This window comes from Pinus tabuliformis, chromosome 5_2 (genome assembly GCF_031772625.1).
Source record: "Pinus tabuliformis cultivar Carrire ecotype Pingquan chromosome 5_2, CPIR1, whole genome shotgun sequence".
NCBI lineage: Eukaryota > Viridiplantae > Streptophyta > Pinopsida > Pinales > Pinaceae > Pinus > Pinus tabuliformis.
This window is the reverse complement of record NC_142306.1, coordinates 779,935,876-780,007,964: the sequence shown is the minus strand read 5'-3', so window position 1 is coordinate 780,007,964 and position 72,089 is coordinate 779,935,876. Positions and strand designations below refer to the sequence as shown.

The following is a 72,089-nucleotide window of genomic DNA, read 5'->3' as shown; positions in this document are numbered from 1 at the left end:
GCAAGAGGAGTTTGCACATTTGATGTAGAAACTGCCTGCTCTTCAGCCTCTTGGAGGGTGTTCACTATCCATTGCAACTAATTCTTATATTGTTCTATTTTTAGCCTTGTTATATGGTGACATGCAGTGAACTTGTTTTCTAGCATGAGTTTAGAAACCACCCCCATTGGGTCATAAGACCATGTGAAACTGAGACCAAACTTCATCTCTTTTAATAATTTGTCTACTTCCTCTCCTCCTACCCTGGTGTTACAGATGAATGGACCAATTTGGGCCTTCAGCTTGAATTGTGATTTCTTCTTTGCAGCCAAAAAGTGCACTTCATCTGCATTTAACCTCTATCTTATGTATTCTAGTACAAAAATCCTGATAAGAAGGTACTTGGGTAGTTTTTAGTGTGGAATATGACAACCATAAACCCTGATCTCTGTATAGTTTTGGTAGCAATACCAATCCCTTATTGTAACTTGATAAACCAACCTTAATACTTTGACAATCTCCTCATTAATCCTTGGTACTGGAGTACTGCTCATAAGACTGATAGATGGATGAATAAACAGTTCTATGAACTATTTATATGTAAACTCTTCCTTCTCCTTCATTCCCATTGAAGTCCAAAATATCATTGATTGTTGATTTCCTTCCACATCTAATTTTTGTAAAGTAAATGGGAATTTGTATCCCTGAAAATATATAAAAAGGTATACAAGTACTAAAGGATACTTGAATAATCTTCAGTATTAAACTTGACAAATTGCTCACGTATTGCTTCAGCTAGGAAATGACTGAAATCATAAATAACGGTGGGTTTAGAATCAATAGAAAACATGGACAAGAAACCAAGGATGGCTTCATTAATATATTGATCAGAGTTGTAACCAAGAAAATAGGACAAAATAGAGGTGATTTGCTTGGTTCTATTAGGGAACATGGATGAATCACAAGGAGGGTTTATTTTAGGCAAAGGACTATCAATAGTTAGTAAAAGTTCAAGGGTCTGGGATCTTTTAGTAAAGTCAAGTTTTTGATAGGCTTCTATCAGGTTCTCATGGGAAAAAGGATGAGTTGGTGTAGTAGAAGGGGCCTGCAACATTTTCTCAATGGACTCAAAATTGATCAAACAAAAGATTTCTCCTTTGGGTGAAATAGTTTCTCTCTGACTGGGATCATAAGATTCATGGAATTTAATCACAAATTTAGGTGCTCTGTGTATCTAAGGGAAAATATAGTGAGGGAGATGGGAGTCCCAGAGCCCTATCTCATCTATCTGATCAATTAGTTGATCTTCCATCAAGCAATAGATTTCATATAAATCAAATTGAGAAGAAGTCTCAACAATTTTACAATGGAAGTCGACCTATGGATGAATCAGGGGATTTTGGACTTCTCTAATTTCTTTTCCCTTAGGAGGCATTTTGTCAAACGAATTGTAGACTGAGAATGATGGAAATAGGCTTGAAATAGAGTGATCACAGTCAAAATAGTATAACTATAAAAGAAGAAAGTGTACCTGGATGTCAGTTTCCTAAAAAAGAAAAATAATTGCTTAATGTCGGACAATGGTCGAGCTATGGGGAAGAAATATTCAATGATTAGTTTGGTTACAGAAATGGACTATGTAACCATTTTCGTGAATTAACAGGGTTTATAATGGAAAAATTGGAGCGGGGGTGGAAATGAATGGTCAAATTTTTCATTAATTATCCAACGGGATTAATTAACGGGTCTTTGAATCATAATTTCATGGGAACATAATTGAATGGATAACAGATAGGTGACATTTGATTGGACGATAGACATGAGATGGAGTGTGACGTGGAGCATTACGTGAAGCGGGACATGGAGCAGCAGTAAACGATCACTTATATACCGTGTTTAGGTCGACTGAGGTGAGGTGGTAAGTAATTTCAGGATTTTAAGTCCCAAAAAACTAAAATGTGGAAAAATTTGTTTATGATGGTGGTTAGGAAATTTCCTATTTCAGATTCCCCCCCTGCCAATAAATTTCGAATGGTGAAAAAGAGTCAAGGAGGGACGTGGGCCATCAGATCTTGTGCAAGTATGCAGGATGAAAGGTAAGGTGGGGGGTGTTTGACATGTGAGGCAGAAGTGATGGTGGGGTCACGACTTTGAGGGCGAATGTGACAGCTGTAGATTATGGCAAATAAATGAATAAATGGAGACATTTATGACATAACATGGATGCTTTTAAAACTTATGGTTAATTAAAACCCATTATTGAATACACAGGTATTCCAATGTTACAACTTATGATAAAATCAATTTGATGCTCCAATTACATTTCACATGTCTACCTACCCTTTTACTCCAAACATTTTCATTTATTTATCCGAGTGCATTTAAGCTAGCAATTCAATATTTCCTTTTTATGACTAATCTACCTCTATCCCTTATTTCCTCCATTAGCTCAAATTAGACTGTTGAGCCAATTTTATTTTCTAACTCTTTACAATCAAATTTAAATCAAATCCCCTAGATGCGGGTGGTATATAATCCTTTATGGTGCATGAGCAGGTGGGAAAATAGGCGGCCCATCCATATAGCCACTTGTGCCTTCACTTGTGTGTTCTCAAGGAAAGTTATGGCTCTCACGCTGGTGACATTAACTACCTGGGAATTTTGAGACATTCACTGCAACTCCCAAAATATGGAACAAGAGAATCCTCTTAGCCTCATTCAGCCCCTCAATTGCTCCTGTCCTCATTCCGTCTCTGAACCGAGCCTCCGCATACCCACTGGAAGACGTTGTAGACTCTTATGTTGTGTCGACCTAGGCAATGGTATCCATCACTCCCAGTCCCTCCTCTGCCATCTACGGTCTGAGATCCTAACTCCTTCCTCTCCTTAGCCTGTGAATTCCACAGAACCCCGCCTTTTTCCTCCCATGGAGCCTAGATTGATTCCTGCTTAGTCTTCCTTCTACTATCAGTAGCCTCTCTCCATCAGACCCATGCAACGCCATCACAAAATGAGGAGCAGGCACGGTGACAATCGTGGTGGTGCTACGTGTCCCGGGTATCACCCCCCTCTGCGTCTTCTTCCCCTTCTATTTCCCAGTCCCCTACCCTCTCCAATCCCCGCCCCCTTGGCAGGTATCCGAGCATGCGAAGCCGACATAGAAGAATGAGCACGAGTGGGGCTTGTCACTCTGGAAGCATCCCTCAGCACGTAGCCACCTCCCAGTAAGCACACTTCTAGTATCAAATCTCCCTGAACAGGCCGCTCATAATTATCACCATCACCGTGGATTTCAGAGAAGTTCCTGCCTCCAATTCAGAACCTTCACTCAGCAAGGATTCCAACCAACACCCTCATTTCAATTTTGATCCAGGGGAGCCAAGCTCTAGAAATCAGCCAACAGACAAGGATATCCCTTCAAGCAGCAAATTGCAAACGCTAGAAAGAGAATCCAACCATAAGGATAAAGGCATCCAATTTGAGGACAGTGCAGGTGGCAGACATGCAGAGAACATGGGTTCTGACATCTACAGGTGGTGTCCGATAGTGGAGGAAGAACCTACAGAGGAAACTAAGAAGCAGCTTGTCAGGTCACGTGGCGAGCCTTAATTTGGTTTCTGCTTAATTTTGGCTCTTGTCTTTTTTTTCTTGTATCCTGTCAAGTCTTTAATGGTCGACTTATAATGGACAAGCCTGAGTTAAGTTTTGATTTTCTCAGTCTTCACTCATATTTTTTGTATTTTGGAACTACAGCCCCTGCGAGGGCAACTGAAACTTTCTTAATTTTGGGCCTGGACTTGTTTCCCCTTCTGAGGCACTCTTGTTCTCAACGTTGGAAGAATAGAATGGTCATTCCACTGACCCAGTACCACTGAGGTCGGTGCCTCCTTGTACATTATGACTTTTTTAATAGATTAATTTTACTTAGAAGAAAAAAAAAAATTAAATCAAATCCAATCATGATTAAACTGTATAATTGGATCAAATAAACTAGTGTGGCATCTAAACAAATAGCACACAACTATTATTTGCAAAACTAAAGTAGGATAAGAGTAGTGGCATTTATATTTGCAACACTTTCAGAGTTTATTGTTTTTTTTTTAGCTTTTCTTTCTACCTGATTTTTTTTTTTGCCTTCATTTTTTAGGGCATCTATTCTAACATATTATTTGATATGGACTTTTTTATTAAAAATCCCCAACTTTTTTTTAAATCAATATTCTTTTTGTCCATATCCTAACTTAACATTTCTTGAAAAATATTTTCATTTTTTGACTAATTGATTCTAACTTACCAAACCCAAAAAAATGCTACAACAGTGTTATAACCAAGGAAACTGATGAAACCAACTAAAGGTCCAGATGGAATAGGCAGATGGCCACCAATATCCATGTGGATCAATATTACTTTAATTGTTATGCTTTAAATGTTTACACTCATCCCCGATATCACTAAATTAACTTTTTATTATTTTTAATTGACCTGATATTTAAAATTGTTTACATGGTTACATTACGCCTACACATCTAACCTATATTGGGTGGTAAAGAGTTGAGAGGGATCAAATATCTTGAGGTGAAAATCTATTTTTTGAGAGCAAAGCTTGAGGAAAGGTTTGCACCTTGAGAGATTTGATCCCTAGGAGTGCTTGACAAATCTAGGGTTAAGATGGATCTATGTTGGTTATATAATACTATATAATATCTATATTTGTATCTATATGTCTATTTCTTATTCCCTCTCTCTATCTCTATAGAATTTCCCACTGTAGATCACCTGATAATGCAATGTACTAAAGCAATATACTAGATCTACTTCTACAAACAAAACTTGTGGAAGATTTATCAATTTGAGAATGATCAATTAAGAACACATATAACAGAGAATGAGAATTCAATCACACATGAACACAGAAGAATAACCTGGGGAAATCCTTAATTAAGAACCCCTCTATCTATATATCAAACAAGTGGAAACATATCATAGATTACATGAAGCTTTAGCTCAAAAGTTATCCAGCTCTCAGTACAATCCATCAACACAACTTATATACTGAATAAACACAACATATGTCTTCCTTCAATCCTCCAAGCCTCCTATTTCCTTGGGTAGTTTCTCATGGGGTCCAGAAGCTACCACCTGTGTGGAATTACCTCACACACACTCTCTAACCTCTGATCTAACTGCGCAATCCTCCAAGGAATGAATTCCTTCTGCATGCAAGAAATATCCTCATGGAAATATTCCTGCAACTGATAGTACACTATCCCATCATCTGATCTCAACTGGATCTCTGACTAAGCTAACATGCATGAGTTATTTATGAGAGAATATTCAGTTATCTGAAGCGCAATAGTTACATGCATGCATGCATTAACTAACTGAACTCACAATTAGTTCCTCCAACTGTTGGAAAGAATCTAATTGGACTTAACTCAGTAACTGAGCTAACTAATTACAACTGAACCTTATCTCCTTAATTGATGGATAACTTCCTCAATCAAAGGGATAACTATTGCGTTTCTCCACATAGACTTCATGTATGATTTTCTCCAACTAACTAACTGAGGATGGATTAATTAATTATTTTTCAAACAACTGCTAAGATCAAATTCGAATTTTAATTCTCAATTTTAGTTCAGGGACTAACTAAAATTGGAATGTATCCCACAATGTTATTTATAGAAATGCTAATTTTAGCACTTCTATATTTAGCATTTTTTGTTGCTATTTTCAACACTCCCTCTCAACAAGAAAGGGATTATCTGTCACCCCAATCATGTCTCTGTGGAACTCGAACTTGCATTTTGACAATGCCTTAGTCAAAATATCTCCATCTTGTTCCTCGGTCGAAACATACAACAATAACATGATCATCTTCACCACACAGTCTCGAAGATGATGATACTAGATATCAATGTGCTTGGACCTGTCATGAAATACTGGATTCTCAAAGAGTTTGATACAACTCTGATTATCGAAATAGATCATTGTTGGATCCATCCTTTGACCAAACAATCCAACTAGAATCTTCTGCATCAAAATGGACCCACATGCTACCTAACTGGTAGCCATGTATTTAGCCTCTACTGAGTTAAGTGCAACTGACCTTTGTTTCCTGCTGTACCAAGAAACTGTAGCTGAACCGAGGTTGAAGATTCCTCCTGAAGTACTCTTCTGATCTGATGGACTCCCTACCCAATCTACATTTGTGAAGCCCTGAAGCTTCACTCCCTCTGTCCGTCTGTACCACCATACTGAGATGTGCTTCTCAGGTATCTTAGAACATGCTTCACTACCTTCCAAAACAACTTGGTAGGCTAAACCATAGATTGACTCACCCAGTTCACCGCAAAGCACAAGTTTGGTCATGTGTTCACTAGATACATCAATGAACCCACAAGCTACCGATAAACAGTAGTAGCTACTACCTCACTTGAAGGAGCATTCTCCTTCCTCCTGTTACCAGCTAGAGGAGTCTGCATGGGCTTGCACTTCTCCACGTGGAATCTCCTGAGTATCTCATTGGCATATTTGCCTTGAGATACAAACACTTCCCCATCCTTTTGCCACATCGCCATGCCTAGAAAGTAGTGCATAAGGCCCATGTCCTTCATCTCGAACTCTCTTGCAAGACTTGATCAACTGATCATCACCTGTCAATATCAGATCATCCACATAAAGAACAATGATCAATGGCTTACCTTCTACCATGATGTGGTAAAGGTTCGCATTTGCTTCACTCTTGGTGAAGCCCAACCTAGTGAAATAGTTGTCGATCCTGGTGTACCAAGCACGAGGTGCTTGCTTCAGCCCATACAAAGCTCTCTTGAGTCAGCACACATGCGACTCACGATCGAAGGTCTCAAATCCTTCCGGCTACTCAATGTACACCTCTTCCTCAATCGTGCCATTGAGGAACACAGTCTTTACATCCATTTGATGTATCTTCCAACCCATCTGCGCTGACAGTGCCAACATCAATATGATAGATGAGTACCTTGCTACAGGAGCAAAGGTCTCATCATAGTTTATCCCCTCAACCTGTGAGAAACCACGAGCAACAAACCTTTCCTTATGTTTCTCAACACTGCCATCAGCTGCCTGCTTTACCTTATAAAGCCATCGAGAACTCACCACTGACTTGTCTTGAGGTCTTGGGACAGCATCCCAAACACAGTTCTGAATGATAGAGTTGTACCTCTCCACCATAGCATCAACCTAGACTGGTTGTTGCAATGCTTCCTTGAATGAAGAAGGTTCGGACTCTACACACTCCCCAACGAGGGCCATGTAACTAGTGTACCTCTCGAGTGACCTCCTCTGTCTCCACTGAGAAGATGGCTATCCCACATTCTCTCGCACATCCATCATCAACTTGTCATCTTCCCTTGAGCATTTCCGCCCATCTCTGGAAGACCCAGCATGAGTGGATGTCTCCACTCCAGGATCCTCTGCATACATCTACTCCAAATCAGTCTGAGGCTCCTACTCCTTAGGAACTAAAAGTTCCTCCTCTGCATGCAACTTGAGCTCCCTCTCAAGTGATACTTGCATGGCTTTCTACTCGTCAAACTTTAGATCTCTACGTACCATTGTCCTTTGACTAGTAGGCATGAACACTCGATAGTTGTGGGGTGTATCAGTATACCCCTCAGCTGTTGGATCTATCTTCTTCCGGGGATCTTTGGTCACATGGAAATAAATCGATGATCCAAAGATCCTGAAGTGACTCACATATGGTCTCTTCTCGCAAAAGGCTTCCATTGGTGTCTTCATCCCCAGTATACGGTGTGGGCTTCTGTTATGCAAGTATACTATTGTATTTCATGCCTAAGCCCACAAATGAAGTGGTAGGCTTTGGTCATGCAACAACGCACGAGCTACTCTCACAATCGATTTGTTCTTCCTTTCAGTCACCCCATTATATTGTGGGTTATGGGGTGTCATCAACTCCTGTTTAATTCCTTCTGCTACGCAGAAGTCCTTAAACTATTGGGAGACATACTCTCCACCATTGTCACTATGAAAGGCCCTTATTTTCTTTCCATATTCTTTCTTTGCCAAGGCTTTAAAATCACAAAACCTTGCGAAGGTCTGATCCTTCTTCTACATAAACTAGATCCAACATCTATGAGAAAAATCATCAATAAAAATAACATAGTACCTTTGTTTAGTGGTGGAGGTTGTAGAGAATGGTCCACACACATCTGTGTGAACTCGCTCCAGGATTGATCCAGCTCTACTGTCTTGATCTTGAAAGGAAGATTTCGTGTACTTACCCAAGGTACAACCATTACATGTATTTGTTTGCTCCAGTTCTCCCTTGGGAAGTTCGGTAGAAATCTGTTACATGATCTTCAAGGCCCCATTGTGTAAGTGGCCCAATCTTCTATGCCATAGCTCTCCAACATCTTGGCTCTACACCAACTCTACCTTGGAACTCAATGCAACACAATCGTCTACCTCCACCTTGTAGAGATTCTTAACTCGAATCCCAATCTTCTTGGTCTATCCAGTGCCGATATGCCTCAGGAATGCCTTTCCTTTACTAAATACTACATCATAGCCTTTATCTTCTAGTATAACGATGGACACAAGATTCTTCTTCAGACCTGACATATACTTTACATCAGTTAGGGTGAGAGGAGCTCCATGGTCCCTCTGAAACACAACCGTACCTTCACTTGAAACATGGTACTTTCCATCATCTCCCATCTTGATCTGCATCTGGAGATCCTTCTCCTCCAAGGTACTGAAAAGATTCTTATTGTCGATCATGTGGAATGAAGATCGACTATCCAGGTACCAAACACACCCCACCATCAATGAAACCATACATGCGATGAGGGTAAAATTCAATTCGAACTGTGAGGCCAGTGCCTCACCATCTGATCCCCTTGAGGATCCCTTCTTGGATTTCTTTTGTGAATAATTCGTAGCATAATGGACGACCTCATGACAATGAAAGCATTGCACTTTCGATTTTTCAATCTTCTTCCCGCCATGGGAAGAACTGGATTTGGAATGGGACACCTTCCCTTTCCCTTTCCTAATTGTTGAAACCACTCAGCCATATTAAACATACACACAGCAAATTAACACACAAAAGACAAACTAGCGGAAAAGCCAGAGAGCCATCATGTGGTCTCTCATGCTCATGTAAATCTCTCTTATTCAAATAATTTAATAATACATTTAAATACATGAGTAAGTGGTCTTAAGATAGTGTGTCTATCTTAGACTCACTTGGTTGAGACATTTTCTCAACTTACACACTAATTTAGGAGAACTAGTTGGAGAGAATCTCTCCTCCTAACTAAAATCCTTAGTTTGAGAAACTAACTCTCATGATTTAATTTAATTAATTATTTTATTTGGATTTATAATTTCTTTTAAGAGAGTGAGGCTAACATTCTTGCCCTCAATGATAAATCCAAAAATAACAAGGAACCATCTTCCAAGTTCTCAAGTTGCTCCTCAAAAATCATTTGCCTAAAAAAACCGCCAATGCTAGATGCTAAAAAACTCAAATCTGAAGAGAACATGAATTTGTTGCATGTCTAATTCATCTCTGGATGCCGCTTGACAACTCCATCACATGCCAAGCTGCAAAAGGATTCATCTGTCCTTGGCTTGAAATCATCATCCTGTGTCCACTAACACAATTTGATGAACGCCCACTGGCGTATTTGTTGATGGTGATCGCCCACTGGCTGAAGATGTCGAAAAACAACTCAATGTTTCTTTTGCTATTATGAAAGATGTTCACTGCTACTTTTGCTGTTGATCACCCACTGGTGAATTTGCTGATTCTCACTGCTGATGAAAAACGTGCACTGGCTGATGAAGATGCCCACTGGTTTCTTCATTGATGTTATCGAGACTTTCAGTCTAACAACCAATTGTCAATTTCATTAGCATTTCCCCACTTTGTCAGCTGAAAGGATAGACAATATTGTTCAAATTATATCGTAATTCTGAATTCCCCCCCTTCGGCTATAGGAGAGTTTCACTGTTGTACTCCCCCATTCAACTGCATGATAGTACCATCTTCATTTGACTATTGGCTAAAATATGTGTGAGTGAATCCAATTGTAAAACTTGTACAATCTTCTGGCCGTGGATGACCATTCCTATGGATCAATCCATGAATAATCGATCTTTAATCTTGTAGGTTGGTATTGTTTGCAACATTTCTCTGAGGAATGATCCTGCTTGCCATAATGGTGACAAGGATGGAGATCAAAGCACTGATCTTCCAGATGACCGGTTATTTGACAATGAGAACAGGTTGGTTTGTCTGCAACTTGAGTTTGCATGTATTTCTGTTTGTCTACACTTTCAAGTTGTGTGCATTGATGTCTGTCTGCAACTTGCGAAGAACTTATTAAGGTGATATGTTCAAGTAATCTGGCATTGATGAACTGATTGGGCTTTGAATAATCAAGGATATGTAAGTTGTCGTCATCTTCGACATATCCTAAGCCGTGTCGATTTCGATTACTTTGAATTTCTTCCCACGGCTTGATGATGGGTTTGGAAGAAAGTTGAACTGGAACAACTTCAACGCTTTAAGCTGGTTGGATGAATGAGTTCAAATGAACAGCTATATCTGGATTGGTCAAAGACTTAGAAGCAACATGCTTCTCTTGCAACTTTGTTCTCTGCAGTTGTGACTCGAGTTGAAGGAACTCAATCATTTCATGTGCATGTTGAATATGCACTTGAATGTCAGCAAGAGTGGTTTTGCTGATCTGCACCATGTCGCCGGCTAATGATAACATTAAATTGTGAAGAATTTGGGACAGTTGAATGTGTGTCGCCATGTTGCCTTGCTTAATTTGAAGTGGTGAGCTCCAGTATTGCATCAATAATGCTGCAACTCCTGGGACTCCCTTCTTTACTTTTATCAACCCGGTAGTTCGTAACAAACTTGGAAGCGACGGTGCTATATGCACAAGTACTAGCTCTTGCCGCAGCTGTCACTTGGTTAGCTAGCACAAGTCTTCTAGGGGCTTAAGCCAACTTCTATGAGCTTGAGAAGAGGCTTTTTAACTGATGGATGAAAGCTAACTCAAAGAAGGTTGATCTACTTGCAGAAAGAAACTGGAAATCTCAAAGGAAACATAACCCTAGCAAACCCTAATTTTACCAGCTATCCCTACCGATGCAAGAAAGAGGATGCAAGCTACTGAAAGAAATTCCATTGACTTCTAGGAAGGTAAATACATGTATCTAAGCTACTTCTACAGTAACATTTGAAAAAAACATCTTTTTTGTATTTTCGGATAAGTTGCCAGAATTATTATGCATGCGATTTGACTGTTTTGACTGTGCAGAGGTGGATTGGCGAGAGGAAAGGCTTGGATGAGGTCGGGAAGGTTTAGAGAGGGCCTAAGGGGTCCCTAACACCCTTCCAAAGAGTTTCACAGAGTTTGGCTATCAAGAAACCTCATTCGTGAGCTTCTACAGGAAGTCTGCAGGGGTTCTACAGGATGTCTGTGATTTTCTACAGGATGTCTGTAACTTTTCTATAAGATGTTCAAAAATTGGATTTTGCAAGATGGATGGATGAAGAAAGATGAAGGAGTGGGTATGGAGGTAGGATAAGGGCTGGAGGTGGTCCAAGACTTGGTGGATGGAGTTGAGGACAGAGGTAGATGGCTGGATTTGTTCAAGGAGGACTGAAGCAATGATGCACGAAAACTAGGGTTATGTGAGCAAATGGCAAATGTAAGGCTAGAAGCTGAGCTGAGGGATGGAGCAGATGGGTTTGATGGAGTATGGGTAGGTAGAGAAGTGGTACAGGTGCTCTGCAAGTCGTTTTTCCAACGGAACCGACGAAGACTTGTAAAATCAAAGACCTAGTCACGTTGACCTAATATGATCTAGTTGTCAGTGAAGAGAATGAACAGAAATTTGAACTGCAATGAAACCATGTATACTAACTCATATAACTAAGCAAGAAAAAGTCTGAACTTGTAACCAACTTCTACAAATGAAAATCAAACACTAGTGATTGCATGGAAAAGCAAAATCAGTGTTTTTGTGGGCAGCAAGGTCACCCTGATCCCAGCGCCTGATCCCACTGAGGGAGAGGTGAAATCAGAGGTGTTTGATGGCCCTTTTTTGAAGCTTTTCCCTGTTAACAACCTATCAACTAAATCTGAGCATCAAAAGTCTTTCTAACCATTAACAGTGACCTAGTTAATCAGCAAGATTTAATCTACTTAACAGAAATGATTTTGCAAATGCATAAAGAACAAATAAAAATACATAAAGGAGGCCTTAGCACTCGGGTTGGGCCCAACGCCAAGAGCTTCAGGCTCCTATAAAGAACTCAGATCTGATGCCAAGTAGAGCTGCTTCTCATTACTCAAAAATAATCATCACAAGAAAGTTGTACAACAGTAGTTAAGAAAAACGAGCTGAAAAAGGACAGCACTATAGTGCAAATACCAACAGTTCCAAAAGTAAACTATGAAGGCTGAGGCCTTATTATTTATACAATACGAGGGGGCTAGCAGCCCTCCTAGATTCAAGGGACTCGGCTGTTCCAACTGCTAGTAAATAGTCACTCTTCCCAAAGCTGCTTGGCTGCCTTTAGAACTCGTTTTGGTGGCCTGTTAAGCTCGGAGTTGAGGGTGGAGATTTCGAGGAAGGGCCATTTAATGCCATAGACAACCTCCCTACGAATCCTCACCTCAAGCTTGGTTGTCACCTGGGCCATAATTGCTTGGTTTTGCTCCAAAATTTGTCCAAAAAACTTGAAATGACCACGTATTAGCCTCCTTGGTAGATTGACCACCCTTATTCATTCAAATAACATAAACATACTAGAAAAACATGCATAATCTATGAAAAATGAAGGATTGAAAAAGGACAATTAGGCAAAATGAGCCCAATAAGTTACCCAATTCGGGGCTCATCATCACGCCCCTGCTAAATGGGTTTCTCATCCTCTGAGCAACTAGTCCAGCTCATCATCCTTTATGGCTTTGATCGCCTCCCTCACGTCCCAGGCCTCTGCTGTGATATCCTCTTCCTCGTCGTGGAATCCTACTTTCCTTTCCACTTCCTCCCATTGTCTACCTTCCTCCTCTTCCTTCACTCCTTCTAGCAATCCCAAAAGTAAAGGAGGAATGAATTTCAGGCCAATCCAATTGGCCCGCAAATTCTACATCAACTGTTTGTAGAGAGGTACCCTTGCCAAGGCTTCCCTCATCCTAGTGGGAGAGTGGTATTCTTTTATCTTCAGGCTGTGAGGTAGTGTGTTCCACCGCCTTGTGTAGGCATGCATGCAGTTTTCTCCCAACAGTCTCTCCATGTCCTCAAAGTGGGCAATGGCTTAAGCCTATTGCTCAATGTATTCCGATAGATCCTGAAGACTGTTGGCCAATTGCTGGTGGGCGCTTATCACTGCTGAGGGGTCATCCGGCTCTGCTCTGATCATGAGTGGCTCACTGAGCTCTCTGCCTATGATACTACGGACCTCTGCTGCTCTCTTCTCCTCATGGCTCATCCAAGAGGCCATGGCCATAAGTTGGACATCTCCTATCACCGTGTTGGGATCCCATGCGTTCATGTTCGGAAGGGCGAAGTTGTCCAAGTAGAACTCTGATAATTTGGCCCTATCCTCAGATCAACTACTGCCACATGAGCTGCAAACTGATGATAATTTTGGAATGGGGTGATGCCCCTTTGGGCCAAGGTATTGATCTGAAACTGTAACCACTGATCCTTGAGATATAGGGCATAGGATTTGGTAGGCTGCCTACACTACAGAGCTTCCATTGCCCAGCTGGCCATGCAGGCCAGTTGGGCCTCCTTTTCTTGTACCTGTTGCTTTAGAGACCGTGTCTCCAATTCTTTTTCCTGTAGCTGTCGATTCAGTGTCTCAATTTCAGTCTGCATCCCTTCCTTTCTCTGTTGTTCATCAGAGGTATCTTTGGCTATTGTGGGCTCCTCCTGTTGCTGTTGTTCTCCCAAGATATGAGGCATGTCTTCCTTCCTCTGTCCCTATAATTGTAGCTGTTGTCTAAGCAGCTCATTTTCTTCCTGTAGCTTGACCTGCTGGCTGCTCTCCACATGTCGTACCATAGCCAATTCCCTCCTTGCCTCTTTGAGTTGTTCCTCCAGAGGACCTATATCCGCCACACCCTTGGACTTAGCAATTTTCATCCAAGTGTGGGTCCTCACTCTCTCTTCTTCTAGTGCAAGGAAAAGTGGCACTGTGAATTTTTGAGGAATGATTTTTCCAGCCTCCAAGAAGTTATAGTAGGAGCCCAAGCTAGGCTGGGGGCTAGGTTCCACAATGTTCTCCACCTTTTCTTCCTCCTGTGGTGATTTAGCTGCCTCACCTTCCATTGCTTCGGTCTCCTTCAGCCTAGCCAGTGTTTCCTGTAGAATAGTCTCAGCATCCTGTAGACAGGCCTTTGTGTCCAAAATTTTCATTCTTTCTTTCCAGGTGGATGTCTTTGGGCTTTCCCGTTCATAAGTGATGGATGCCTTAGAGGGGGACCTCTCCTTTTGTGTGGTAGGGGTGTCTACAATTGTGATTGGTTCTTTTGACGGACGCTGGGTTCTACCAGTCTTAATCCTCACACTCCTTCTTGCCTTAAAATATAGGGGAGGCTCCCTCTTTCGCTTTCCCTTCTGCTTGGGAGATGTGCTTAGGGTGGCCAACACAGCTGCTACCTCCCTAGCTAAAATTTCCGGTGATTTTTCCCTCTGTTGCTCTATCTTCAGACTTCCTGTAGAAAGTTCTATGCTGACTGTTTCCTGTCTTCCTGTAGAAACAATTTTCGGGCTTCCTGTAGAAATGGTTTTTGTTGTTTTGTCCTGCTTGGCTGGGGGTGCCTTCTCCTTCAATTTTGTTGTGGTTACCTTGGATGTGCCCTCACTTCCTTGGACCTTTTCAGTCCTTTCTGCCCTGATTTGCAACCGTTTCTCCCTTGGCGTTTGTGCCTTTATTCCACCTACAGTTTTGGGCTCAGCAACTTGGCCCTTCTCTTGTTTCTCTTTTTGCTTTTTCTGTGGTGGTCTGTCCTGGGGTTCCTTACCCTTGGCTTTCTCTTCTGCCCCAATGTGCTCCCTTTCCTCACTGCTGGATGAAGTGAGTTCCTCGGCCAGAATCCAGATATCATCATTCTTGGACATATTGCGAAAAATCTCCCAGGATAGAGGGACAGTATAGGTATGGAGGGCATCTTCTACTAGAAGCTTGATAAGCCCATGATGAGCCATCTGGTCCGGTGTCCCTTCCTTCATTTTTGTGCCACACTCCATCAATTATTGTAGGAGGAAATATGGGATGCTTAACTTTTGTTCTGTGGGTAAATCCATCTTATGCCTGTGTTTAGTGAGCAACCAGAAGTGATAACCGTATACAATACTGAACCGCCGCTCGCAAGTAATGTATTTCATGATCTAAAGGCTGACCTCGCTCCAAAATGGATGTAGGCTGGCTCTCCGGACCCCATTTTTATCCTCTGAAAACTGTTCTTCTGGTAGGAAGAATGCCTTTTTGGCTTTTTGGCGCAATGCCCTCTCCTCTTTACTCCAAGGTACCCCCAATGGCAAATCAATGACTCGACTAATGAGTTGTGGGGTGAGTTTTAAGGTCAATCTTCGGAAATTTACAGTGGCCAGTATCTTGGATTTTGGGTCCAGAGACATTAAGAACTCTTATGTTACCTCAGCATCATGACCTTGAATTCTATCATGGAAGGTCATCCAATTGGCACGGGTAAATAGGTCTTCCACCTCGGGGTTTTTTCACAATTTTCTAGAATCCGAGGGTTCCTTTCTGATAAACCCTCCTAGCATGGTGAAAATGCTCTGTTTTTGCTTGTGTTCTGATTAGAAGGGGAATTCTGTGTATGGTTTTCTCCTTTGATTCTCAGGACAGGGTTTCTCAGATGTTTGTATCTCCCTTTTCACCAATTCCCTGGTTATAATACTGCTGCTGCCTAAAACTCGACTATCAAAAGGAAATTAGGCTCTCACAGACAGAGTGCAGAGCTTAATTTTCACACAAATCATATACAAGTCACATTTTTTTATGCACAGATCAGTCCTTACAAAGGTTTATCATTTCTACAGGAGGAATTTGTTAACAGGAACCGTGGAGGAGAATGTGACACAGCATCATTTGAAAGAAATTTCGTGTATCATACAAGAAGACTACAATTCTTGACCCACAGGCAGACTTGTTTTAACCTTCCCTACTCCAAACAGCTTAATTTACCACCTTTCGAAATATCATGCATGGGTATGGCATTTTTCGAGCCTACCTCTCTTCAAAACTCCAATTCCGACGCAAAAGATCCGGGTTTCTCTGCTCCGGGAGGCTTATGCTGTGCTTCCTGTAGAGCTCCTTCCTGTAGAGAGCTTTTCCGGCTTCTGGAGGACATCATGGCGCTTCTGAGCAAGCCTGGGATGCAGGAGGAGTTTCAAACGGGCCAAGAAGCTCGGGCTAACGAACTACAGAGGAGGAGGACGCGTACGTTGCTGAAAACCGGTTGTAGGAGTAAATGACAGTGGTTAATGTGAGTGCTCTAGCTGAAAGATTTTGAATTACGGCGCAATTCATGGCGCGGGGGTGAGGTGTCCAGGCCGATCCATTAGCCAACGTCACGGCCATCATTCTCCGGCGTGTCTCTGACCGCCATTTTCTATCTCTGCCATTACCCGCCGTCATCATTGCCCATCCGCCGATTTCACTGCAAATCTGCCGATTTTCCTCGACTGGACACTTCCCACGTGTCGGCTCCACGTCCCTTTGGCAGATTCGAGCGTAACTGAGCTCGTTCAGATCCCACGATGCCATTCGACTGACTGTCGGTGGCCAGTTGACTAGCCACCGAATTCGTTCAATCCGCACCACTCATAGACATGCAGTTTTCATAGTATAGTCTATGCAATTTGATGAAATAAGGTTAGACACTTACCTGTGTGGCCACGGACATGCTCTACAGGTTTCTGGACGTGGAACGATGGCCTTGCTCACTGCTGCTTCGTGCACAGGCGCTGGAATTCCTTCGTTCATTGGCTGATGCTGCATGCAAGGCTTCGGGACCCGATCCTCTGGTGGTGAACGTTGCATGCACGGCTCTATCTTTTCTCAGCTGTCGAGGAGGTGTTCACGTTCAAGCGGAGCTGGTTACATGCCTCCTGCATTGATTTCAACTGCTATTGACTCCATAGTGTGTACTCCAGGCGGATCAGCTGCTACAGGATTCCTGTAGGACATCCTGTAGCTGTTTCTCCTCCTGGGATGCATGCTGAAACGAGCAGGGTTGTATTCACGATTGAAGGGTCCTGATGAAGCTTTAACAGGTAGAGTGTGTGGGCCTTCATGTACTTGATTTGTCCCTTGAAAAAAAAAATTCAATCTGAGGAAAACAGGACTCTTTGCATGACTGTGCAGGAATACAGGACCAAATTGTGGTAATGGCAGTGGAAAGAGATGAAACCGGTGATAGATGGAAGAGAGGAGTGGCTACAGGTCTCATCAACAGACTTCAAGCTTTAAATCCCTTTCCAGAATCGACTTTGGCCTACCGAAGGTTATACAGGATGTTTCCTGTAGAAATCCGAAACTTCCTGTAGAAAGCCCTAAAACTTCCTGTAGAAAGCTCAGAACTTCCTGTAGGAGGTTGAATCTCGACCTGAATGTGTTCAAATCCTGGAAAAAGTGAGTGGCAATGGAGGGGGTGTCTATGAGGATGTCTGGTAGCTTGGTACGAACCCCTGTCCTCGTTTTGCGTGACCTTCTTCATCTGCACTGTATTCCCTGCAACCTGCAATAATTCCAGAGATTAGACCTGTTTCTTTTTCTTTTTAAGAGACAGCAGGGGCGCCTCCATGAGTTTTTCACCCCCACTATCTGCCCTGGGCACCTCAGAGGGGTTTTCGACCAAAGATATTTTTTATTCCATTTCTTTATTTTCTGAGAGACAACTAGGGCGCCTCCATGAGGTTTTCACCCTCACTGTCTGCCCTGGGCGCCTCAGTGAGGTTTTCACCCAGGGATCTTTTTATTTCCCTTATTTTTTTTTTATGATCAAGGTGTGGCCGGAATAGAGGCAGAACCCTGCTCTACTACCAGCACTGATTTTTCCACAGTTTCAATGAACTCCTGCCTTGAAAGGGGTTTCTTGTAGATTTTCAATCGATGCCCATTGACAAGCATGGGGATGGCTTCTTCATCAATGGTCCTAATGAGGACTGAACCATTGTCATTGCATTTCTCCACTGTATATGGTCCTAACCATCTTGTCCTCAGCTTTCCTTTGAAATCCTTGTATCTTGAGTCATACAGCAGTGCCCAATCTCCCAGCTAGAATTTCTTTTCATTAAGGTGTCGGTCATGCCAGATCTTCCTTTGGAGTTGAACTACTTCTGAGTGGAGGAGGGCCTGCATTCTTTATTCATCTAATCCATTCAACTGCAATAATCTTTCACGTTGAGCATGGCTGAGATCTAGGTCCAGCTGAGCTGCCACCCTTAATGTATTGTACTCGAACTCTATGGACATCAAAGCTTTCTTCCCGTAGACTAGCTCATAAGGTGTGAAACCAGTTGTAGTCTTCCAAGTGGTGTTGTAGGCCCAGGTGGCCTCAACCAGGCGATCTGACCAATCCTTTCTGCTGCTGCTCACAACCTTAGTCAAAATCTCTTCCAATGCTCTATTAGTGACTTCCACCTGCCCATTGGCTTGAGGATGATAGGGGGTGGAAGTCTTGTGCTTGATCTTGTGATGAGCAAGTGAATCTTCAATCAGGTTGGAGGTGAACTGGCTTCCTTGATCTGTGACTAACTCTCTTGGGTAGCCATACTTGTAGAAGATATTTTCCCTCAGAAACTCAGCCACATTTTCTTCTGTTGCTGCTTTGATTGCCTTTGTTTCTGCCCACTTGGTCAGATAGTCGGTGCACACAATGATGTAAGACCGTTGCTTTGAAGGAGGGTTGATAGGACCCACAAAATCCATGCCCCACTTCTCAAATGGCTCGAAGGTCACTTGAGGTTGGAGAGGCACTTCATCCCTTGGAGTCAGTTTCCCCATCCTTTGACATCGGTCACACTGGCTGATGTATCTTCTGACATCTTGATGAAGAGTAGGCCAATAGTAGCCTGCCTGTATAATTTTGAAGGCAGTCCTTTTTACTGCAAAGTGGCCTCCACAAGGTCCATCATGAGAGGTTAGGAGGATTTCAAAGACTTCCTCCTCCCTAACACAACGTCTCAAGATCTGATCTAGGCCAAGTTTAAACAAGTTTCCCCCGATCCAAGTGAATGGGGCACAATTCCTTACAATTTTGCTCTTCTCCTTTGAGGATAGATGTGGAGGGAACTGTACTGAGACCAAGTAATTTACTATATCAGAAAACCATTGAGAGAGCAATGAGATAGCAAACATATGTTCATCTGGCATCTTGTCATCCACTATTCCTTCTTCACCTGCAGGCAAGTCCAATCTAGACAAGAAGTCAGCGACAACATTTTCCTTACCTGGCTTGCCAACAATCGTCAAATCAAATTGCTGCAACTAAAGTAACCATCTAATGATACAACCATTGACATCAGGCTTATTCATTAAATATCTAATCGCAGCATGATCAGTGTGTACAAATGTTTGATAACCAGTGATGTAGTGTCTAAACTTGTTTAGGGAATGGACTACAGCCAGGAACTCTTTCTCGGTTACAGTATAGTTCATTTCTGCCCTGGACAAGTTTTTTCTGACGAAGTATATGGCATATGGGAGTTTCTCCTCAACTTGTCCTAAGGCTTCCCCTATGGCTTTGTTCGAGGCATCAGTGTGGATGTGGAAAGGTAGGGCCTAGTTTGGACCTCTCAAGATCGGGGCGGACGCCAGCTTATCTTTCAACTCATCCAGTGCCCCTTGACAGTTGTCAGTCCATTTAAACTCAACATATTTCCCTAAGAGGCCAAAAAAAGGCGATCCTAGCTTACTGAAGTCTTTAATGAATCTTCGATAATATCCTGCTAAGCCTAGGAAACTCCGAACATCTCTTACCTTTTGAGGAGGTGGGACCTTTTGGATGATAACAATCTTATTAGGGTCCACCTGTAATCCTTGCCGAGAAATGGTATGACCTAGCACGGTCCCTTCAGTCATCAGGAATTCACATTTTTCTGGACCGAGGGACAGGTTCAACTCAATGCACTTGGTTAGAACTTTTCCCAGATTAGTCAATGCTTCTTGGAAGTTGGACCCATAAGGAGTAAAGTCATCCATATAGATTTCTACCGAATCATGGACCAACTCAGAAAAGATGCTCAATACTACTCTCTGGAAAGTGGCAGGAGTGTTGCATAGCCCAAAGGGAAGGACTCAGTAGGAAAAGGTACCCCAAGGACAGGTGAAGGTGGTTTTATCTTGGTCTTCCGGGCTGATTTGGATCTGGTTATACCCACTGAACCCATCTAGGAAAGAGAAGAACGTCTTCCCTGCCAGTCCATCCAACACCTGATCTATGAAAGGCAAAGGGAAATGGTCTTTCTTGGTGGCTTTGTTAAGTTCTTGGTAATCTACACAGATTCTCCACTTCCCGTTCTTTTTGGGCACAAGCACTAGAGGCGAGACCCACTCACTATCGGAGATAGGGTAGATGAATCCTGCATCCAATAATTTTTGCAATTCTTCTTTGACAATGTCTTTAAGGGATGGATTCATTCTCCTCTGAGGCTGCCTAACAGGTTTACAATCTTCTTTAATGTAGATGTGATGGGTACAGACCGAAGGATGGACTCCTTTCATCTCCTTATAGCTCCAAGCGAAAGCATCTAGATGATTGTTCAGTAAGCTACATAGCTCCTTCTCCTGGGAAGGAGATAGGGAGGAGCTGATCTTTAAAGTTCTTTCAGGACCAAACTCCACATTCTTAACTCTGGGAGAGGTTAGATCAGTCACACAGAGGTCCACTAAGGGGCTGGCTTGGGTATCTTCCACCAATTCCTCTAAGGACAGTGCACTTGGAGGTGGATTTTGAATCAAAGTCTCAATCAAATCATCCTCAGTTTGAGGGCCTCCCCTAGTGGTTTCTACTGTGCACAATGGTGCAGAGTAGACCTCATCCTCATCTCCTTCTTCCAACCAGAGTGGTAAGTCATGTTCTAGTAGAGGTTGGGCAGGAGGATATAGGACTAGCTGCTTGGACATAGGCCCATTCTTGATGGTCATGCTTCCAGCTCGGCAACTGATGTAAGCATCCGCCGTGGCTAACCAAGGCCTTCCCAAAATGAGGGGGTATCCAGTGAGCTTTGCCTTTGGTTGAAGGACCAAGAAGTCCGCAGGGTACTCCCAAGAGTCAACAGAGACCAAGACATCTTCCACAATCCCTTTGGGAGTCACGGTGGAGCGATCTGCCAACTGCAGGACTGTCGAGGTCTTCCTTAAGGAATTCTAAAGGTTGAGTTTAAGCATGGTGTCCCTGGTCATCACATTAATAGCAGCCCTAGATCAATCAATGTATGGGGAATTATGGTGCCATTGATGTGGACATCAACTACAGGACTCCCAGGGTCCAAACGATTTGGACAGATTACTTGCCCCAACATTATATTGGAGAGTTGTCTGATGACATTGATAGTCAAGGAATCTCTCTTTCTCCTGCTTGGGTGCCTGAAACACTTCTCCTTAATCAATTTGTTGTCTATCAGTACATCTTTGATGGCCTGGAGAAGTGGTATTTTCACACACAACTGTTTCAGTTCTCCCAGAAGTTCAGTCTCCTTTGGGTTTGGTTGCGTCGTTACTGTTAGTCGCTCAGGAAATGGTGGAATGGCATTGGGTTCACTTTCCTGTTTCTCTTCCTCGTCCTCTGGGGGAGGAGGTTGGTGATCTGGAAGGGTCTTCCTGGATCGCAGGTTGATCTCTTGGATCTCCACAACATAGGTAGGACATGTCGTCTCCCAAGTGTATACCTGCTGGGCCTGTCGGTTGTTGGGGTTCGGGTTTGATTGAGCAGGCATATGGGGTTGTCTTGGAGGATCAGGAGGTAATGGTTGTGTTTGAGCCAGTGGTGGAGGTAGAATGGCAGGAGGAGAGTTCCATTGGGGCCTCCACCCTAGTTGAGGTGCATTCCACTGAGGCTGTGGCTAGACATGTGAGTGAAACGAATGAGCAGTGGGTTGAGTATGGTATTGAGGTGGATAAGACCACGAAGGAGGTGCAAACCAGGAAGGATGAGTAGGGGGAGCCCAAGAAGGCATGTGAGCAGATTGGTTGGGGCTATAATAAGCTTGTGATGGCCCTTGCATCCCCTGCTGGTAAGTTCTGGGTCCATGCGGCCTCCTTTGGTTGAGGAAGTAGAGAGGTTCAGTGGGTGCCTCAGTCCCTTGGTACATGGCTTTGAATTTGGGTAAGGTTGGGCATTGGTTTGTCAGGTGGTTCTCCTCACAAACGAAACATACCTCTACTGAGTGCAATGGAGACTCGTTCTTAGGGTGCTTCCTCGTACATCTAGGACAAAAAATGGCCAAAGCCCTCTCAGCTTCCCCTTTCTTCTGTTGGATTCGGAAAGTATCAAGTTGCATGGCAATGGTCTGTCTCATCTCACTTTTGAGGTCTTCCATCTGATTAGCAAACTCATGCTTAGAGAAGGTAGTACTAGCTGAAAGTGGATTCCCCCTACCTCTTTTCCGGGCTGCCCTAGAGTGGCTTCTAAACACAGTCTTTATGTCCTCATAAGGTAGTTGGTAAATGTCTCCTCTAGCTAGCATGTGAAGGGTATCTAGAAGGTCTTTAGGGACTCCTCGGAGCAGAACCAACTTTAGAGATTTAGGGTCAAGTGTGCACCTGGCCCATTTATAGCTAAGTTGGAACCTTTCCTCATAGTCTTCTAAAGACTCATCATTGCCCATGGTCATCCGAAAGATTTCTCCCTTGGTTTCCTTTGACCTACAGTAATCCCGATATTTGTTGTTAAAGGCTTGCTGCATCTAAGCCCAAGTAGTGATAATGTTTCCAGGTAACCCCATGAACCAGCGTAATGCTGCATCCTTGAGGGTAGAGGGAAAGAGTTTCAACTTTTGCTCATCTTCTGTATAGTCATAAGTTCGACAAAGGACAACAAACTCAAATAGGAAGGTATTAGGGTCTTCAGTGGTCAGTCCATGGAAATGAGGTAAGGCTGAGGGACTTATGTTCTTCATTTTCATGTCCCTGTTGGTTTCTCAGATGGGGAAGGTACCTTCTATTCTCTTGTCGTTGTCTCTACCATTTCTGTTGTCAGCCATGATCTCAAAAGGAATGTTTTCTTTCTCTTCTTCTGTTATAGGATCTTCGTATATCTCAGGAGGTTCACCTATAGGTACTTCTGGATCACTGCCACCAAAGAAGAGAGAAGGGTGACTCAGTGAAGTAGTGGGGGTGTTGGGTAGGAATTTTCCAATATTATCTCTGTTCCTACAAGGCATGAAAGGATTTTTGGTTGTTTTTTCTTTTTTCCTTTGCTTGTACCTGCAAAACTGAAACAGATGGAATTGCAACTAACTAAAATCTATCTTGTAGAAATGAAAATGCGGAATTGAAATGAAAGAAGGAAAGAACTAATCTATTTTGCTGAAATCAAATTACGAGAATGAAATGCTAGACTACGCTTGCAGAATTGAAATTCTATTCTACGCTTGCAGAATTGAAATTGTGGAATTGAAAGGCTAATCTATGAAAGCAGGAAATGTCTAATTTACTTTTGCAGAAATGAAATTGCAGAATGGAACTGAAATAAACTACTTAGCAGAAGGTTAGAGTAGGAAAATAGAAGAAAAGCAGCAATCACAAATACTCTGACGCTTCCCCGGCAACGGCGCCAAAAAGAGTGGTGAGCTCCAGTATTGCAGCAATAATGATGCAACTCCTAGGACTCTCTTCTTTACTTTTATCAACCCGGTAGTTCGTAACGAACTTGGAAGTGACAGTGTTGTATGCACAAGTACTAGCTCTTGCCGCAGCTATCACTTGGTCAGCTAGCACAAGTCCGCTATGGGCTTAAGCAAACTTCTATGAGCTCTGAGAAGAAGCTTTTTAATTGATGGATGAAAGTTAACTCAAAGAAGGCTGATCTACTTGCAGAAAGAAACTGGAAAGCTGGAAGGAAACATAACCCTAACAAACCCTAATTTTACCAGCTATCCCTACCGATGCAAGAAAGAGGATGAAAGCTACTGAAATAAATGCCATTGACTTCTAGGAAGGTAAATACATGTATCTAAGCTACTTCTACAGTAACATTTGAAAAAAACATCTTTTTGTATTTTTGGATAAGTTGCCAGAATTATTATGCATGCGATTTGACTGTGCAGAGGTGGATTGGCGAGAGGAAAGGCTTGGATGAGGTCAGGAAAGTTCAGAGAGGGTCTAAGGGGTCCCTAACACCCTTCCAGAGAGTTTCACAGAGTTTGGCTATCAAGAAACCTCATTCGTGAATTCTACAAGAAGTCTGCAGGGGTTCTATAGGATGTCTATGATTTTCTACAGGATGTCTGTAACTTTTCTACAAGATGTTCAGAAATGGGATTTTGGAGGATGGATGGATGAAGAAAGATGAAGGAGTGGGTATCGAGGTAGGATAAGGGCTGGAGGTGGTCCAGGACTTGGTGGATGGAGTTGAGGACAGAGGTAGATGGTTGGATTTTTTCAAGGAGGACTGAAGCAATGATGCACGAAAACTAGGGTTATGTGAGCAAATGGAAAATGTAAGGCTAGAAGCTGAGCTGAGGGATGGATTAGATGGGTTTGATGGAGTATGGGTAGGTAGAGAAGTGGTACAGGTGCTCTGCAAGTCGTTTTTCCAACGGAACTAACGAAGACTTGTAAAATCAAAGACCTAGTCATGTTGACCTAATCTGATCTAGCTGTCAGTGAAGAGAATGAACAGAAGTTTGAACTGCAATGAAACCATGTATACTAACTCATGCAACTAAGAAAGCAAAAGTCTGAACTTGTAACCAACTTCTACAAATGAAAATCAAACACTAGTGATTGCATGGCAAAGAAAAATCAGTGTTTTTGTGGGCAACAAGGTCACCCTGATCCCAGCTCCTGATCCCACTGAGGGAGAGGTGAAATCAAAGGTGTTTGATGGCCCTTTTTTTAAGCTTTTACCTGTTAACAACCTATCAACTAAATCTGAGCATCAAAAGTCTTTCTAACCATTAACAGTGACCTAGTTAATCAGAAAGATTTAATCTACTTAACAGAAATGATTTTGCAAATGCATAAAGAACAAATAACAATACATAAAGGAGGCCTTAGAACTCGGGTTGGGCCCAACCCCAAGAGCTGCAGGCTCCTATAAAGAACTTAGATCTGATGCCAAGTAGAGCTGCTTCTCATTACTCAAAAATAATCATCACAAGAAAGTTGTACAACAGTAGTTAAGAAAAACGAGTTGAAAAAGGACAACACTATAGTGCAAATATCAACAGTTCCAAAAGTAAACTATGAAGGCTAAGGTCTTCTTATTTATATAATACGAGGGGGCTAGCAGCCCTCCTAGATTCAAGGGACTCGGCTGTTCCAACTGCTAGTAAACAGTCACTCTTCCCAAAGCTGCTTGGCTGCCTTTAGAACTCGTTTTGGTGGCCTGTTGAGCTCGGAGTTGAGGGTGGAGATTTTGAGGAAGGGCCATTTAATGCCACAGACAACCTCCCTACGAATCCTCACCTCAAGCTTGGATGTCACCTGGGCCATAATTTCTTTGTTTTGCTCCAAAATTTGTCCAAAAAACCTGAAATGACCACATATTAGCCTCCTTGGTAGAGTGACCACCCTTATTCGTTCAAATAACATAAACATACTAGAAAAACATGCATAATCTATGAAAAATGGAGGATTGAACAAGGACAATTAGGCAAAATGAGCCCAATAAGTTACTCAATTCGGGGCTCATCATGAAGTCAAGCTTGTTTGTTGTAGAATTCAGGCTTGAAAAATTTCCCACTTGAGTTGATCACTGAAATGATAGGCTCACTTGTATTGTCGTTGATTGCTGATGCTTTTAAATACTTGCTTGAACTGCTGATTGTACGCTCGCTTGATGATGATTGATTGTTGCACGCTCGCTTGCTTTCACACTTGCTTGCTTTGATTGTTTGAATGATGATTGCTTAAAACACTAGCTTGATTTGATGCTCAATTGAACATGCTTGATTGATTACTAACACTTGTGATTTCTTGAATGTATTCATTGAATGTGATGATTTGTACAAAAAGGAAAGGGTGTCGAACACTGTCGAAAATGCACCCAAATGACAATTTAATGATAAATTCAATGTTCAAGTAACAACTGACTTGAATTAATGTATGCACTATAACAAATCAAATGTGGATGTCAGTTACAACATAAAATGCACCCTTACAGTTCAAGTTAATTTGTCTTTGATTACAAGCCAACTTACAAATTATGATTTGCAAGTTATAGTTTGGTATTTTATTAAAAAATGGTGCAAGTGTAATTGCCAGAAAATTGTTTTTGGATGGCTACAAAAATTGTTGATGGAGATGATAGCTTGATTGGATGTTGATGCAGAAATGTCTTGACTTGAAATGCTTGATTTTGTAGCGTCCTTAACTTGATTTCTTTGGTTACATAATGTGAAATGTTGTAGCAACTTTTATCAAGTCGATGATGTAACGCTTTGTGCGTATGAACTTAATTGATTATGGGAGCTTTAATTTTAGGAGCTTGATTGATGACTTGTAGATGTAAACTTTTCTTATGTGCATGTAGTTGTTTTGTTGAAGCATAAGAAAAAGAGCATTTTTAGAAAATCGACACAAGTCATGCAAGCATACACATGGTGTACCTAAGATCCCCTTATTCAATTTTGGGCGGATCTAGGACACAAGCACCACAAAAAATTATGTCTTTATTAAATATTGAAGTACATCAATCTTCACCTTCACAACATCGTGAATGAAATTTCTCAAACAATGAGAACTCCTTGAAACGATTTGTCTTCAAAAAAGACTCACCTACTTTCTTCAACACTTGTCACTCGACACTTAAAAAATGCACACTTATTGCTCCAAAATTACAAAAATAAATTTACCTTATCTCTCCCCAAATATCTTCTTATTGCTCCCATACAAAATATACATCTTATCGCTCCACTACAAATCTTTGCTTTTTAAAATTCTTTTACAGAAATCCCATTAAAATATTTTAAAACTTTATGAAATCACTTAAAAGTGATCTAATGTTTTCTTTCAAACAGATTACAATTTATGCATGTAAAAGCATAAAGTAAAATACCCACCATAAAAAAATAATTGGTTGAAGACTTTTCAATGACCTTATCCATTTAATTATTTTACCTTTGACTTGGACATAAGCCACTCCCTCATTGCATTGCAGGTCTTCCACGCAATATTTCAACGCAACGTGTTAGGATCTTCAATGCAGGGCTTCACACTACATAGGTTTTCATGCAGTGCACATTGTTTTCTACACAGAAAGTGCTACACTAATGATGTATCTCATCCTGTCTGGAATATATATTCCATGGCATATAGGGGAAGCGGTCCTTGAAGCCCAAAAGTAGCCCAAAAGTAGTTCATTTTTTTTGAAACTGGAGAAAGTAGCCTCAGCATTCGAATGTCCTCATGTGGTTAATATGCCTATGTTCCCTGCTGATCGCGTGGCAATGTTGACCTCATGTTATAGCTTCCTAGTCCAGCGTACGAAATTATGACACAAGAATAAAAAAAAAAATTCTTCACCAAACTCTTTAATGCCCAGCCAAGATCATAATTCTGATTTTATTTACTGTAGATGTGTATGCGGTTTCTAGGCAGTTTTCAGTACCATGCCTATCCCCATTAACCATTGAGATCAATATGAAAAACTTAATTTAAATCATGGCGACCCCCAGCCAGCGAACAAGGATATGTCTAATAACAGCAATTAACCAAGGGCGAATGCTAGATCATGCAATTGGCTCACATCCCTTGATGCTCACAAGATCTTATTGGTGGTGTGGTTTTCAAGTATACACCCCATCTAACCATTAACCCACATCTTTGCGACTGCTCTACATCAACCTTACTTACTCACTTACTCACTGAACAACACTACTGTTAAAATACTGACTACCACATAGAGTCTCTCGATAGTTATTGCACAAGGCTGCCTTTTTCTTTCAATAAAAAGAGCTTGGGAAAATAATAACTTCCCTAATGTTGAAACAACTAGTAAGAACGATTGTTTCATATAGGCAAAAAATTTTGGAAGAAAATGGAAAAAGAAAATTAAGTTGCAGAATTGAGAAGTTCTAGTTTATAATACATGTTGTGTTGAAATCCTTGGGAAGTAAATTAGAAGAAATGAAATTACAATTCCCCATCTGATTATCAGCGTTTAACAACTCGAATAGAAGTTTTATGTGCTCTTTTACCATCCGAAGGGCCCTCCTCTTTAAATGTCACCTCAACCATGGTAGCCAAAACCTCCACAACTGTAGGCTCCTGTTGAAGGCTTTGAGTGCAGCCTCCTCCCTAGCAATAGCTCTCTTGCGGTTCTCACGCCAATACAAGTACATAGCCTCATGTAGCTCTCAGGCAGTCAATATAAGTATGCAGCCTCACATAGGTCTCGCGTATCTCCGATTCCACATGTTGAAACCATTGAACCATATTAAACACACACACAACAAATCAACACACAATAATCAGACCAGTAACACACAAAAGACAAACTGGCGGAAAAGGCAGAGAGCCATCATGTAGTCTCTCATGCTCATGTAAATCTCTCTTATTCAAATAATTTAATAATACATTTAAATATATGAGCAATTGGTCTTAAGATAGTGCATCTATCTTAGACTCACTTGGTTGAGACATTTTCTCAACTTACACACTAATTTAGGAGAATTAGTTGGACAGAATCTCTCCTCCTACCTAAACTCCTTAGTTTGAGAAACTAACTCTCATGATTTAATTTAATTAATTATTTTATTTGGATTTATAATTGTTTTTAAGAGAGTGAGGCTAACACTTGCCTTACTAGCTAAGGCTAGATTTTCTTCATCATCTTGTTTTGATGAAGATCCATCTCTGGTGCTTCTTCTTATCTCCTCTTGCATCAGATCTGACCAAAGTCATTCCCAATCTGGCAGTTTCTCTCTTCCATTTACCGAGTCTCGGTAACCATGCCAACTCTTAAGAAGACCGAGGAGAGCAAGACTCACCATGTCGTCATCAGCTACCATGATCCCTACACTTCCAAGCTCATCCCTGTAGCTGGTGAGCTTGTTCATATATGTATAGATCGTATTGCCCTTTTCACACTTGATTTTTCGAAGCTTGTCTTTCAGCGCCAGCTTCCTCTGATCACTGTTTTTCTGATATAGATCTTTCAATGTTTTCCACATTGAAAATAGTGTCTCCTTCCCATGGAGACTCGAGACTATGTGGTCTTGAACTCCCTCCAGAAGGATTCTCCTCTCTCTAGCCACACATTTGTTCCATTCTGCCAATTCTTGGGCATTCGTTGCTGCTAGCTTGGGGACTTCTTGATCAATGAAGTCCTTTAGACTGTTTTCCTCTAATACCTCTTCCATGTGATCCTTCCAGGCTATATAATTTGAGCTGCCATCAAGGGCATACTCAAGTCTTAAACTGTTGAACCCCATTGGTGAAATTTGAGATGTGATAAGAATTTGAATTCTATAATCAGGAACTTCAAACTTGGAACTTCTCCCTTCTTTGTATATTTTTCTTCGCTTTGATCACCTTTGCTCTGATACCATGTAGAATTTACCACTGTAGATCACCTAATAATGCAATGTACTAAAGTAATATACTAGATCTACTTCTACAAACAAAACTTGCAGAAGATTTATCAATTTGAGCACAATCAATTAAGAACACATATAATAGATAATGGGAATTCAATCACACATGAACATAGAAGAATAACCTAGGGAAAGCCTCAACTAAAACCCCCTCTATCTGTATAGCAAACAAGTCGAAACATATCAAAGATTACATGAAGCTTTAGCTCAAAATCTATCTAGCTCTCAGTACAATCCCTCGACATAGATCATAGACTGAATAGACACAACATATGTCTTCCTTCAATCCTCCAAGCCTCCTATTTCCTTGCGTAGTTTCTCTTGGGGTCCAGAAACTACCACCTGTGTGAAATTACCTCTCACACACTCTCTGACCTTTGATCTAATTGTGCAATCCTCCAAGAAATGAATTCCTTCTACATGCAAGAAATATCCTCACAGAAATATTCCTGCAACTGATAGTACATTATCCCATCATCTTATCTCAACTAGGTCTCTGACTAAACTGACATGCATGAGTTATTTATGACAGAATATTCAATTATCTGATGTGCAGTAGTTACTTTCATGAATGAATTAACTAACTAAACTCACAATTAGTTCCTCCAACTATTGGAACTAATCTAACTGGACTTAACTCAATTAACTGAGCTAACTAATTACAACTGAACCTTATCTCCTTAATTGATGGATAACTTCCTCAATCAAAGGGATAACTATTGCATGTCTCCACATAGACTTCATGTTTGATTTTCTCCAACTAATTAACTCAGGTGGAATTAATTAATTATTTTTCAAACAGCTGCTAAGATCAAATTCGAATTTTAATTCTCAATTTTAGTTGAGGGACTAACTAAAATTGGAATGTATCCCAAAATGCTATTTATAACAATGCTAATTTTAGCACTTCTATATTTAAAATTTCTTGTTGCTATTTTCAACAATCTCACCCCTCAAACATACACACTCTATCTCCATATCTATTTATCTCACTCTCCCTCCCTCTTCCTCTGCCTCTCCCACTCTCTCTTCCCCTTCTCTCTCCTCTCTCCCTCACTCTCTCTCCTCTACTTTGTCACTACTCTCTCTCAACCTTTCTCCCTCTGTCTTTCTTCTTCCCTCCCCCTCTCTCCCTCTCCAACTCCATCTCTCCCTTGAGTCATCTCTCTCTTACTTTCTCTCTCTCCCTTTCTCTCCCACCTGACTATGCCTCTCCCCTCCATAACTCTCTCTCTCTCTCTCTCTCTCTTCCCTCCAATTGTGTCACTATATCCCCCTCTCTCTCCTCTCTCTCCCTTCCATCTATGTGTCTCCATCTCTGACTCTCTCTTCCCCTTCTCTCCCTATCTCTTTCCTCTCCTATTCTCTCTCTTCCATCCTCTCATCTCTCACTCACTCTCTCTACATCTCTCCCTTGTTACTCACTCTCTCTACATCTCTCCCTTGTTACTCCCTCTCTCTCTCCACCTCTATCTCTCTATGTCTTTCATCTTTCCTCCCTCTCTCCCCCCTCGAACTCCATCTCTCTCCTTCTCTCGCTCTTCTTTCCTCTCTCCTTCTCTCTCTACCCTCCTCTCTCTCTTCCTTCCTCCCTCTCCCTCTCTCTCGCCCCACCATCACTCTCTCTTTATACTCTAGCTCATATTTTTCACTATCTGCCTCCCCCTTTCCCCATCCCTCTTCCCTCCTCTCTCTTAAATTCGATCTCATTGTATTGTGTTTAAGAAAGTATCTAAATTAAAAAAACACATTTGGTTGTAAAATATTAAACCCATATTTTGGATCAATCATGTCAAAGAAAATACAATAATGAAAAACTTAAAAGAATCATGCAGTATCCTTCCTTTATTATTTTTAGTCAATTTGCTTGATAACATCACTTGGATCCTTGGCTAAAATGGATCTATTCTAGTTCTTAAAAATATTTATTTATATTATATTAATTCCACAACTTTATAGATAAAATTATTCTCATTTTTAATTTTATTAAAGCCTTGATTTAATTTCTATGGGAATATTGTTAGTAGTAATGAGGATAGAGAGTTTAGATATATCTCAAAAGTAATTATAACCTTTTACCTCTTAGATTTAATTAAAAAAATGTTATAAAAATAAATTAAAATAAAATATTTCTAAAATATTTTGATTGTGAAATATGTTATGGTTTTTGGGCATGTGGTAGTGATAAGTCATGGTATTGTAACAAAGCCTATTTAAAAGTTAATAATATCCATGATAAAGTGTGGGTGAATATCCATGGTTAAGAATCTTGTCATATTGTTATAAAATATTTTGATTGTGAAATAAATTATGATTTTTGGGAATGTGGTATTGATAAGCCATGATATTAGCCCATGAGATTGTAACAAAGCCTATTTAGAAGTTCATAATATCAATGGCAAAGTGGTGGTGGATATCCATGGTTAAGAATCTTTTCATATGGTTATAAAATATTTTCATTGTGAAATAAGTTATGTTGTTTGGGCATGTGGTATTGATAAGTCATGGTATTGGTCCATGGTATTGTAAGAAAGCCTATTCAAAATTCAATAATATACATGGTAAAATGATGGGTAAATATCCATGTTTAGGAATCTTGTCATATTGTTATAAAATATTGGAGTTGTCTTTAGTGGGACTTTTTGGACTTTCTAGTGGCGGGGCGAAAAAAATTGAGGTGAAATCTTGATTTGTATTATTTAAACTACTTCTTTTACTCTATATATGGATTCAACACCCTCAAAGACCCCTAGGGAACTTGGATTTTGCAGGGTTACGCATCAAACTTGTAATTAGGCACTTCGATTGTGCAGGAGTTACCCATCAAACTTATAATTGGCACTTGGATTGTGAACGAGTTACCCATCAAACTTGTAATTTCAATAAATTCCTGCCCGGATTGAAATTAGCGAGAAATCCACCTGAAAAGCTTCCAAAAAGTCCCACTAAAGACAACTCATAAAATATTTTGATTGTGAAATAAGTTATGTTTTCTATGCATGTGGTATTGGCACATGGTGTTGTAACAAAGTCTATTTATAAGTTAATAATATCAAGGATAAAGTGGGGTGAATATCCATGGTTAAGAATTTAGTCATAAGTTATAAAATATTTTGATTGTGAAATAAGTTACGGTTTTTGGACATGTAGTAGTGATAAGCTATGGTATTGGCCCATGATATTGTAACAAAGCCTAGTCACAAGTTAATAACAAAATCTAAATATAACAAACTGAATTTTATTATTTTAATTACTTTAACTTTTTATTATTAATTAAACCAACATTTAAATGTTTACATTCATCACCCATATTGGAGTTTATATTTATTTTATTTTATTTTTATTTTTATTTTTTATTTTTTTTTAACTTTTTGTTTATTATTTTTCACCAACTTTTATGTAAATGTTTATATTGGGTTTACATTACTTTTAACTTTAAATTATTAATTGAGTCAACATTTAAATGTTTACACTTATCTCCAATATAATTTTTAACATTTTATTATTTTTTAATTCAACTGATATTTAAAATTGTTTACACCTACAAGTCTACGCTATACCTAATTTAAATAACATTTACTAGAATTAAAACAAGTGTAATAAACAAAAACACAATTTGAATAATGTAGTCATTTATTGCGAGAGGTTCATTACAGAGCCATGTGTAACTTTTTGTCCCTTTGTTATCAAAATTGAAATTTTATGTCGGGCAAAATAAAAATTTTAAAAATATAAAAGAAAAATAACTATATAAATCATTTAAATAAATTTCTGCTCATAAAAAAAATTTGCAAATGAAGAAATTGGATCCCTCTCGGCTCATGCTAGATCTGTATTTAAAATAGATCTTTTTATTAATAGCTAGAAAAAACAATACATAGAAATATAATTAATAATGGAGCCCTTACCAATGGCATGCACAATTGCTCATAAAATTGCTAAACTAAAACAATGAAACACTTGTGAAACGTGAATGGATCCACCAAAAACATATCACCGCTCAAAAAATGTAACTGATCACAAAACTTTTTCTACAAAATATCAATATGATAAACAAATACAGGTTGATCCAAACATGTTACTCCTCTTCACTTTTAAAATGCTTGATCAAACTCTCTCCAATCTTATAGAAGTCTTTATTCTTTTAAAGACTTGATAGATCTCTCCAATTTTCTAAAAAAATTATTTTTATTTTTCTATCCAGCTTTTATTTATTTTATTTGAACAAATTTCAATTTTTTTTATATCAAAAGAGTTATTTTGTTCCTTTAAAAGACTCTGGGCTAAAAACGAGAAAAAAATGGTAAATCCCAAGCGCAAATATCATTGGGAAATACCACAAAAATATCATCAATATCAAACTTTTTCGGTCTCATACGAAAACATGTTATTTCACTCTTATAACTAGGTTTCCACCAACGTTGGAGGTCCATCATAGCCACACCATACATAAGGGGACTCAAGAAAAAGAATATTACAAATACTTCTATACAGATTAAGCCATGATGTACTTAGCCCCTACCAAATTCTCATTGCCTGCAGTAGAAGTGGTATTCCTTATAACGGGTAATTGTCATGGTTTGCATGGACAATCACCCAAACTTAAAAGTTTACTTTGGTTATATAAATTTAAGCAATAATATTTTATTCTAGAATTTTGTCCACCTAGTCAATTTATTTGTATCAACCATATAGTTTGGAATAACTTATTTTAATTACATAGTACCAATCATGGAGATCATGCGTCTCCCATTCAATCGGAGGGTACTCATTGTTATCCCTATACCTTAAACGCCTACATAGCATATATTAACGTCGGGCCTTTTGATATGAGAAAAGAGAAGTATGCTACACCTATGGAGAGTTCATAATCGGCAGATTAGAGCACATATTGCTGCACATTTTCACCATAACATCAGCGGTATACATGATGAATACTACCAATGGGAGACCTACCCAGAAGACTTTCACGTTAATTCAAGCAGAGCAGAGGTCTGGAAGACGATCTTTGGCTTCTAGTATTTGGTAAACATGGCGCATCCCCAGCCTGCTCTCTGGATCGGTATGGGAACACAACAACCCAAGTTTCAACACTCTCTCCATCTCCTCCACATCATAAAGCTTCCCCAACTTTGGATCCGGCACATCAAGCAGCCTTCCCTTGCTGAATAGCTCCCGCAACCATTCCACTAGTATCATCTCCTCTCCGTCTTTGGACGGATCTACGGGCTTCCTCCCGCACACCACCTCCAATAGCGTAACCCCGAAGCTAAACACGTCCGACCTAGCGGTGGCTTTTCCCGTGCGTATCAACTCCGGAGCAATGTACCCAAGTGTTCCCACCACATGACTCGTATCAGGATTTGCGCTGTGTTCATACAGTCGGGCGAGCCCGAAGTCCCCCAGCCGCCCGTTGAGCTCCGAATCCAGCAACACGTTGCTTGACTTGATGTCTCTGTGGATGACCCTCTTCTCCCATCCCTCGTGCAGATACAGCAGCCCCGCCGCCACACCCTTCAGAATCGCGTATCGCCGAGGCCACGGCAGTACCGTTGTCGGGTTCCCAAATATGAGTTTATCGAGGCTGCGGTTGGGCATGTAGTCGTAAACGATGAATAGCTGCTTCTGCTTCCTGCACCATCCCCGGAGCTGAACAAGATTCCGGTGCCGCAAGTGCCCCATGCTTGTGATCTCTGCCAAGAATCCCTTCATTCCCTCCGTGAACTCCTTCGTTATGCATTTTACTGCGACTTCCTCGCCGCTGCCCGGGAGAACGCCTCTATAAACCCTGCCGAAACCCCCGTGGCCCAAAATGTTTTCGTCCCGGAACCCTTTCGTGGCAATTCTGAGATCCTTGTAAGTGAATTTATTGGGCCAAAATTCCTTTTCCCATTCTTCCATTTTCTCCATGCATTTCGCTCTCTTCAGAAACACAGCCGCAATGGCCAACGAGAAGACAACCAGAGCGGCCACCATAACGCCGGCTTTCAACCCCACACTCGGACGCTTGGAATCCTTGTTAGCAAACAAAGGGAGACGCGAGATATCCAACGGAGGTGTCGTGCCTTGGGTGGTGAAGGTCCATGCAAGAACGTAATGGTCTTCGACTAATTCGTGACCAGTAGACACCGAAAAGCCAACGAACATCTTCTCTTGCAGAACGCTTTGCAAATCGACTTTCAGAGATATCAGCGGCTTCTACGGTCTCGGCAAGCCGGCCACCGTGATGGTCACGTTCAGCTGGCTCTGAATATGATCGTAATCGATCCAGGCCTGTATGTTCTGTCCGCTCTTGAGTCTAAATCCACGGAACTCCTCCCCATTCCAGTACCCGGCAGCCACGCTCTTCACAGAAACGAGGCTGTTGATGTCCATGCCCACGTGGTTGTCGTCGGGGTCATCAAATTCCTCATTCTTGCTCGTATCAAACTCCACCGCGAAGAAGTGATTGTATGGCTGCCCGTTTCTGATAAAGTTAAGTAAGCCCAGATACACCGCCGGCTGAGCACCCTGGGAAGAATTATAGGGCGTGAGAATGAAGGCCATTCCGTGGCCACTTGCGTCCGAAGAAGGAGGCACAGTGGTGAAGACGAAGGTCGTGCTGAAGGAGAAAAGCGTCTCGTTGCTTTTCATCTGCACAGGATTTGAATACATCGCGCAGCCGAGTATGGAATGAGAGCGATCTGTCACGTGGAGCACGGATTCGGAGCCGATGACTGAAGCACCGGCATCCAAAATCAAGTTGGTTCCATTGTCTGATGACCCCGGAGAATGTAAATATTGGAATTTTACTGTGGTAAAAGACAGAATTGGAAGACTGTTTTTAAAACTTTAACCATATTATTTTTATTATTGTGAATTAAAATATATATATTAAAGAAATATATACTTCTTGAAATGTTGGCAACTTCTGAAAAGAAGATTGGAAGAGGGAATCAGTTGTGAAAACTGCACAAACTACCTTCCCTAACTGGAAAGGTCTCCAGGGAAAAGGGAAGGGAGAGACAAAAATTCTAGGCTGTAAGGACAGCCAGAAGGAAAAATTGGTTAAGTCTGGTAAGGACCAGATAACCAGGCACAAGTTGCATGTATCTTGTTGAGGGCTTTGGGCCTGCAAGATAGCTCGGGGGGAGATCCCAGTCCTGGCGACGGATCTCATGGTTGGGTGGTCAAGAGCAAACAAAGGATACAGGTGAACTTCTGTAGCGCATCTACAACCCAGGCGGACCAGGTAAGTAGAAGTTTCTGGAGAAATTATTTCAACAGTGAATATACTTCCATGATATTATTGTTAACTGAAAATTACAGTAGCCTAAATACAGTAGAATAGCTGCGAAATTATTTGAAAATTATACATTTCTTTTATTGTTAGTATACATGCTGTAATGTTACCTGGCTCAAACAAATATTACAGAGGTACTAATAAATGACTGATAAGAAGGGCCTGATGCTGTTACGCTTATTGGTACTTCAAAAAAAAAAAAACAAAACAGAGGTCAAATATCACTGTATAAAATACTGAGGAATTAATTTACATATATAAAGGGAATAAATAAGTTTTCGATGACCATGAGTCTGTTCATCTTAGAAGAGAGTAAGATAGCGGGCCCCGAGCCGGGGTTACCAGAACTGTGGTAGGAAAAACTCACTAGAACTAATAACCTTAACGGTTACAGTGTGAATGTTCATTAAAGGAATTCAGAAGACCATACGAGATTATATCATATATGACAATCTGCACAAACTGTAGAGCGAATATATATATATATATATATATATATATATATATATATATATATATATATATATATATATATATATATATATATATATAAGCAAAAAAAATAAACATAGACAAAGGTAACTGTTAGACCATAAAGGTGTGAGTAATCTTAAGAGAAGGTTCTAGAAAGCAATGAACCAGGCCCTACTGTATCATTAGTTAATGAAACAACGAAGATGCAAACTACATGATTCACCATAGTCACGGTAGCAAAATGCGACAGCAGTAAGGAAATCTACTGTTCAAAACCAACTAAACATTTATTTTCAGTAATAACCATAACCCTTCTATCATAATCATTACATCTCGATAGTAAGGAACCCTAGCAGTTCGAAGAAGAACAATATGTCGAAAACAGAACAGACAGCATACATTTTTTTCCCTTAAAGACAATGGCAGTTTTGCCATAACATAGAATCCTGAGAACATATATAAATAACTGTAACGATATTATAAATCACATAAATTACTTCAGAATGGCGAGTTCACAAAGTACCGGAGCCAAGGCTCTCATGAGCAAAGTTTAGTCCGCTATTAAAACTTTCCAAAAGAAACCCAGAAATAAATTTACATTTACAGAGTTAAGCATTAATTCCAGGAAAATGACGAACTCGAAATAAAACAAAAATATCCATTGGAAAACAGAGAGGTTCCATATTCCACGACCCAGTCCAACTAGTAGTATTTACTACTCTGTTACTTAAATAATTACAACTGGATAATGGTTCATAAAATATAGAAAGGAATCTGAGATAATTTAAACTACTGGGACTGCTAAGGCACCTCCCGTTTGAAAGGAACTGACTGTTCCTCACAACCCAACAGGGCAAGCCGAGACAATGAAACCTGAGAATATGAGAAACCATGAATAGCCTCGGAGGCAAACCCCAAGGACCCTGTCCTGGGTAACTTCGGTCAAGTTAAGGAAATCTGAAAGCCAGTAAAAGGAAACGAGTATGTATAAATCTCGTAGCCGCAACAGTCAAAAGGGGAAAAAACCCCAAACACCGCACCCAGGAATCAATCGAGCATGAATTGCTTACCTGCTATGCGGCGAAGAAGGTTGGGTTGCCGAGGGCCCAACGTCCTACATATTGGAAGATTTCATTACCGTAGCATTCACCTTCATACACCAGAGAAATACGAGAACTATTAATACACATATAAAATCAACGGAGAGGCCTGTAAGAAAAGAATATCAATTGGGAAATCATGAATTTAACTGCGAGAAATGCCATCATCTGTGTGGGTTAATCCTGGGAAAACGAATGAGTAACTCCTGCGTAGCGGATGGAACCGCGGTGGAGGAGTGAATGGGAGAGATCCCCTGTGCGCGAAGAGACAAGCTGAACTTGGGAGCGGCGTCAGGTCCAAATGAGCTGAGTGAAGACTCAAACCACTTAATAAGAACCCTAAAACCCTCCGGCAAACCTCCACCCTCGGATCCAAATCGGTTGATCCACACCGTTGAAATGAAGCGGGAACCAAAGGCGCGAGGAATTAGGGTACGGGACCCTGCCTGTTGACATGGTCGAGCAGGAATGGCAGGCCAGTTGTACTGGGGAGCATTAAATAGCTGTCCTTAAAACTTATTACAGTCCAACAACTCAACCCCGGATTATTACTCCGGTCACAATGTAACATGCCAGCGCACTTATCCGGTTTCCAAATAATATATATCCGATGCATACAAACAAAACTATAATACAAACATTTGATTAGACTGTCATTGGGCCGAATATTCCTTAATGATGTTAATAGTCCGAGTAAACTGTATGTCATGGCAGAGTATGTGCGGATTAAGGAATATTGTAAGGTTGAGTATGTAAAGATTAAAGATAAATAAAAAATCTATCTTTTATTTATATATATCAAGGGTAGGATCGTGACAAATTGGTATCAGAGCAAAGTTACAATACTGTGACCTTTGGGACAACATGTAAAGAAGTTAAAAACTGGAGGAAAATAAACAAGCAATGTACAGTTAACCATCTTATTATATTTGTAAGAAGGACAACTAATATAACTAACTCCTCTTCTGGTTCCATTTCTTAGGTTGAGACACAAAAAAAAAACAGCAAATAGACAATAGACAGAAACAATGAATATGCAGAGAGCTGGCAGTGCTCCGCACAGATCGATAGCAGGTCAGGAACCTGCAGTAAATCCTAGGGATAACCCAGAGTTGTGGGTACAGCTTGCCGAGGAGACACGTAGCACGAACCTTGCAATACTAGAGACGGTCCAGGAACTGAAGAATGAGATGGCACGATTACGAGAGGATAATGCACGACTGACGGTGGAACAAGAAAGAATTTTAAAGAGTTTGGCTGACAGGCAGAACCCACCACTAGCTAATCCCAGCGTGGAACAACAGAGGATGACAGAAGAACGAAACTATCAAACAGAGCCTGGAAAATTAGAAGAGGGGGAGGACCATTCTAATAATGCATCCGAATAGCAGACTTCAAAACGTCAAAGAGTGGAACTACAGGGAGAATTTCGAAAAATTAAACCCCCACATTTTGACGGGGAACAGGAAGAAGCGACTGAAGCATGGTTAATTAACATGAACAAATATTTTCAGTTGTATGAATATGACCACAACCTGAAGGCATGATTGGCCATCTTTCAGTTACAAGGTAAAGCAACCCTGTGGTGGGAGGAAGTTAAGATCGTCAAGGGGGTAAGTGAACGGACCATAAAATGGGAGAAGTTTCAGAAATACTTCAAAGAAAGATATCTAACCGAGCACTTTTATGATGAAAAGGCAAGGGAATTCCACGATTTATGGTTGGGACAGCAGACTATGGACAAGTTTATCAACCGTTTTACCTCCCTACTTCGCTATGTGCCCTATATTAAAGAAGAAAAAGCCAAGGTGCAAAGATTTGTCAGTAGTTTACCCCTATACATACGAGAAAGGATTGAGTTTGACAATCCTAGGACGATGGCTGAAGCTATCCGTAAGGCTAGAATCTACTACCAACAGAATAAACAGAAAGGAGATGCTCCAAACAAAAGATGGAATGAAAAAAGAGGTAATAAAACAGTTGGGAATAGTAAAGGAAGTCGCAGCAGTGGAGGTAAGGGAATTAGTAAAGGGCAGAACAACAGAACTATACAAAGAGGTTCATTCAGGTCCAAGCCAATCAGTGAATCTAGAGTGAGTGAACAGGCTGTCAGGCTGGAGGGCGAAGGAATAGCTAGACCCCCAGTTCAATGCTGGGGTTGTGGAGGACCACACTACGTTAAAAATTGCCCGCAGTGGAAGGGAACTGATCAGATATCTCAGATCCATGAGGCATCAACTGTTGGCGATGTGGGACGTAGCATGCCAAGGATTAACGCAGCCCTGGATGATCGTCAGGCGGAATACCAGCCGACCAAGGTAGAATTTGAAGGTAAAATTTCAGATCTTTCTATCGCTGTTCTAATTGATCCAGGAGCTACTTTAAGTTATATTAGCCCAAAGATAGTAGAACAATGTAAGCTACAACCTGAAAAATTCAAGAATCCATGGCTGGTACAGCTAGCTACGGGGGCCAAAAGACGAGTCTTGGAAAAAATTAATAACTGCCCTTTAACAATAGCGGGGCAGCCAGTAGTGGCAGATTTGAATGTGCTTCCTCTTGGTTCATATGATGTTCTGATTGGGATGGATTGGCTAGAAAAGCACTAGTCGCTAGTAAACTGCAAGACGAAAACCATTTATTACAAAGATGACTTTGGAGAGAAGCAGGAAATGCAAGGAATTAAGCACCCAGTACAGGTCCGACCGATCACTGCATCCCAACTAGCTAAATGTATCAGAAAAAGATGTCAAATTTATGCCATTCAGGTAGGCAATGCAAATTCAAAGGATAAAACAACCACGTTGGATAACATTCCCGTAATACAAGAATTTGCGGATGCATTTCCAGAGGAGATACTCGGGCTACCACCTAAAAGGGATATAGACTTTACCATCGAATTGACACCAGGGGCAGCACCAATGTCGCGGGCACCTTATAGAATGAGCGTACCTGAGTTAACAGAATTAAAAATGCAACTACAAGAGCTGCTAGACAAAAATTATATTCGTCCCAGTGTATCTCCATGGGGAGCCCCAGTGTTATTTGTCAAGAAAAAAGACGGAACTCTTCGAATGTGTATAGATTATCGTCAGCTGAACAAGCTCACAATAAAAAATAAATATCCTTTACCTCAAATCGATGAACTTTTCGATCAAGTGAAGGGTGAAACAGTGTTCTCTAAGATCGATTTGCGATCAGGTTACCACCAGATTAGGATTAAGGAGGAAGATATCGCTAAAACAGCTTTCAGAACACGGTATGGGCACTACGAGTTTGTAGTGCTACCTTTTGGGTTGACCAATGCACCCGCCACCTTTATGTGTTTAATGAACAGCGTGTTTCATCAATTTTTGGATAAATTTGTGCTGATATTCATCGATGATATTCTGATATACTCTCGTTCTAAGGAGGAGCACGAGGAGCATCTCAGGTTAGTACTACAAACTCTCCGAGAACACCAGCTGTATGCTAAGTTCAGCAAGTGTGATTTCTTCAAAGAAGAAATACAATATTTAGGCCATATAATCACAAAAAAGGGGATTGCAGTGGACCCTGAAAAGATAAGGACCATAATGGAATGGCCCGTACCAAAGGATATGGTAGACATCAGGCCGTTTATGGGATTAGCCGGTTATTATAGAAGATTCGTGGAAGGTTTTTCAAGGGTAGCATACCCTATCACCTCCTTACAGAAAAAGGAAGGGCGTTCAAATGGACTTCAGAGTGTCAGCGAAGCTTTGAGCAACTTAAGCATTTACTCACCACAGCACCCATCTTGAGTATAGATGATCCTAATAAGGATTACGTGGTATGTACTGATGCAAGTAAGGAGGGTGTGGGCGGTGTGTTGATGCAAGAAGGAAGAGTGATCGCTTGCGAATCAAGGAAGCTAAAGAAGCATGAGCTAAAGGAGCATGAGCAGAAATATTCTGCCTACGATTTAGAATTAGCAGCCATCATACACGCACTGAAAATGTGGTGGCATTATCTCATGGGGAGAAAATTTCTGTTGCTAACAGACCACCACAGTTTGACAAATTACTTCAGCCAGCCTACCTTAAATACGAGGCAAGCCCGCTGGGCAGATTTTTTAAGCGGATTTGATTTTGATATTAAGCATTTGAAAGGGAAGGAAAACCGCGTGGCTGATGCGTTAAGTCGGAAGGTGCAATGTTTGTATTAAATTTCGTCCAGTAAATGGAAGAATCCCTTGGAAGAAATGATAAAAATAGCAGCAGATCAAGATGCTGAATACCAGCAAACAAAACAGCAGGTACAACAATTTTCCAGCGAAAAAAATCAGCAGGGATATGAATTAGATGATGCTGGAATGCTGCATTATAAAAAGAGGCTGTATGTACCTAGTAAAAACAATCTTAAAAATCTGATTTTGGATGAGTTTCACATCATCCACTATGCGGGACATCCGGGGTACCAAAAAATGATCACCGCACTTCGAAAAGAATACCATTGGCCAGGAATGGAAAAGAATGTAGCTAAATATTTAGCACGGTGTTTGGAGTGTCAACAGATCAAAGCAGAGCATCTACACCCAGCGGGGTTATTACAACCTTTACCCATTCCGGAATGGAAATGGGAAACTATTTCTATGGATTTCATAATAGGCCTGCCTTGGACAAAGAAGAACAATGATTCTATTATGGTAGTGGTAGACAAACTGAGTAAGGCAGCACACTTTATACCCGTGCAGTCCACCTACAGGGCTGTGCAAATTGCCCACATTTTTATGCAGAATGTGTTTAAACTGCATGGACTTCCGAAGACAATAATATCTGATCGTGATGTAAAATTCACGTCAACCTTTTGGAGAGCATTGTTTACAGAACTGGGAACACAGCTGAATTTCAACACAGCCTATCATCCCCAGACCGATGGTCAAATAGAGCGAGTGAATCAAGTGGTGGAGGACATGTTAAGAGCATGCGTAATGCAGAAACCAACCCAGTGGGAGGAATATTTACATTTGGTTGAATTCGCATATAATAACAGGTATCACACGTCAATACAAATGAGTCCCTTTGAGGTCTTGTACGGGTGGAAATGCCATACACCCTCAAGCTCGGGTGGACCTGAGGACAAATTAAGATTGGGGCCAGAAATGCTCCAAGAAATGGAGGACATGGTGAAAAGGGTACGTGCTAATTTAAATGCTGCTCAGGACAGACAAAAGAGCTTTGCTGATCGGAAAAGAAGGTTCAAAGAATACCAGGTCGGTGACCATGTTTATGTGAGGATCCAAGCTAGAAAGAGTACCCTGCAATGGAGCGGTTGTGCCAAGCTTGCACCCCATTACTTTGGACCTTTCTAGGTCTTGGCAAGAGTTGGGCCGGTAGCTTACCAACTCGCCCTGCCAAGCCATATTAGAATCCATAATGTCTTCCGTGTTTCTATACTAAAAAAATACATTTACGACCCTAAACATGTGATCAAATGGCAGGATATATGGGTAAGAACTAAATCCGCTTGATCTAAATAAAAATTTATTCCAGAAAGAAAATGACTGGAAATGTTGTTGATTGCAGGTCGAACCGGAAGGCGAGGTTCTGGCCGAGCCGCTGAGCATCCTTGACCGGAGAGAAGTGCAGCTGCGGAAGCGAGCTATTACCCAAGTTAAAGTGCAGTGGCAGCACTATGGGTCTGATAAAGCCACTTGTGAAGATGAAGAGCTCATAAAAAAGGCTTACCCGGAATTGTTTGTGAAAATCAGACATCGGGATGATGTCCAATCCCAGGAGGGGGAGATGTGATGACCCCGAAGAATGTAAATATTGGAATTTTACTGTGGTAAAAGACAGAATTGAAACACTGTTTTTAAAACTTTAACCATATTATTTTTATTATTGTGAATTAAAATATATATATTAAAGAAATATATACTTCTTGAAATGCTGGCAACTTCTGAAAAGAAGATTGGAAGAGGGAATCAGTTGTGAAAACTGCACAAACTACCTTCCCTAACTGGAAAGGTCTCTAGAGAAAAGGGAAGGGAGAGACAAAAATTCTGGGCTGTAAGGACAGCCAGAAGGAAAAATTGGTTAAGTCTGGTAAGGACCAGATAACCAGGCACAAGTTGCATGTATCTTGTTAAGGGCTTTGGGCCTGCAAGATAGCTCGGGGGGAGATCCCAGTCCTGGCGACGGATCTCATGGTTGGGTGGTCAAGAGCAAACAAAGGATACAGGTGAACTTCTGTAGCGCATCTACAACCTAGGCGGACTAGGTAAGTAGAAGTTTCTGGAGAAATTATTTCAACAGTGAATATACTTCCATGATATTATTGTTAACTGAAAATTACAGTAGCCTAAATACAGTAGAATAGCTGCGAAATTATTTGAAATTTATACATTTCTTTTATCGTTACTATACATGCTGTAATATTACCTGGCTCAAACAAATATTACAGAGGTACTAATAAATAACTGATAAGAAGGGCCTGATGCTCTTATGTTTATTGGTACTTCAAAAAAAAAAACAAAACAGAGGTCAAATATCACTGTATAGAATACTGAGGAATTAATTTACATATATAAAGGGAATAAATAAGTTTTCGATGACCATGAGTCTGTTCATCTTAGAAGAGAGTAAGATAGCGGGCCCCGAGCCGGGGTTACCAGAACTGTGGTAGGAAAAACTCGCTGGAACTAATAACGTTAACGGCTACAGTGTGAATGTTCATTAAAGGAATTCAGAAGACCATACGAGATTGTATCATATATGACAGTCTGCACAAACTGTAGAGTGAATATATATATATATATATATATATATATATATATATATATATATATATATATATATATATATAAGCAAAAAAAATACACATAGACAGAGGTAACTGTTAGACCGTAAAGGCGTGAGTAATCTTAAGAGAAGGTTCGAGAAAGCAATGAACCAGGCCCTACTGTATCATTAGTTAATGAAACAACGAAGATGCAAACTGCATGATTCACCATAGTCACGGTAGCAAAATGCGACAGCGGTAAGGAAATCTACCGTTCAAAACCAACTAAACATTTATTTTCAGTAATAACCATAACCCTTCTATCATAATCATTACATCTCGATAGTAAGGAACCCTAGCAGTTCGAAGAAGAACAATATGTCGAAAACAGAACAGACAGCATACATTTTTTTCCCTTAAAGACAATGGCAGTTCCGTCGTAACATAGAATCCTGAGAACACATATAAATAACTGTAACAATATTGTAAATCACATAAATTACTTCAGAATGGCGAGTTCACAGAGCACCAGAGCCAAGGCTCTCATGAGCAAAGTTTAGTCTGCTATTAAAACTTTCCAAAAGAAACCCAGAAATAAATTTACATTTACAGAGTTAAGCATTAATTCGAGGAAAACAGCCAACTCGAAATAAAACAAAAATATCCATTGGAAAACAGAGAGGTTCCATATTCCACGACCTAGTCCAACTAGTAGTCTTTACTATGTTACTTAAATAATTACAACTGGATAATGGTTCATAAAATACAGAAAGGAATCCGAGATAATTTAAACTACTGGGACTGCTAAGGCACCTCCCGTTTGAAAGGAACTAACTATTCCTCACAACCCAACAGGGCAAGCCTAGACAACGAAACCTGAGAATATGAGAAAACATGAATAACCTCAGAGGCAAACCCCAAGGACCCTGTCCTGGGTAACTTCGGTCAAGTTAAGGAAATCTGAAAGCCAGTAAAAGGAAACGAGTATGTATAAATCTCGTAGCCGCAAGAGTCAAAAGTGGAAAAAACCCCAAACACCGCACCCAGGAATTAATCGAGCATGAATTGCTCATGAATTGCTTACCTGCTATGCGGCGAAGAAGGTTGGGTTGTCGAGGGCCCAATGTCCTGCATATTGGAAGATTTCATTACCGTAGCATTCACCTTCATACACTAGAGAAATACGAGAACTATTAATACACATATAAAATCAATAGAGAGGCCTGTAAGAAAAGAATATCAATTGGGAAATCGTGAATTTAATTGCGAGAAATTCCATCACCTGTGTGGGTTAATCCCGGGAAAACGAATGAGTAACTCCTGCGTAGCGGATGGAACCGCGGTGGAGGAGTGAATGGGAGAAATCCCATGTGCACGAAGAGATAAGCTGAACTTGGGAGTGGTGTCAGGTCCAAATGAGCTGAGTGAAGACTCAAACCACTTAATAAGAACCCTAAAACCCTCCGGCAAACCTCCACCATCGGTTGATCCACACCGTTGAAATGAAGCCGGAACCAAAGGCGCGAGGAATGAGGGTACGGGACCCTGCCTGTTCACATGGTCGAGCAGGAAAGGCAGGCAGGAAAGGCAAGCCAGTTGTACTGGGGAGCATTAAATAGCTGTCCTTAAAACTTATTACAGTCCAACAAGTCAACCCTGGATTATTACTCCGGTCACAATGTAACATGCCAGCGCACTTATCCGGTTGCCAAATAATATATATCCGATGCATACAAACAAAATTATAATACAAACATTTGATTAAACTGTCATTGGGCCGAATATTCCTTAATGATGTTAATAGTCCGAGTAAACTGTATGTCATGGCAGAGTACGTGCGGATTAAGGAATATGGTAAGGTTGAGTATGCAAAGATTAAAAATAAATAAAAAAATTATCTTTTATTTATATATATCAAGGGTAGGATCGTGACACATTGATCCGTGGAACACGAAACTGGTATGTGGATGATCCTGTGCAGGGATATGCGGTATGACGAGGGCGCTGAAGGCTATCAGAACAAGGCTGCGCCATGTAAACATCCCAACTGATTCTTCAGCCTGCGATAAATTCTTCGTGTGGGAAAAAGTAAAGTGATTGATATTTTTATCTCAGACTGACGACTTGAATATCAATAATGGAGTCCTAATTTGATATCACATTCTACAAGCTTTAATTACGGTGTGGTAGGGATCATGTCTTCCCTGCAATGGAAGCAAGGTCAACAACAAGGATGTATACTGAATAGAACTCGTGACCCTTCTGGATGACATGACACTAGATAGTACCCACCCATTTTAGTCAAGACATCTGCACTCTGGACAGAAGCAAGGGGGTCAACAACAAGGATGTATACTGAACAGAACTCGTGACCCTTCTGGATGACATGATACTAGATACTACCCACCCATTTTATTCAAGACATCTGCACTCTGGAGAGAAGCAAGGGGGTCAACAACAAGGATGTATACTGAACAGAACTCGTGACCCTTCTGGATGACATGATACTAGATACTACCCACCCATTTTATTCAAGACATCTGCACTCTGGACAGCGGGGCCTTCGCTTGGCCCTGAAATAATGAAGGCTCCTGAAATAATATTGGAATATATATATACGGTATTACTACTGTAAATCGATTCTAAACACCAAACACCAAAACTCCGTTACTGGTATTTTCAACTCTCATGGACTCAGTCAGGAAATAAACGCTTTCGTATGCTTGTGATTATCTTTCTACATCACGTAATCGAAGTATACCTTTGCCTAAGAATGCGATTGACAAACACTGATAACCACCTTATAAATGTGGCAAGGAAAATAGGCTTCGGTAAAGGACCAAAATAAAAGCTTTGCCTAAGCATGTTATTGACAAACACTGATAACCACCTTATAAATGTGGCAAGGAAAATAGGCTTCCGTAAAGGACCAAAATAAAAGCTTCAAACCATTTCCAACTACCAAATGAGCAATAACGCCGATAGGCATTATAAACACATCATGAACTTTTCATCTCGTCCCTTAGATTGTGACTTAGACCAAAAATATTCAAGTCACTTTTATTTATGTGACCTTTTATTAAAATCACCCTGTGATTCATTATTAATGACATGATAACATCCCGGGAATTAAATTCTAATTCGAACTTATAGATCAGTGGCCGAAAGGTAGTTAGGACGTAGATTATATGTGTCGACTTTTCCTTCGTAGGAATTTTTTTTTAAGTTGTCAAAAATTGGTTAAATCACAAATCTGAGTTATGAATTTTGGTGGAGAACTAAGATGGAAAGCTTGGAAATTAGTCCTATCATGGACAGGATTTCCACATGATTAGAAATGAAAGCAATGTTGTATGTGCAGTTCGGTCTCGGGAATCAAAGATGGATTCCTAGGAATCATGATATGGTCCTGAAGGATGGATTCCCAGGAATCGTTATATGGTCTTGAAGCATATAGGAAATATTCAAGCACACATTAAAGGGTTCTCATGCTAAATGTTGGAAATCACGCATATATCAAATGAATATTGGTTGTACCATTTTATCAATTATTGTAACTATGGGCACATGAAAGAAGAAGGAAGAATTCATTATATGGTCTTGAAGCATATAGGAAATATTCAAGCATACATTAAAGGGTTCTCATGCCCAATGTTGGAAATTACCCATATATCAAATGAATATTGGTTATATCATTTTATCAAATTATTGCAGCCATGGGCACATGAAAGAAGAAGAAGGAAGAGTGTATGAACTCTTGCGGAGGCTATTAATTTTATAGATAAACTTTTGGATCTTTGATAGAAAAGGAAATCCCAAAGTAAGGGAAAATGAAGCTATGGTAATAAAGGCAACAAGATGAAGGACAAAGGAAGGAAGTCTTCAAAACATGATGAAGCAAAGAACATAGGTACCACAAAGGAGAATAAGCCCCTTTCATATTGGATATGCGCAAAAGATCATATGAAAAAGAACAGTCAATTGAAGTAGAATGTGGATTCGTTGGAGTAAGAAGATGTACCAAAAGTGGGAGTATTCAGGTTTTAGGAGAAGCTTTTTTGAAGAAGGATACACCAAAGTATGATAAGCTTTTATGAAGAGGGTGTCTTTAGGGTAGGTTGTTTGGATTATTTGAGATTCAAGGATATTGCATTGGTGTTAGTGACATGATTTCTCATGGAATTTGGTGCAATGATCATATAAGCTACATGACTAGCTGAGAGGCATAGGGGATTCAACATATGGAGGACATGTAGGAGTGACTCTTTTCGTAGATACATGAATAAATATTATCTAGGAGAAAAAATTCAGAATGCAACACATCAATTTATGAGTGAGGTAGTTATGGATTAAAGCATTGCGAAGGATGAGAATTATTTTGAGTGGGGGAGGATGAAAGTCCCTCGGGTTGAGTGTGCACTTAACTGAAGGTTGAGGGTTTGGCTTGTCCTAAACCATATGTGACATGATCATGGGTGGATACAACTAAGCACAAGTGAGATTCAACTAAGTCATGAAATGAGAGGATGACTTGTGAATGAAGGTCGACCTGAAGTAAATGAAGCATTAAATGGACAAGAGGTATCGTCGGTTTGGGTTTCAAAAACCTATTTTGTACAAGTGGAGGGGTCAACTTGAAGTCAAAAAAGAACATACCCCAAAGGTATGTGACCCTTTGGTAACCCACACCACATATAAATAAATTGAGCGATGGAATGAGTATGATAGCATGGAAAACATAACAACAAATCCGAAGTCTCACATGAAGAGATAGAGAATCAAATTATAGGTTGAAGGGGTGGAAAAAGAACGAAATCAAATGAATGAGGAGGCTCATCCTTCCAATCGAACTAGTTGGAAGAGATGATATACTGAGTCAAGTCATCAACTTAGCTATGTTTTAGTAAACGGTGGATGGGTAATTGTGACAATATTATCCTATGTAGTAAGTGTTTTTGGTTGTATATCTGTGTGGTATAGTCCCTTCATAGGAGACCCAATGGCTAAATATAACTAGTTGATTGGTCCTTCTAATGGTGATCCTATTGGCTTTTCTAATATTCTAGTTCTTTGCTATGCGTGCCCTTGTGTGTTAGAAATTTTATTGTTCAAGAGTTAAAATTCTTTTATGGAAATATGAGAAAGAAAATACCAAAATATATCAATTGGTTAATTAGAAAATGGTCAAGGCTCCTATGAGTCATGTTGGCATAAGTGTGATAGATCCATCCTCAATGAACTTGGCTCTAAGTGGGAAGTTACTATGGTAGTTGATCACTGAAAATTGAAATTGATCAAAACAGGTAATTCAATAAAAATACTTAAATTGAGATAGATGTAGAAGCTTGGAATAACCCATCAAATTAAAAGGAGGCTCATAGATTTGGAAACTAATTTTAGTTGCTCTTCATGTACTCTAAGATAAGCCCACATGGATACCAAGCAATGGAAAGAAATCAACACTTGGAGGGACGATATATATGAAACCCTCTCTTAGAATCTAAGCCATCTCTCCCTTCACATTTAATGCACATATTTGATGAGGTCAAAGATGGAATTGGATGGATGTGCACCTATTTCAACTTCTAAATTTGATAAGAGGGGATGGGGAAAGTCCTTTGTACAATAAAGAAAGGATATGAATCCCAAATTCCTACACCACATCCCACTTCCAATTTATGGCAAAATGTTTCAAATCATGACAACATTTCTAAGATCAATATCTTCTATTAGACTTTTACTGATATAAAAATCATTACAGCAGACAATCCTAGCAAGAGAGGGATTCATTGCCCATCCAGATTCCCTTTGTACCACAATGGAATTAAAACCCTCTAGAATTTATTTTTTGAATGTAATTTTACTAAACGGGTATGGAAACAGGTTATATAAGGGTTTATTTATCGATTCAAGTGGAAAACAAATCTTTAGTTATTTGAATAACCCAACAAGTTCTACAAAGTCTCCTTCAAAAGGGAAACCTTTCTTCAAAAGAATTTGGACGGGTCTCCCAAAGTTTGTCTATTGGAAAATATGGAAAGCTAGAAATAGAGAAAATGTTCATGATCGTGTGTCTCTATTTGAAATGACTGCTAAAATAGATAGAGTCCTCGTTTTAGAGCATATGAAAATTAAAAATATAAAGCTCCCCAATCCTTATTTATTGGATAGATATGAATATAGATGGATTTCTGAGTTTAGTCTACAAGTTTTAAATTGACCTCCAACACCAAGGAAATAGTTTTGGAAGCTCTCTCTCACAAAGCAAAAAAAAAACTTAAATCTAGATATGCTCATAGGATTCTCATCTATTATTTTTTTATGGAAATTCTATGAAAAATCCACAGGTGGCCAATGCTGGTGGATTCTCTTTGGCTTGAAAGGACAAATAATACTACAATACTCATGAAGCCTAGGCATAGTCTCGAACAACCAAGACAAAATATGTGTTGTCTTCCAAGGAATCATCGTAGCTTCATATTTTCCAATTATATATCTACTTAGAAAAGTTGACTTAATAAGCCCATCTGTCATCTTGCTTTGGGAACCTTTTCTTTCAACTCCACACTTTGTCATATTTACACAAGAATTTTGAGATCACTCACTTCAATTCCTTGCATTCAAGTGAATACATATTGTAAGAGAACTAAACAAGGAAGCAGACAAGTTGGAAAATCAATCTTTATCACTCCCTCCTAAAACTTTGAGAGTTAAGGAAACCTTGAAGGAAGCAATGCTACCTTAACAATATGATGATAAATTCAATTTCGTATATATATATATATATATATATATATATATATATATATATATATATATATATATATATATATATTAAAAAAATATTTGGATTCAATGGACATGGCACTTCAAAGGAACAAAATATGTATGTGGAGATTGTTAAAATAAAAATTCTCTCTACAAAACAAGTGTAAATGAAAAATACAAGTATTAAAGTGAAGGATATTTAGCCTCAAGTGCAAACGTTGAGAACATACAATAGGGAGACACTCAAGGTAGTGAGCATAAAATCTCTTCTACCAGTTCAAAAAAAATATGTTAAGCCCTATATAAGCCCCATTTTAACTAAAATCCATTATTAAGCCCTATATATTAGGTTATTATATTTCTAATTTTATATTGTTATGAAGTACATAACCTTTCATGGTCCCATTTTATTATAATTGTACCCTTTGTCTCCAACATATATATATTGGGGAGACCTAGTATTAGGATAGAATTTTTCCTTTTACATTTTATTCATTATAAAAGGAGGCTTCATCCTTGAAGTATAGGTCCACTGTAACTATTTGTTTTTTATTGTTTTTAAGGCACTGGGTTTTTTTGTAGCATCTACAACAACCCCCAAATTTCCAACCTATACATTTAAAAATTTGGTTCCCCCTGCTTGTCTATGTTTTCATGGATGCTTTTGTTGTATTACTTAAACACAATTCTTAAAATGCACTGATCATCACTAAATGCAGTCCCCGAATGAATATTTTCCATGGATAGCTTAATCTGAATTCCATCACCATAGGAAAATTTGCATGATATAGAATTTACTGAAAATGACAATGATGAATCTTTTGAAAGTATTCTTTTTCAGGCTCATGTTCATGGTATTTTAAAAATCCAACATTTATTCGTGGATAGTTTGAAAATTTGGAACACGCGACCCCAATAAAGATGGTGTTATACTTCACACGAGCCACAAACATCCTTTAAAAGTATATCTACCTTTTGGAAACTTTACAAATACATTTTGGTCCTAGTTGAATTATCGCTAAAGGCAACCAATATCTCTCTCCAATTTATTGCAAGGGTTTCTAAACATTAATGCATAACATAATAAATTCCATATCCACACCAATGGATCTTGAGTAAAATTCAAATATGATTCTTGGAATAAGCTGATATTATTGTTGGGTCGAAGAACCATGACCTCTCAACTCTATGTTGGTGATGTTGTAAAAAATTCACTTTTTTTTTATTATCACATGTGTCACCCAAGACAATGACAAATCATGTCTCAAAGTTGCATTAAAAGTAAGTTCAAGTGCACATATATATGTTCAGAGAGCATGTCAAGCACATGAAGTATCATTAGAGAATGTGATTATGATTTCTTATAACATGAAAGTAGAATCATTACGGTTTGAAGGAAGACCGAGAAGCCTCCATTTCCTCATTCTTGCAATGATTATACAAATATTAGAGAACCATTATTTTTTCCTCCATGTGAAGTCTTATTAGAACTTTAGAATTATAATTTCTTGGAGCCCTTGAGTAATTGGTCCACATTTAAGAGTTCAGGACATTGGTAAAGTATTATAATTACAAGGGAATACTCACTTTTAGGTACAAAAGGCTCTTTGGAAAGATATGGTGTGTGGATGGAAAGTATGAAGCTTGAATAAAATGATCAAAACTAAGGATGCAATGCTATATTGATACTACCTTTCTTAAAATTGAAGAGAATGGAAGCGAATAACGATGTATGAAGTGATGCATGAAAAAAGGTTAAATAATTAATGTAGGTTGTTAAAGGAACACTGAAGTTTTTCTTAACATAGAAATAGGTACTCCTATTTATGAAAGGTGTCAAGCCTTGTCTATGTATTGATGATTTATTTATGTGTCGAGCTTTGTATATCTAGTTTCTCTACATATATAAACAAATGATAAGCCAAAAATGATATTTATTAATTGATTAATATGTAGCATTGTACGTAAGGAGGTATGTGGGAATGGTTGTAAATGTATGAAACTTTTTAGAACAAAGTTTATGTTCCCTACTCGACACAATCGTTCTCCAACACAACACTTGTCCTTCACCCATATTAAAAATAAACTACACTTAATATTGCATAATAAGTATTTAATTCACAAATGTATGCAAAGATGCAAAAAATCACGACTAAAAGCACCACGGTTAACCTCTTAACAAACATCAATTTCATGTTTTTGTAGGGGCTTACCTTACATCCTTTAAGGATTGTTTATGTCTCAATCTCAGTGTCTCCTAAATATTTCTCCATGAGTACTTCATTATTTGAAACTTTTCCACTACAGAGCTTGTATCACCTCCTTGAAACTTGCTATATCCAGTTGCTATGCATATATCAAACAAAAAAAGGAAGTGATTAAAGTTAAGAAATTGCATGTTTTGACATATTGTTGTACAATCCTTGTGTAGGTGAATAGATGCTTCTATGCCCTTCCTTACCTCTGTGCATACTCACATTCTTAATTCCACACAGATTCGTAACTCCATGAACCTATTCTCTCACATAGCTAAATCCATAAAAGTTTTAAATGAAAAAAGAAGTTTAAAATGAAATATTTCGGGGTACGTGTAATGATCTGTCATGTGTTATTCGACAATGTTGTAGCGTTATTATCACTATAAAAATGATGTGAGTAGTCCCTGTGATAGAATCAATGTCATTGTTAGTTTCAGAGCACTCATTGACAAAATGGCCACTTAGAAAATTAGCCTTTTTTTTAATTTCAAATGATTTGTCAAGCACTAAAAAAAGCCAAAAATAAATCAGCCTCCACCAGGGGAATTATCTCACATCAAAGCTCTCTCAGTGAATAGAAAATTAGAAATAATATTTCTAGAAATTAGAAAATTAATTTTGAATTTACAAGAAAAAATAAATATTCAATATTTTTTTAAAATTTTAGTTAAAATTGCAAAAGCTCGGTAAAATAATTGAGATATAATCGACTTTGACCACAAGGTGAGTGCCATAATCCCTAGCAAGGCAAGGACTAATAATGATGTTCAAAAGTACCAAAATACAAATCTATGTGATAGAGAATGCATCAAGATGAAATGCCACACACAAAAAGCTAAAACAAAAAACAAAGAAAATAATAGTGACAAGTTAAAAAGTTAAATGAATATATATATCTATATATATACGACACTATCAATATACAAATCCCTTTACACATTTCACCTGACAACAATAATACTAGCAAAACCACACTAACAAATGTGGTTAATCTATGTCAATAGGCGTATATCAATCACATGCACAACCACATTAATAAATGTGGTTGATATACTCCAATAGGTATAAATGTTATGGATTTATTATTAATACTAATATTAATATCAATAAATAATAATAATAATAATAATAATAATAATAATAATAATAATATAAAAATACTTAATGTTTTATAAAATATCATGTTTATACATGTCTATATAGTTTGATTAAAACTATTATAACCCAATATAAAGGAGTTGTGCTAAAACTATTATTATCCAATTTTAAGGTCACAACCAAGCCAGCTACCAAATTGGTGTATGAGACCCACTTGTTTGTGGGACAAGGGACCCACCTCCGCGTAGGGATTTGACTGCTAAATCGACGAAGCCATACATACTCTAACCCCCTCCAGTTTTGAACCTATGACCTCTTAGGAGGAAACACATGTTCTTAACCATTAGGTCCACTAAAGCTCACTATCATGCTCTACCATAAATAAATATTTCAGTAACCATAAGTAAATATTTCAATAACCTTTTAAATTAACTTAAATTTATATTAATTTTAGAGAAAGACAAAGTAATTACAAAAAACAAAAACAAAAAAAAACAAAAAGCTTCTATTTTCATTTTTAGTGGGAGGAAGACACATAGTTCTTAGACTTCTTTAAAATATTTCAATTTAAAACTTATATAAATTGTTTGAATATCTATGTTAACTAATTTATTTTGATATCAACTTTATATCTATATACTATATATAGATATATATATATATATATATATATATATATATATATATATATATATATAGATATATAAAAGTGGGCTTTAAAAAACTATTTTAATATTAATAATATATGTGTTAATAATGATAAAAATATTTTAATATCTAAAAGGAAGAAGTGATTGAAAGTAAAAAAATCCAATTAATTCATAATAAAAATACTAAAATGGAATTATGTAATTCATTCAATTCTTAATATAAAATTAATATGACACATTTAATAATAATAATAATAATAAAATTCAATATGGTTATAAATAAAATATTTCGTTTCAAAGATTATTAACTAACAAAAAAAAAAAAAAACATGTACAAATATCATTAAATAAAATATGTTAATGCTCATATTAAGTTAAAATTTTCAATCTCAACTATGTCTATAAGATCTTTCTATTCTACATTTTGACTCCTTTTCAAGTATATTTTTTTGTCAATTTTGAGTAAAATCCAACAAAGCCTTGTTATAGTTATAAGTTTAACTTGTGTAATCTAAAAAATCCAAGTGGCCAATTAGATTTACATGCTCATGAATCCATTTGTGCATTCAAAAATAAAATATTATAAGAAAAAATTATAATAATTTTTATTATATTATAACAATATCATAAAACTATTCATATTATCAATAATATGATAAACCAAGGGGATTAATAAAGCTAAAGGATTATTAATATTATAAAGCAAAGGAAATAATATTAAACCCAATGGATTAATAAACCTCGTGGATTAATATTATAAAAACAAAGTTCTAATGTTAAAAACCCAAGGGAATAATATTATAAACCTTATTGTAAACCCAAGGAATTAATATTATAAACCTTAGGATTAATATTATTACCCTTAAGATTAAATCCTAAAATTATAATTTATAAACCCAATATTAAACCCTAATATTATAAACCAAATATTAAAAAGAGCTAATTTTAAAACCTAATATTAAACCCTCATTTTGTAATGTAACAATGTGATGTTCAATAAATTGCAATGTAATGTAAGATTGTGACAATCATTTTGAGATTGATTGTCATATTTATACAATGTTAAACCCAACAAAATGATAAACCCAAGGGAATATTGATATTATAAAACAAAGAGATTATTATTAGATAAACCCAAGGGACTAGTATTATAAACCCAAGGGATTAATATTATAAACACAAGGGATTAATAAACTTAATAAACTAATATTATAAAACTAAAGGATTATTGATATTATAAACCCAACATATGAATAAACCCAAGGTAGTAATATGATAAACCCAAGGGATTATAGACCCAAGGGAGTAATATTAAACCCAACGGATTTTTAATATTATAAACCCTTGGGATTAATGTTATAAATCCAAGGTGGGAAACGATAAATGTATGAAGTACGATCAACTCATAATAATAATCCTATAGCTAGGGTTTCAGGCTTCTGCAAGTGTTGAAGAGCTAGGGTTTCAGGCTTCTGCAAGTGTTGAACTCCATGGAAGGGCACAAAGGGGGGAGCTCCACTCCCTCCTACAGGCAGGCCGTGGCCAGCTGAGGTAAGAAACCATTAGAAATTGTTAGAGGTCCTTCAGGAGAAGGAAAAAGGAACATGGAAGAGGAGAAAGATTTAACCAAATCAAGGGAGAACAATAGCACAAAAGAAAATGAGGAAGAAGACAAGGAACAGGGAGCAAAAAACAAAGCACAAAAGGGGCCATGTAAACCCAAGGCTCAGGTCACACCCAGAGTGGTTTTAAATGATCCTGCTCTGCTGGTGCACAGGGACCACATGTAGACCTATGTTATCATTTGTAAATTCATGGGGTTATGGCCCACTAAAGAGGAATTACAAACGTGGATTAAATACAACTAGAAACCAAAAGGAAGCATAGACCTACATCTTGGGTCAAAGGGTTTCTTCACTGTGGTCTTTACAAATATTGAGGACAAAGACAGGGTGTTTGAAGGAGGGCCCTACGTTTATGCAGCAGCAGGCCTCTACATGCAGCCGTGGATGATGAATTTTGTCCCGGGGCGAGAGACTTTCACTTCGGTCCCATTCTGGTTAAGACTCTACTCCATACCTCTTGATTAATGGCAAACAAAATCATTATTTGCCATAGGGAACAAATTAGGGCATTTTTCAAAGCTTCTGAGGCCACTAGAAGGGGAAAATACACTTCCTTCGCACAAATATGTGTGGGGATGGATCTCTCTGGAGCTCTACCAGATGAGATCATCTTGGAAGTTTTTTATGAAGAATGGGTGCAAACAGTAGATTATGAACATATTCCTTTCATATGTCACAGGTGCCATGAGCATGGGCACCTATTTAGAGACCGCCCTCTTAGTACAATAGAGAACATAAGTAAAGCTACCACAATGAAGGATACTGAAAGCTTTCACAAAGTGGGATATAGAGGAAAAGGGAGCCAAAGAAACATCAAACAGAAGGGAAACAGGCCAGTCTGAACAGGTTCCAAGTACTCAAAGAAGAAGAAGAGATAATAAAAGTAGATCAGGTAATGGAAGGAAGCCCAGTGGAGAAGGAGAAAGAAAAAGATAGTGAACAAACATAGGATATTAATAAACAGAAAGAGACTATGTTGAGCGATGGAGAACTGGAGATGGACCAAGAAATGACCCAGAGTGAGATGGAAATGGAGGATCATGAACTACAGGAGATTCTTGATAGAGAACACCTAGATTTGGAAGGGTTCTTGAAACAGGGGACCATGGGAGGGGTAGACTCATTACCTCAAGAAGAGTTCAATAGAGTACAACAGTTATTCCTATGGAAAACTCAGGCTAAAGGGCTGGAAAGGCAAAGAAACAATGAAAGGCAGGGCAACAAAGGTGTGAAAACTATGAAAACCACACCAGGATTAGCACCTAGAAACCCAGGAAAGAAAAGAGGCAGAAAAAAGAAAAACGAGCTATTGATGGAATGTGGAAAGCTAATGATATATTCAGGTAAGATGAAAGACCTAACCAGCTACTCCTTTACAAATCTTTAATAATGAAGTTCACATCTTGGAATATCAGAGGTCTAGGTAGTAAAAGAAAACAAAGAATACTTAGCAATAGAATGAAACAAGAAGCTCTGGATATGATCTTTATCCAGGAAACTAAATGTTCCATTCAAAAAATAAAAGAAATTCACAGCAAATGGCTCAATAGATTTGAGTTTCTAGAAGTCAAAGCAGATAATACAGCAGGAGGCATACTCACTCTTTGGAACCCCCAAAAGATTGGCATAATAGATGCTGAGGCATCTAGGAATTATTTATCAGTGGTTATTCAGCCTGTGGGAGATAGGGAGACTTATCTGGTCACGAATGTTTATGGCCCTCAAAGAATGGATGATAAACTCAGGTTTCTAGATTCTCTTGTGGATCTAAGAGACATACATGTAGGAGTACCATGGATCATGGGTGGGGAATTCAACATGATCAAATCACTTTCGGAGGAAAAAAGGGGAACCAGAACTTTAAGCAAAGACCCTTCAGCATTTCAAACTTTTATAGATAATATGAAGCTAGTTGACATTAATATGAGTAATGGTCTCTTTACTTGGAACAATAAAAGAGGAGGAGAGTCTCAAGTAGCCTCAAAGTTAGACAGATTCATAATCTCAAAGGACCTTATGCTCATCGAAAAGGAAATGACAGTGAGGATTCTCCCCTTTGGAGGCTTGGACCATTAGCCTGTTCAACTTGAGGTTGATGGCATTGGTACCCCCAAGAATAGACCTTTTAGATTTGAGAATATCTGGCTCACCCACCCAAATTTCATCAGCAACATTGAAAAATGGTAGATAGAAGATCTGCATGTTCAGGGTACAAGAATATTCCTGCTACACAAAAGACTAAAGCACATCAAGCTCAGACTTAAAGACTGGAACAAGAATGAATTTGGCAATATTTTTGAAGTGAAAAAAGTTGTTGAAGATAAAATGTAGGAACTCAATCAAGCCCTTATCACGGATGGCTTTGATAAAGTCAGAAATGATCAAGTCACCAAACATCATCAAGACTAGGAGAATTTATGTAAACAAGAGGAAATATTTTGGAGACAAAAATCTAGAGTTCAATGGCTAAAAGAAGGGGAGCGAAACACTAGATTTTTCCACAGTTCCACCATGGCGAAAAGATCTCATAATAGGATCTCTTCGATCAAGGACGAGGGAGGTCATCTACTTAATTCCCATGAAGATATAGAAGTTGTGTTAGTTCAGCACTTTCGAGGTATAGCAAAGGAAACCATTTCAGACAGAGATCATTTTATCAGGGACTTAACAAGGCATATACCTAGGCTAGTAACTAGAGAGGATAATTTCAATCTTAATAGGCCAGTGACTGAAGAGGAGGTTAGTGAGGTCATCAAAGAAATGCAGAATGGTAAAGTGCCAGGCCCTGATGGTTTCAATGTGGATTTCTTTAAAGCTTGCTGGAACATTGTTAAACAAGATATCCTGAATGTAGTGGAAGATTCCAGGATGAATAGAACCATTTTGAAGGTGCTCAATACTTCCTTCATCTCCCTGATCCCCAAACAGGACAATTCTCAGACTCCAGATAGGTTTAGACCCATAGCTTTGTGCAATGTGGTATACAAGATAATATCCAAGGTTGTTGCCAATAGACTCAAACCACTTCTTCCTACTCTAGTTTCTGTGGAGCAATCTAGTTATGTGGAGGGCAGACAAATTCTCAATAACATCATTCAAGCGCATGAGGTGGTGCACTCATTGTCAAGCAATAGGAAGGCTGGAATGATAATGCAATTGGACCTAGCCAAGTTTACGATAAGTTGAATTGGACCTATATCAAGAAGGTCCTTATAGCCTTTGGGTTTGATCATAATTGGGTTAGATGGGTCATGGCCTTGGTAACTTCTTCTAGCTTTTCAATTCTGGTTAATGGTTCTCCTTCCAAGACTTTTACTCCTTCAAGAGGCCTCAGGCAAGGAGATCCGCTCTCTCCCTTTCTCTTCATCCTCATGATGGAAGGACTTGGTCGATCTATCAAGCATGCGAAAGAAGTTGGTAATATCAAGGGTCTCCAACTTTTTGAGACTGGACAGGCTTTGACCCATCAACAATTTGTTGATGATACTATGCTGCAGGGAATCCCCACGGTCAAAGAAGCACTAGCGTATAAACAAATCCTATGTGACTTTTCCATGGCTATAGGTATGGAAGTTAATCTCTCCAAATCTAAGATTTTTTTCTTTAATACCAATATTGCTATTCAGAGAAATATCTCCAGAATTCTGGGCTTTCAAAGGGATGTCCTTCCTTCCAAATATTTGGGAGTTCCTCTAACTGATAAACCTTTGCACAAGAGCATTTGGGAGCCGGTGATTAATAAGATGCAGGATAAAATCAGGAAATGGACTATTAGATCTTTAAACTTGGCTGGTCGGTTAGTGCTTACAAAAGCTGTTCTTCAATCAATCCCCGTCTTCATGCTATCAGCCCTTCCAGCTCCAAAAGGAGTTTTGCAACAATTTAGAACCATTCAAAGAGACTTTCTTTGGGGTAAGGGGGAGGAGAGAAAGAAATGGGCCTTGGTAGCCTGGGATAAGATTTGCAATCCTAAAAACCATGGGGGTCTTGGATTGGATGATCTGGAAGTACTAAGCAAAGTTTTAGGGGCAAAATTATGGTGGCATTGGGTAAAAGACCCAAAGGCTCAGTGGGCTAGTATCTAGAAAGAAAAATATGCCAGCACTTGGCAAGATAATGATCACATAAGGATGTTTGGCATCATAAAGGGCTCACACATCTGGAATAAGGCCTAGGAGAATAGAGGCTTAGTACAAAATAATAGCTTATGGGAAATCAAAGAGGGAGATCTTGCTTTGTTTTGGGAGGACAAATGGCAAGAAGAACCTACATTGTTAAGAGAGGACTTTTTGGACCTCAAGAAAGAAACAGATACCAAAGGGTTATTTAGGGTAAAAGATTTTTGGGATCAAACCAATAGTGAAGGAAAATGGAGAACCTGGAAGAATATTGATTACAGGGATGATAGCCCCTTGAAAGCAAAAGTTGAGGCACTTCTAAAAATGTTGGACCAAAGGAAAATTTTAGTGACAGGGGGGCATGACCAACTTAGATGGGGCAACAATAATGAAGGTACCTTCAATCTTAAGGAGGAAAAATGCATACTCCTTGAGCTGGACTCCAATGTACCAAACAGGGTTTGGCAGAACCTATGGAGGCATCAAGGATGGATGAAGATCAAACTCTTCATGTGGCTAGTACATCATAAGAAAATTTTGACTTGGGAAAACATTCAGAAGAGGGGTGTTCTAGGTCCTTCCAGATGCCAGCTCTGTGAAGCCCAAGAGGAAACAATGGAGCACCTTCTCAATAATTGCATTTTCACCTCCAGGTTGTGGGATACTTTTGCCACTATTTTCCAACAGACAGATAGGGACAAAGGAAGCATTATCAACACCCTAAATAACTGGAGACGAAACTTCTCTAATTATGAATATCTTGGCTCAGCTTGGGCTTTAATGCCAAGCTTCATAATATGGAATGTCTGGAAAGAAAGGAACAATAGAATCTTCAAAAATGAAAAAAGTTCCTCCCAACGCATTTTTGAGCAGATCTTAAGACAACTTAAGGAGATGGTAGGTACTATAGTGCGAACTTCCCCAAAGAATCCACCTTCAGAAGTTGAAATGTAGATACTTCTTCAGTTGGGTATGCAGGGGCTTATACCACAGGGCTTGGATAGGAAGGTACTGAAACTGGATACTAAGCAGGATTACTAGCATCCTCCCCCTCAGGGTTTTTTGAAATACAACATTGATGGGGCTTCAAAAGGAAACCCAGGTATTGTTGGCTTTGGAGGGGTGTTAAGGGATGAAAACGGCTGTATCCTTTTCATTTTCCATTGCCATTTGGGAAGAGCCACTAACAATATGGCAAAATTAATGGCTCTTGAGCAATGTTTAGAATTCCTGAAGCAGGATAATCTCCAGAATATAATAGTCGAAGCTGATTCTAAGTTAATCATTAACTCGGTCAAGAGAATCAGCTGTGGCATGGAGCCGGAAAAAGTCTCAAAACACTGGAGGCTGCTCCAGGTCTTTCAATGGATTCAGCTTCACCTCCTATGCTTACGTACAGTGAGTTTTACCCATGTGCAAAGGACAACAAATAAATTGGCGGACATTCTGGCCAATCAAGGGGTGCTCTGCACCAAAAGCAGGGTCGCGCTGAGTTGGCAAGAGATGCCTCAGAATAGATTAAAGGTGCATTGTCACGATCAGGCGGATGAGGATAGAATGGTGTTTCGAAATAGAGCCACAGAGACAGGGTCTAGTTGATTTGGTTTCATTATGAAGTGTTATTTCCGAAGTGAGGTCATATTTGGGATGCAGGTCACTGTCGACCTCCTCAACCCTGGTAAGTACAAACACAGAAGTTTCAGGTGGAAGTTGCTCGGCAGACACTGTTTCTCGGATGGACGGCTGGACGGATGGATTTTCATCTTACATTGGTTCATGCACCCAAGGAGATGGGATGGTGCAAGGGGCTGGAGTCCAGGCTTTCTCGGTAGACTTAAAACCCCCGTTTTTCTTTCTGTAATGGCAATACCGCTCTTAGGGTGGTTTATGGTTTTTCGCATGCCCTTAAAGCTAGAAGCGGTATTTCGTAGTTGGGAGTAATTCCACTCACCAAACAACACGTGGCCAAGGGAGGGGAGGGAATACCGCCCTCATCACATGGTAATTCTCGGTGCTTTTGGCTCATGCGATATGATCCTCAGCCGTCAGATCAAGCAAGATGAATCTACGGTCAAGAATAAGTGAGCATGTTGGTGGGTCCAGGTTGTTTATCGCGCGGTAAATCGTCGTGATTCTAGTTATTGCGATATTATCCTCTGTCATTGCATCTGGCAAGGAGAATCGACGGTTAAGAAAAAGTATGCAGGTCTGGGTGAGGAATATCTTCCATGCTTGTTTCGCTTCATGGTGGGAATCGGTGGATTTCGGGCAAACTACATGCTCGAGGGTTATCCCCCCATTCGGACCTGAAATCCTTTTAGATTGGTCCCTATTTCCTCATCGGGTCCGATTCTAATTTTAAAGTGTTTTCTTGTTTCCACCCCAATTTGAGCCTCGTCTATCAGATCTCTGAGGGGGGATCGAATGGTCTCAGCTTTGTTTGTATTTCGTGGGTATTGTAGTTTTGTTTGCGGGACCTTGGCTCGGTTTTTAAGCCTTTAGCTCAGTGCCCTAGGCTTTAAGCAGATAGTTACTTCTTTGGCCCACAGTTCCTTTGGGACTTGTATTTTATGTAATTTGTTGTCCGATTTAATGAAATAGAAGGTACGACTCTTGCTTTAGCAAAAAAATTGTTATAAATCCAAGGTATTAACAACATTATAAACCCAAGGGATTGAAATTAAACCCTAGGATTAATATTAAACTTTAAGAATATAAAACGAAAGATTGATATTGTAAACCCTATGGATTATAAACCCTAGGGATTATAAACCCTAGAATTATAAATTAGAGACTCAATATTAAACCTTTACGTTATAAAACCAATATTAAAAATGCTTTTTTTAATAAACTTACCACTAAGCCCTAGTTTTGTAATGTCATAATGCAACATTGAAGAAATTGTGATGTATTGTAACATTACAACAATAATTATCAAATTGATTGTCTTATTGAGAGAATGTTTATCACAATATGATCTTGGATATATTTTTGTACTATTCCAATGTCACAATATTAAACCCTAATGTTATAAAACTCTAACATTTAGGTTTTATATAAATGCTTTAGGTATTAATATTATAAAGCCTTGGGATTAATATTATAAACCCAAAGTCTTATAAACCCTAGGATTAATATTATAAACCCAAGAGATTATGAATCATAGGATTAATATTATAAACCTAAGGAATTATGAATTATAGGATTAATATTAAAAACCCAATATATTAGAAACTTAAGGGATTAATATTATAAAACCTAGGATGAATATTAAACCCTAGGAATATAAACCTTAATATTTATATTATAAAACTAAGGGATTATAAAAATTGCATTTCATTGATTGTCAAATTCATTAATATTATAAGACTTGGGATTAATATTAAACCCAATTTTAAACCTTAGTATTATAAACCCAATATTAAAAATCCCTAACATTATAAACCTATTATTAAACCCCATTTTTTAATGTAAAAATGCGACGCTGAATAAATTGCAATGTAATGTAATCTTCTGGTGATGATTATTAGATTGAATGTTCTATTAAGACAATGTTTGTACCATTCCAACGTCACAGTATTAAATCCTAATATAAAGCCCACGTTTTAAAACCTAATATAATAAACCATAATATTAATATTATAAACCTTAATATTAAGCCTCACTATTATAAATTATAAGCCCATATTAAACTATAATATGTAAACCCAATATTAAAAACTTGAATTTATAAATCCTAATATTAAACCCCCATTTTGTAATGTGACAATGCGACTTTAAATAAATTGCAATGTAATGTAACATTACGACAATGATTGTTAGACTAATTGTCACATTGGGACGATGTTTGTTGTAATGCGACATTAGATAAATTTTTGTACCATTCGAATGTCACAATATTAAACCCTAAGATTATAAACACTAAGTTTAATATATTAAACACTAGGATTATAAAATGAGGGGATTAATAAACCCAAGAGATTATTGATATTATAAACCCAAGGGATTATAAACCTTAGGATTATTATTTTAAATCCTATGATTATAAACCGTAATATTATTATTATAAACCTAAATTAATAAACCAAATGGATTATTAATATTATAAACACAAGATTATTATCAACCCTTAGGTTTAAAATTGTAAATCCTCGTGTGAATATTAAACCATATGAATATAAACCCTAAGATTATTATTATAAACCTAAAGGATTATACATGTTGTAACAATGATTGCCATATTGATTAATATTATAATACCTAGGATTAATATTAAACCCTAGTATTCATATTATAAACCTAAAGATTGGTATTATAGAGCCTAATATTATAAATTATAAACCCAATATTAAACCTTAATATTATAAACCCAATATTAAAAATCCATAATATTATAAACCTAATATTAAACCCCAGTTTTTTAATGTAACAATGCAGCGTTGAATAAATTGCAATGTAATGTAACATTGTGACAATGATTATCAAATTGATTGTCATATTGAGACAATGTTTTTTGCAATGTGACGATGAATAAATTGCAATGTAATGTAAAATTACGACAATGACTATTTGATTGATTGTCGCATTGAGACAATGTTTGTCATAATGCAATGTTAGATACATTTTTGTACCATTCCAATGTCACAATATTAAACCCTAAGAAAAAATCTTAACATTACAAAAGACAATATATTAAACCCTAAGATTATTATTATAAACCCTAAGATTATAAACAATAAGTTTAATATATTAAATTCTAAGATTATTATTATAATCCCTAAGATTATAAACATTAAGTTTGATATATTAAACCCTAGGATTATAAACTCAAGTGATTAATAAATCCAAGGGATTGTTGATATTATAAATTGAAGGGATCAATATTATAAATCCTAATATTTTAAACTATAAATCCAATATTAAACCTTAATATTATAAACCTCATATTAAAAATCCCTAATATTATAAACCTAACTAAACCACATTTTTTAATGTAACAATGCAATGTTGAATAAATTACAATGTAATGTAACATTGTGAAAATGATTATGAGATTGATTGTCATATTGAGAAAATGATTTTCACAATGTGACATTGGATACATTTTTGTAACATTCCAATGTCATAGTATTAAATCCTAATATAAAAACTTAACATTATAAAACCTAATATAATAAACCCTAAAATTAATATTATAAATCGTAATATTAAACCTCACTATTATAAACTAAAAACTTAATATTAAACCCTAATATTATAAATCAAATATTAAAAACCCTAATATTAAACCCCAATTTTGTAATGTCAGAATGCGATGTTGAATAAATTGCAATGCAATGGAACACTGCAACAATGATTGTTAGATTGATTGTCGCATTGACACAATGTTTGTCATAATGCTATGTTGGATAGATTTTTGTACCATTCCAATGTCACTATATTAGACACGAATATAAAACCATAACATTATACGACCTAATATATTAAACTCTAAGATTATTATTATCAACCCTAAAACTATAAACCCTAAGTTTAATATATTAAATCCTAGGATTACAAACCCTAAGATTAATATTATAAATGACATGATTAATATTGTTAACCTTAGCCATCCACTATAAGCCTCCATGGTCATCCATGACCATCCACTATAGTTTACTACAGGTCACTTATAGATAGACCATGATTCCAGAGGTAAGTATGGTTCACCATGATAATAATATTCATTATTGTTAACTATGATGCCCATGTTGACTATAGCTAACCATGTCAACAATAGTCAACCATGCCAACAATAGTCAACCACATCTATTAGTTAACATGTGTTAATGTATAAGTATTACAAATCCTAACATAGTTATCCACATTTATCCCTAGGGTTTATTAATCCCTTAGGTTTATCAACCCCTTGGGTTTATATTATTAATCCCAATGGTTTATAATATTAATCTCTTTTGTTTACAATATTTTTTTTTTGCTAAAGCAAGAGTCGGTCCTTCTATTATCTTGTCACTATAAAATAGATTACATAAAATACAGCGCACCCAAAGAGGAAGAGTGCTGAAAAATTTAGCAATCACTCCTAGCTTTGGGAAAAGAGTCAACGTCTCAAGAACGAGGCCTAAGGCCCAGGAAAAAAAAAAACATACCACCCAACCATGATCAGAGATTAAGCGGTTAAGGGTCGAAATGGAACGGAAACATGTGAACCTGAAAAAACTTTAAGTGGACCCAAAGAGGAAATAGAGACCACAAAATAAAGATTTCGGGTCTGCTGGGGGAGAAAATAAGATCACCCAGACCCACTAACCTGCTCATCAAACTTGAGCCATTGATCTGCTACTACATGATCCAATGATTAAGGAAAATATCAGACGGAGAAGAAGCAGGAGGAATATTCGCCCAATGAAGGAGGTATTCTCTCTCCTCCAAGAGCCATGTGTTGAATGCTAAGTGGCATCCGTTTCATTTCTAATAAACCACTTTGGGTTTTGAGGATGCCCGATAACTCAGAAACTGCTTCGACGCCCGATAACCCAGAAACCACGGATATGCTTTACCCACTACCATTTATCCAACTGAGGGACCCATTTAAACCAATGCCTCGTAGCTTTGAGCAGCTTGTCACAATTTTTCTGACTACCCACTCGCTATCCAAGCTCCCTGCAGAGCCAATGGGAAGGCGATCTGTGGTATCCAACTGCAAGACCCAAAAATGTGAATTCTCATATTGGAAGAAGAATCTATTCATGCAAACAAGAAACAAGTTGAAAAAGGAATAATTCTGAAGTTAGACATGGGTAGTGCCTTTGAGTACGTTAGACATAGTTTTCTATTTCATATCCCGTGAAGATATGGTTTCAAATTTGAATTTATTTCTTGGATCTCCTCTTATATAATATCTCCTTGGATTTCACAACTGGTCAATTGTAAATCAATTAGCTTCTTTAAATCCTCTCATGGTCCTCAAAAGTGGTGTCCTTTGTCCCGCTTTCTCTATCTAATTGTTTAATTAGAAATCTGGAGTATAAAAGAAGGATTGGTAATATACCCATGATCAAAGTAGTCATTGGTTTCAAGGAGGTCAACCATACTAATTTTGTCAATGACATGCTTCTATTAGGTAGAGCCTCAACAATTATAGCTACCATATTCAATGAAATAATTGAACAATTCATATGCTTTAGGTCTCCTTATAAGAAAAGGAAAATCCTTCTCCACACATGGAATAATACCTCTTATAGGAAAGCATCCATAGAAGCCAAACTCCAAATACCCTCCCAAGATGAATATCCATCCTTCAAATATTTAGGAATCTCTATCAGCCACAATACTTCTTCCCATTCTCGGAAAATAGTCTTGCATAAGTGATATGTAAATTATTGTGGACATTCCACTAGACAAATTGTCATAATATATCCACTAAAATATATAAGAAAATCTGAAATCTGCAATAAGGGTTAATTTATCCTTAGATTTCTAGATTTGTTGATCACTGTTTATTGTGTATGCATGCAAATTCCAATTTTTATAGAAAATATATAAAATAAAAAAATAGAAAAATTACTCACAAACCACAATAACACAAGATATGACCTAGGTAATCCATTCATAATAAAACCCAACTAGAAGGTGAGGCAACTCCACTATCTCTTTCTCTGAATGTAAATCAATGTGGGTACAAAGGAGTGATACCTTTATCTTGTGGGCCACTACAATATACAAATCATCTCTATTTTTTTTTTCTCTCTCTCTCTCCCTCTCTCTCTCTCTCTATCTCTCTCTCTCTCTATATATATATATAGATATATAGATAGATAGATAGATATATCTACCCTCTTACCTACTCTATTGATCTTGGAACAAATGCAGTCAAATAGAATGGAACCCCTTTTCCTCCTACTGTCACGGTTATAACATAGCCCAATAGTATACTAGTTGTTACGTTTGACTCATTCAACTTTTAATTATTGTTATAGTATCAAATCTTATAGAGTCTATCTCATTATGATCACATGGCTATCCCATTTTCCATGAATAATTGGGGCTATGGAATCCTCTTGGATCATGGTTTTCAAAATAGGAAGGCTAACTTTTGGGTGGTAGACATTTTGTATACAAACTTTGATTGAGGTGATTCTTGCACAATTGGAAGTACCCATATATAGAATAATCCTAGGGGTGAAACGCTTAAGTGGAAATTATGAAATCTTCCATAAGTATTTTGAAGCATCAAATGGACTTTTTGCCCCCAACAATTCCATTTGATGCTTCAAACTGCTTCTGAAATGTTTTAGATTCCAATTTTCCAAATTGGGACCCATTGGTAAAAACAATCCTATGAGTTTATTCCTAAACTTTTTAAACTCTAAAAGAATTAAGATGGATTAAAAATAATATAATCATCAAATCTTTATCAATAATGTAAAATAAAAATTCTCTTCATGGGGGGCACAATGGCTAAATCCGCTAAGTAATTGGTCCTTCTAAAGGTGGTCCTACTAGTTCTTCCAATATTATAAGTCTTTGCAATTATTTCCCTTGTGTGCATTAGAAATTTTTTTACTTAAGGGTTAAGAATTTTTTTATGGAAAGGTTGGAAAACATATACCAAAATATATTATCTGGTCAATTGGGAAATGGGAAAAGCTCCTATGAATCATGGTGGCCCTGGCTTGAAAGGTTCACCCTTAATGAACTTGGGTCTAGGTGGGAGGTAACTATGCTGCCTAATCACTTAAGACCACAATTTGTGGAAATTTTTATTTCATAAAAAGATACTTAAGTGGAGATAGAAGTGGAAGCTTGAATAAATTCATGAACATAAAAGGAGGGTCACAAATCTAGAAACTAATTGCAACTTCTTTTCATGTACTCCAAGATAATCTCACATGGATACTAGATAATGAAAATAAAATCAACATTTGGAGGGATATCATTATGGGAAACCCTCCCTTGGAATCAAATCCATCTTTTCTTCCTCTCAATCCATGACTATCTGAATCATGTTAGTCTTCTTTTTCTATTATATCAATGATGTTAGGTAATGTAGTCCATATGCTCACATATTCTCATGATAGTTTGCATTGTGTGTCATTATAGGTTGATCCAATACTCAAGCTTCCCCTATTATTACATTGTGATAGGAGTGGTATGGGACCTCTCCCCTTATGTGTCCCACAGGTGTTATCAAAGAACTAGTGGTTGTGTGTTTGAAAACCTAGTATGCAAAGTCCTATCTATGAACTTTAGTTTATTTTCTTAAAACAATTTTTCATTTTATATATACGAAATGAAAATAAGTGAGAACTTCTTCTTGTTTCTGATTCTCAAAATCTGTAGAAAAGTCACATTACTTCCAAAAATTATATATGTTTAGGAGTAAATTTTTTGTCATTCTTCAAGGTCCAAATGCTCCTCAAAAGATGTGTGTGATTGAACTCATACATACATATCAATGTTGGATATAAGAGATAATAAGTATTAATAAGTTTTTTTGTATTTAGGGAAATTGACAACCAGGATAGTTTTGTATCACATGTGATGTGTGGTTTTTAAATCAACATAGTATATGTATCCCTCTAATAACAATACAAAAATTATGTCCAGAGTCATATGATATGTGTCGAGATTCATATATGGCCTATCTTCTTGCATAATGATCGTGTTCTTGAATAATGTTAGTTGGAAATATGACACTTGGGATTTGGGTAGGTTGTAACCAAACTCGTCTTCTTGTTCTTTTAATTTCTCTTTCAACTTATAAAGCATAAACTCCAAATATTATTCACATTATACAAAACTTAGCTGGGAAATTTGGAAAACATCTTCGCAACCACTATCATCATTTTCATATTTTTAAAAGATAAAGACCCACGAGGCTATAAACATAAGAACCTAATGATATATCTTTTGACCAAGCTTATTTGAAGTGATTTGAACATGTGGCCATTTGTATAAAAAAATAATCCAAGTTATATGTTCTCGATGAGAGCACAATAATATCCTTATAACACCCATGGACAGAGGGCCCCACCTACCATTCAGTTTTATTTTTATTGTTTAGATTAAGAATTTAGTTTTTTAGGAGAGGGAATCTAGATCACATTGTGATCCACCCAACAACAGGTACAAGAATCTAGAGCCCACGATGTTTTTATT

At 38.5% G+C, this 72,089-nt stretch overlaps 2 pseudogenes; both read right to left on the bottom strand.

Annotated features, from left to right (window-relative positions):
• Window positions 1-34,788: 34,788 nt before the first annotated feature.
• Window positions 34,789-35,958, bottom strand: LOC149161597 (L-type lectin-domain containing receptor kinase IV.1 pseudogene; annotated as a pseudogene).
• A 51-nt stretch (window positions 35,959-36,009) lies between these two features.
• On the bottom strand, window positions 36,010-36,465 carry LOC149161596 (L-type lectin-domain containing receptor kinase V.9 pseudogene; annotated as a pseudogene).
• Between the last annotated feature and the right edge of the window lie 35,624 nt (window positions 36,466-72,089).